The sequence below is a fragment of the Apodemus sylvaticus genome, chromosome 15 (assembly GCF_947179515.1).
Source record: "Apodemus sylvaticus chromosome 15, mApoSyl1.1, whole genome shotgun sequence".
Lineage (NCBI taxonomy): Eukaryota > Metazoa > Chordata > Mammalia > Rodentia > Muridae > Apodemus > Apodemus sylvaticus.
The window spans coordinates 23,804,777-23,876,865 of record NC_067486.1 but is presented as its reverse complement, the minus strand read 5'-3'; the positions used below and the strand labels follow the sequence as shown (position 1 = coordinate 23,876,865).

At 36.4% G+C, this 72,089-nt stretch overlaps 1 non-coding gene across 1 annotated transcript; it reads right to left on the bottom strand.

The window, feature by feature from the left end:
• Window positions 1–46,858: 46,858 nt before the first annotated feature.
• Window positions 46,859–47,001, bottom strand: LOC127666377 (small nucleolar RNA SNORA48). Its single transcript, XR_007973597.1, has one exon. It is a non-coding gene; the product is annotated as a small nucleolar RNA SNORA48 (small nucleolar RNA).
• Between the last annotated feature and the right edge of the window lie 25,088 nt (window positions 47,002–72,089).

Genomic DNA, 72,089 nt, shown 5'->3' with positions numbered 1-72,089 from the left:
AATTTGCCATTGAAGATGAAAGTTTCCCTAAGGTTATTGGGAATGTTGGAAGCAGCAGTATAGTCAAATTTAATATCATGATTTGCCCTGAGAATTATATCTCTTTCCCTTATTACTTTACAGATGCTATATATTAGAAATTAAATAAACATTTTTAACAGCCCATCATTGGCATAGAAAACAATGCACTTACAGTGTATCTAGTATATGTAAAACATCCTCCTTCCAAGGTGATGCCAGATGAATCAGTTATTGACACTGGTTATAAGGAAAAACTGAAAACTGGTTCTTTCCTTACAGGATATAAAGTATTTAGGATGATTCTAGTGGGAGGCAAGAATTTTTTCTTGCTCTACACAATGTACATGCTATGACTTGGTCAGACCTTCCTTTTACTTGACATAATAACCAGAGCAACACATTTTTTAATAATCATTTTATTTGTTTACATTTAAAATGAAATCCCACTTCCTGGTTAATCCTACACAATCCCCTCCCCCTCGTCTGATCTCCCTCCTCCCCCCTTGGCCTCTATGATTGTGCTCCTCCACCTACTCACCTACTCCCAATTCCCTGTTCTAGCATCCCCCTCCACAGGACTAAGAGCCTCCCTCTTCTCCCTTTTATGTCAGATAAGGCCATCTTCTGCTACATATGTATCTGGAGCCATGGGTCTCTCCATGTATACTCTTTGGCTGGTGGTTAAATGTCTGGGTGGTCTAATTAGTTGATATTGTTCTTACTATGGGGTTACAATGCCCTTTAGTTCCTTCAGTCACTCCCCTAACTCTTCCATTGGGTTCCCCAATCTGAGCAGCACACTGCAGGGAATAATAATGACTATAAACCATAACACACACACACACACACACACACACAATTTGTTTTTCATTTTATTACACTACAGTAAAAACTGTACTATTCAAATTTTAGATGTTTTTTAGGTTAGATTGTTTAGTTTCAAAAGTAATCTAATGACATAATGTAGGACTAGATAAATAGATTCAATGTATTACACCAAATGGACTTTCTCAGAACATCAATAATTTCCATCAGTACTTTCATGTGAAAACATGATAACAATATAGTCACACCTACATTGCATTGATTGTAAAAGAAGAAACTTGTGATCTTAATAAGTTTTTTACTAAGTATTTAGTGTACAATTCTGGTAAAACTGTATTATTCATCACTATGGACAATAAACTTTCAAAGAACATAGGGAAAAAGTGAGTATTTGAAATATTTAAATTTTGGATTTCAAATATAAATTTCTATCTAGTGGTATGTTGATATTTTGTGGGTACATTCTTAAATGCAGGGAGGAAATGAAGAGGAAATCTTTTTTGAAAGTTTGAAATAAGTAATGTTTCTTTCTTGTCATCTTTATGAGCAAGTAATTATATATATAAATTCTAGATTCAGAATGATAATAAGCCTCCCAAATTAATAAAAGTATTCTGTTTTCATATGTGTTTGTTTAAGTACTTAGAAGTCAATGAAATTACATGCATAGTCACATGTAGACATAGGAAAATTTGTTTCCTAATCTAATAGTTACAATAAGATTTAGACGTTTTCCTCATTTTAAAGAAGTAATGTTTTGTCCAAGTTGGGTCCTTTTTTTATTATTAACTTTTCTTCCAGAGTTCATCCTCAAAAGTATAACTGGACCAAAGGGAATCCAATGTATTCCAAAACTCCTTTGGATTAAGCAATATCTTATCTTCTTATGTACCATGAGTCTTTATACTAAACATTTTTAGTCATGAAATCATTTTCAAAGCTTCAAATTTGGTTTAGTCCTATTGTGTGTTTGATGTGTGTGTATGGGTGTGTGTGTGTGAGTCTACCATAGTATGCATGTGAACATCAGAGGAAACATCCTAATTCTGATCTCCCCTTCCATCTCGTGTGGCTGCTTGGGATTCCACACAGGCTTGTGCTCTATCTATGTTGCTTGTGGCTTCTCCTTCTGACCTATCTCACTGACACTAATCCTCAAATCCTTAGCCATGCAAAGAAACACTTATGGTTACAATGGTTAAATCTCAGAAGAAAAAATAGAATATTACAAATTGCTGCTTTCCCATTTCTATTAAAAATGAAAAACAAGTAAGAAATACAAATTACCATAAAACATATTCTTTTAAAGTTGTGAGTTGGTTTCAAATCAAACTAATTGTACCTTCTTCATAAGTGAGATGAACCTTGCTTCTGTCTGCTATTATTAGATTGTATATCTTTCGTGCCGATTATCCTTATTATGGGAACGTAATGGCACATTTGGAAGGAAGATTTTGAGGTGCTACACAAATCAACTTAAAACAAATATTTCAAAATTTTATTTGTAACAAGATTTTAAAGCCACCATTTTTGAAACATAGTTTTAAATTTAAATACACCATGAATTAAATCAATGTATAACATATTTTGAAGAGAAACTTTCCTAAGAACTAAAATAGAAGATTGTAACCAACTCTGATGTTTGAGGTTCTGAAATCATTTTAGTAGCTTTCAGAAAAATATAACAAATTGGCTGTTATATTAGGAAAAGCTTCGGTTAATGTGATTTTCATTATTAACACCAGTCTTCTATCTGTAAAATAATTCACAGAGGCACTGAAAACCCAGAACTGTTTTGCAGATTCCAGTGTTACAACATAAGGTGCATGTCATACCTATTAGATAAAGTTGTCTCATTTCCATGAAGGAATAATGATGTGAATTGCTTTGTGTTTTAGAATATAAATATTCTGACAGCTTGCTCAACTATTCAATGATTCCACGATTTACTGAAATAATAACCAAATCATTTGATTATTATTAAGGAGTACATTTGCACCAAGCCAAGGAAAAGAAGTCAACATTCCTTTATCCTTTCTATTAACAGTATCGGTTAGGGCAAAGGTCAAAGCCTTGGTGTTTCAATGAGAAGCATGTTTAAGTAAGTCATCCCACATTACTATTAGAAATTCAAGTCTGAATTTCTCAGAGACAAAATAAGTCCAGTTTCTTTTTTATTCTCCCCTCAGTTGCAATGTTTGTTTGTTTTCTTTTGAATGCCTATTTAATACTCCTATTTAACCATTGTCAAAATAGGACCTCTGTCTCCTAAAACTATCTGAATTGTAATATATAACATTTATGTGAAAGAATAAGACTCAGAAGGAGACAGAATTTCCTTATTCAGATGAACATCAAGTCAGTGTGCCTGAAAATTTTAAAACCATTAGACTAGGAAAAAAAAAAGTCCCTCACATTGAAGCTTTTCACAGACAATGAAATCCAAATAATGATTGAAGAATGGCATATGTTAATGAAGAAGTAGTGAAGACCAAGTAGAAAGGTAAGAATCTACATATGGAAATGATCGTGTCATTAAGCCCCAATATAAAGGCTAATATATGGAAAGAAAGTGTAAAACCTATCTGTCTAATGTAGCTGATGGATCAGCCTTGGGAGAATTCAAACACATGGGCCTTTATAAAATTACAGTTTCTTTTCTCAAGAAAACACACAGTAATAAATGTAAGAAAGGAATAGAGTGTGCTTTACAATGTAGAATACTCCAAGGCAGGCATAAGAAGGGAGTGAATAATTCTCTGTGGTCTTTGTGATTGAAAGGTTTGGCCATGGTATTTCATCCATCAGATTTCATTTCTCCTTATGCAGAAATGCAATGCATTTCTGTCAATTACATATCTGATTTCTAAAATCTGTCAATTCTCTAAAATCGTTTTACCTGTACCATTAGGATGGTTATATTGTTTGTTGTGATCCCTATCAGAATAGTAGCACACAGAGAATTCCAGGGTTATCATGAAGGCTGAAGACATCAGAAACTTTAGACTAAAACATTTCAGGCTCTTACCATTATGTTTCATGGGAGCCACCAATGCTTACTCTGTTGGCTGACCAGGATCATAGCATTTCTTAGTTCTTAGGAAATTGTATGTATTGACCACTGTGATCAGTGCTCTACTCTGATACCTCAACCAAGCTTAGAGGTTAGAAGACATCTTAGAGATTAGTGTACCAAAAGTATAATTTCATTAACAGCCATTCTACCCAATAGCAATAGCAACAATAACAAAAGCTGAATTGTTGAGTAAATACAAGGAAAATGCATTAATCATTAAAAATTCACAAGGTGTTTAAAAAAATTCCCTTACATATGTGTATACATATTTGTGTGTAGGTATAGACATGCATATGTATATTTGGCACATATATATGTGCTGTCTTACAGTATTGTTTATTTACTAATAAAAAATCTTAAAGCAATGTCTTTCTGTCTAAATCATAAATATTTTTTTAAGAACTGTAAAGAAGGTTTTAAGTTAAAAGCAAGGAAAGCTCAAATGATGATGTGAGTACCAGGATATATAGTACTACTCTATATCACTTATATCTTGATATACTCTGTATCAAGTCCAGAATACCCAAGGTACCTCATCTGGATACAGTGGAAGGGCTCATAACAGACATTTCTATGCATCATGCTTTTGGGGACAGCTTTAACTGAGAAAGCATGTGATGAGGGCATGTGAAATGCCACCTATAATATGTGTGTATATGATGAAATTTTTTTTTTTTGGTTTTGTTTTTTTAAGAGAGTTTTGCTGTGTAGCCCTGACCGTTTCTTGAACTCACTCCATAGACCAGGCTGGTCTCGAACTCAGAAATCCACCTGCCTCTGCCTCTGCCTCTGCCTCTGCCTCTGCCTCTGCCTCTGCCTCTGCCTCTGCCTCTGCCTCTGCCTCTGCCTCCCAAGTGCTGGGATTAAAGGCATGTTCCACCACTGCCCAGCTGAAAAATTTCATACTACAATTTTACAGTATAGTAAAAGGGATTGTGATGTTTTTGAAAGTAAGAGTTAGTAGTATTGTCAGATTAGGCTGTCTTTAAGAAGAAAGAATCTATGAAATTAGTATGTGGTTTAAATTTTAAAAGATACAATGTTTACACATTTTATCTATTTTTCCTCATTTCTTTCATGCACCTTACGGTCATTTAGTAATTTTTGTTTAAGGAAATTGAAAGATTCAGAGAAAGCACACTGTAATTTTAGACAATGGCTTTGACCAATTTCAGGCCTGGGATGAATGCAGCTTCTTCAAATTTTAATAATGTTGTTATTGCAACACGCACAAAATAAATGTAGACCTTGACTTGAACTTATGTTTTACGGCTAATAAGCATTATTTTTGAGATTTTCTTAGTTTCATTACTGAAGAACTATATTAGGATTCAGACTGTATGAAAATAACCAAAAAGTGGATTCTAGGAAATTTAACAAGCTATTTAATTATACTATTGAAAAATGATTATCACTTGCACATATATTCAGTCATTATAAACAAAACAGAGTAATTTTACCCCATTTTTGCCTCTTGGCTGTTTCTGTTTAGTTACATTTTGCAGTATATCCTGTTTCACCTCCTGTTATGTAGGTACTTCATAAAGCAACACAGCCTTCTAGGACTGGGTAGCATCTGTTGTGAGTCTTCACATATGAAAGAAATCTGTCATTAATGAAAATGAGGCAGAAATATGTAGATTATATCAAAAAGTGGGAAAAATCACAGTATTTAAAATTGAGCTAGCTTCCGGTGTGGAAGCATACCAATGGAATTTTCCTGGGATGTGAAGTCAAGGGCAAGAGAGTAGGTCAGGGAGAGCAGGTCTAGATGCTTAGGCACATGCGCCTTTATAAGGGGACTACACCCTATATCAACTTGCTGTTGATTTGAAGGTCTGAAATGACCTCAGTTGCAATGATTCTTATTATAAAATTTTCAGTTGAATGATGCTTTCACAATAGGGTTTAACAATTATGATTGAGAAACATAATTTTCAAAAATCTTTTTCCAACACGCTTGGGTTGTTTTCAATGCTGTGTTGTGTTGCTTCTGTTGCTTGACATTTTTTTTTGTCTCATCATGGACGTTTCCACATTGCCTGACAAATTCATAGGTAAGTAAATAAATACATACATCTATAAATGGGTGTTGGTGGAAAGGTGCATATTTATGAGAGACAGGCATGTGGGGGAAGTCAAACCGTGCAGACAGCTTTACTCACAGATCGACCTGACCCTTTAAAATACACTCAGCTGTTCTTAAAACCACAGGAAACCTATTTGTTTATGGAAGTGTGCCAGGTGTTTCTTTCTCATAAAGTCGTAATTGATTAATAATCATCATCATCTCGGAAAGTGGGGAGGCAACATCAGGTTGAGAAGCTGCATTTTTCCATTGGTTCTGCAAATAAATAGAGCCTCTGAGCAGGGCACAGTGACATGACTGGGAGGAAGACAATAGCTCAGAGGCAAATTAATGGACTTATGATGCACAGTTACTTTGCAATATTTTATACCTACTTAATAAACCTTGCAGATAGCAAAAGTATGAAAATGTTTTATTCTGAATTATGTCTGATCTATTCTTTCAGTATCACACTGACAAAGAAGCATTTTATTGCTGACAAATTTAAAGATGGCTCTATTTGGCCAATAATTTCATATTGTGATGTTTATGATGCATGGTAGTGAACGAAATATAAATATAGCCGATACCAAATGGAAAATCCCAATGTTAATCAATGGTCATTCTAATGGTCAGATTAGAAGCTTCTAGAAATTATTAGAAAATAGAAGATGGCAGCCTGAGTACTGATAAGAGTAGAGTGGGTATTGAGACACCAGGCTGTGAGAGAGGTGAATGACTCACCCAGCTGATATTTTCTAAAGCAGATGACTTCAGATAAAACAACATGTACCTTCTGTTCCGAGTAGGAGAGCTCATTAATTCAAAATACAAGGAAAGACCCAGGTGAATATTAGAAGGGTTTCTTACACAAAATCAGAGACAGCAAATAGATTACAGGTGGAGAGCTCATTGTCCAGAAGATGTCTTAGAGAAAATAAGCTATTGAAGGTTGATTAAAAGCACAATAGTAAATATTTGTTAACTAAAATATAGTGTCCTTTTGTTTTGTGTTTAGTATCATACTTCTATTTGCCTAAATTTGGATTATTGCTTAAAATATTTTTTAATATTTATAGAATTGGTCAATATAGATCAAACATAATTTAATGGATGATCAATCAGATAAGTTGACATACATGAACACTTTTGCTAAATAAATCATCATTCTTGAGTAGAATCACCACCACAATCATTAACATCAATATTGTCATCATTATCATCATTATTATCACAATCATCACATTATAACAATCATCATTTGGGAGTTCTCAACACAGTCTTTCACACCCTATTTCTGCCATATATCTGAGCATCGTTCTATCTAATAAGCAAAAATAAATAATTTAATCGCCAACAAAAGATGTTTCTGCTTAAGGTTGCTGTGGAGTAGTTACATATTGCCTGAGTACAGGTTATACTTACAGAGGAAACTGTTTCTGATACAGTGTTAATCATAGTTAGTTTTGTGTATTTCCTTTCTTCATTCAGAAAATTAAAAATAATATACTGAAAGCCAAAATTATCAAGTTTTTTTATTGAATAAACTTCAAGAATAAAGGGATAGTATATAGATAACTATTTTCATATAATCAACATATATAAATTTTAGTTTCAAATTTTATTTGCTTTTGCTTTTTTTGTGTTCTGCTAAGTAATCAGATTGTGGAAATCTCATTATAAAATAGGGTATGCATATTAATAATTATAATTACTTAGGGTTATATGATAGAGAATTCTGCTATTTTAATAGCCCATAATTTATGTTGTATGTTATATATATATACATATATATATATACATATATATGCATGTTATGAAATTTTACTCATGTAAAATTTTGGAATATCATTCATTCTGAAGATTTTTCATATCAAAGGAGAAATGATTGTTAAGGTTGTTTATATAGTTTATAGTTTCCTAATATTGATATTTTGTTGTTTTTGTTGTTTATTTTTGTTACTGACATGATATGCTGAAGTGTTACATTGCTTTTTACTATAGTATGTCATTTAGAATAAAGAAGTGATTAAAGTCATCTTCTACAAATATGCTTCATAAAAAGGAAAACAAAGAATTCTCACCTGAAGAACTTTGGATGGCGGAGAAGCATCTTAAAAAATGCTCAACTTCATTAGTCATTAGGGAAATGCAAATCAAAACAACCCTGAGAGCAAAAATAAATAATTTAATCTGACTGGTGAAAACCTTACACAAGTCAGAATGGCTAAGATTAAAAATTCAGGAGATAGCAGGTGTTGGAGAGGGTGTGGAGAAAGAGGAACACTCCTCCACTGCTGGTGGGGTTGCAAATTGGTATAACCACTCTGGAAATCAGTCTGGCGGTTCCTCCAAAAACTGGGCAAACTGGGCACCTCACTTCCAGAAGATCCTGCTATACCACTCCTGGGCATATACCCAGAGGATTCCCCACCATGTAATCAGGATACATGCTCTACTATGTTCATAGCAGCCCTATTTATAATTGCCAGATGCTGGAAAGTACCCAGGTATCCCTCAACAGAAGAGTGGATGCAAAAAATGTGGTACATCTACACAATGGAGTACTATTCAGCCATTAGAAACAATGAATTCATGAAATTCTTAGGCAAATGGATGGAGCTAGAGAACATCATACTAAGTGAGGTAACCCAGACGCAAAAGGTGAATCATGGTATATACTCACTAATAAGTGGATATTAAGTTAGAAACCTGGAATACCCAAAACATAATCTACACATCAAATGAGGTACAAGAAGAAAGGAAGAGTGGCCCCTTGTTCTGGAAAGACTCAGTGAAGCAGTATTCAGCAAAATCAGAATGGGGAAGTTGGAAGGGGTGAGTGGGAGGACAGGGGGAGAGAAGGGGGCTTATGGGACCTTCTGGGAGTGGGGGGCTAGGAATGGGGAAATCATTTGAAATGTAAATAAAAAATATATCAAATAAAAAAAAAGAATTGTTTTTGCCTCCTCTTCCTCCTTGATCCCTGAGCCTTGGGGGAGGGGTGTGACAGGAATGCCCCATTTAAGGATAAAAATTCCAGCCTTTTTTTGACTGCATGTTCAGAAGTCTTTGCATTATTTACCATCTGCTACAGAAAGACCCTTCTCTGATATGAACTAATAAATGCATTAATCAATGGGCATTCTATGCCACATTCTCTGCTAAGATGAGCCAAAGTTGTACTTGGAAAAAGAAGAGAGTCAGAGGTCCTTTTTTGTTTCAAATCACAAAGCAGATTTATTTTTCATTTCTATTCCTTATTGATAATTTTTAATATTTTACCAACATATACAACTTTTATATTTTATATTATAATGTTCATGTGATATGATAATTTATACTTTTCTTTACAAATTAATGGATCTACAGAAAGGCTTTGCTTTACTAAAATTTAAACCACTTTTAAGATTAAATATATCATGTTTTAAAATAACAGAGAGAATAAAGTATCAATATCTTTGTTCCTAAAAAAAAAAAATTAAAAACATCATGCTTAATGCATATATATCCTGAAAGTGAATCATTTGCTATAAGATTTTATCATAACTGTTGATTCAGAGGCTTTAATAAAAAGAAGCTAAAGCCTGTCATATCTTCATGTCTATAATCACACTTTAATCCCAGCACAGTGGAGACATAAAATAGTTGATTTCTGTTTCTAGGACAGCCTGATCTACATAGTGAGTTACAGTAAAGCTATGGCTATATTATGGGGTTGTCTCAAAAAAATCCAAAAGAAAGAAAAAGAAAGAAAAAAAGAAAGAAAGGAAGGAAGGAAGGAAGGAAGGAAGGAAGGAAGGAAGGAAGGAAGGAAGAGAAAGAAAGAAAGAAAGAAAGAAAGAAAGAAAGAAAGAAAGAAAGAAAGAAAGAAAGAAAAGAAAGAAAGGAAGGAAGAAAGGAAGGAAGAAAAAGAAAGAAAGAAAGAAACAAAGAAAGAAACAAAGAAACAAAGGTAGAAGAAAATGAGATGTCTAATTCAACTATTTTAGATAGCCTTAAACATGGGTATTCTGAGGTATAGTTAATATAACTTGTATCACTATATTTATCATGTATGGTTTCCTTCTATGCATTGATAAATTAATCTTCTTTTAAACGTCCTAAACAATATGAAGTGTTTTTTCACTTCCTGGAAATCCTCCCATTTCTCAAGCAACAGTTTCCTGTTGTCACTCAGCAGGTCAATCTTAGATTCAAGATACATAGTCTATAGGTCTCTAGCCCTGTATCTGTTTTCAGACTGTTCAATTACCCACTAGAGAGCAATGACAAATATTAGCAGTGATTTATGGTAAATCATTAGCAATTGTTCCATTATACATTTATCCCAATGAGAGCTTGCCTATGAGAAGTTACTGCCTCCACCCCCACCTTGTTGTTAAGAAAAGATTCATTGTGGATGCCAGCATAATTGTCCCAATTCTGGAATTTCATCAGGCATACTGATAACAGTTGAGCAGTATGCATTCAGTATTACCTTTTTCCCTTATAGAAGTAACAAGAAAAATTAGAATACTATATCTTGCTCACCCATTTTTAACAGATCGCCCCATCTGAGTCATTTCTTATTTTTCATTTCTAATGAGACTATCTTTTTTAATTTTGTTTTGATACATTATATAGCAATGTTCTGTTTTTAAAGGTTTGTTATGTTACCTAACATTGCTAATTTTTCCTTTGACCCTGTAGTTGGTATTCAATAAGTTTATTGTTAACAGAGCATATGTGTTTGGATGCATCCAGTTAGATCAAACACCAGATTTCATCAATCTACTTATTTTTCTTTTTCTTTTTATTAGATATTCTCTTCATTTACATTTCAAATGCTATCCTCTTTCCTTTTTTCCCCTCATAAAATACCCTCCCATCCCACCCCCAACTCACCAACTCACCCACTCCCTCTTGATAGGTGTGATAGATGAGTATGTAAAATTTTATTGATCTACAATACTCTGTCTTATAGAATTCAGAAGATATCCTGGGTTCAAATTCTTAAACTTGAAAGCTTTCCCCTGAACCTTTAGCCTATAGTGTCTGAAATAATACTGATTATCTATCTCGAAATTTGTAAATATAAAAATATAGATATAATCATTTTGATTTGGGAAAGTTTTCTTTTATTTTTATTAATCATTCCACTTGTTTATATCTACCCATTTACCCGCTCCACCATCCCCCCATTCCATTATATCCCACTTCCCAGTTACCTCTTTACCAATGCCCTATCACACATCCTCACTCCCCGACTTGCCTCTATGAGGGTGCACCCCAACCAACCCACACTCTGGCCCCACCGCTCCATATTGAGACACAAAAATGGAAAATGACTTTCTTGGCATGAAAACTGAGTTGGAACCAATGCTCTCATTTTGGCTCTGGAGTAGCTCCTATCAGCTATGCTGTGTTATAAGCCGCCTTTAACAGAATGACTTCAACTGTTTTATATGTGCTCACATTCTGCCTGTCAAAGAACTTAACTGGGTAGTCAGTATCTCCCATAGTAGAAATCATATGCCTACATTATCTCCACTAGGCATCCAGTGTGGTACTTACACAGGGCACCTCCAATATGAGGGGTCTACAGAAGCGGGCTTCTCTTAAATGCCTAGCTTTTTCCACAGTGAATATGCAGGACAGCCTGTTGCTGACTATATAGCCTTTAAGAATGTCCTTTGAGAGTAAGCATGGGGGGAGCCATGGCTCCGGCCACATATGTGGCAGAGGATGGCCTTGTTGGACATCAAAGGGAGGAGAGGCCCTTGAGCCTGAGGGTGTTTGATGTCCCAGTATAGGGAAATACCAAGGTGGAAAAACAAAAGTGGATGGGTGGGTGGTGGAGAGGCAGGGGGAAGGGGCATGGGATAGGGGGTTATGGAGGGGAGATCTGGAAAGAAGATAACACTTGAAATGTAAAAAAAGAAAATATCCAATAAAAAAACAGAATGGCTTTGAAATTTATCTAGCATAATTTCCATCAAAGTGTATAAGCTTCAGCATTCACAAGCACTCAGGATTTTGTTTTGATTTATAGGAAGAATATATAAGACTTGCATTTTAATATGAAATTTAAATGTTTGCAGTGACTGAAACTATTCAGAGTTCAGTTTAGTCTCTGCTATTAAATCCTAACAATCTTGAGAAAGTTTATGGAAATTCATTCTTTTTTCATGTCTTCATTGACAGACATGTATTTCATCTATCATCATGAAACTATGTGGATTTGAAAGAATGCAAGGTTTCAGACAATTAATATTTGAGCCTTAGATGCATACCATCTATTAAAAATTCAATATGATATAAATAGTTCTGTGAGAAAGCCAAAACCTAGGCATTGTGAATCCAGCTGTAAAAACAAAACAATATCAAAGTAAAACTTGTCTGCAATCATAGGCGAAAGAACAGAAAAATAAATCTGTGATTAGAAGTATCTTTGCTAAGTGATGTAATCTAGGAATGCTCATGGTGAAGAATAGAAGTGCCCTATTGAACAGCAGACCAGAGGGTCACAGGAATATTTTTTGGATTTGGTTTTTTCAAGACAGGGTTTCTCTGTATATTCCTGGCTGTCCTGGAACTCACTCTGTAGACCAGGCTGGCCTTGAACTCAGAAATTCACCTGCCTCTGCCTCCCAGAGTGCTGGGATTACAGACGTGCACCACCACCGCCCGGCGGGTCACAGGAATATTAAGCAAGGGAAATAACCAGAAGCACACTTGATAGATAGGTGGCCAGGTTTATCCCTATGCAACAACAACAACAATAACCCAAAATTTTCCAAATGCGTTTACACTGGAGAACAAAAGAAATATGAAAAAAGACATTGGGTTTACATTTGGGAAGAATATTACATGCTTGCTATATGTGTGTATAAATAAGTTGTCTGGAATATTAGAATCTGGAAATTGAAATCCCAATGAAGAAACGTGAGGAACAGACAGAGGATCATTAAACAGTAATGTATCACATATGAAGCAATCAGATAGTAAACATTAAGAACATAAAAGTTTCTGGAAGAAATATTTTAAAGTAGTCAAAATTATATGAAGTTTCAGTAGAATTTGGAGTGAAGAGAAAACATATTTAAACAATCAATGGGTGCTTACTAGAATGTGGGCGTGAAACTGGATTGAAGTCAGGTGTTGGCTTAATTTAATTTTGCCCTGCATGTACTGGATCATGTTCCAATTGCTAAGCATATGCATTTACATATAGTAATCAAGACAGAGCATGCAACAAGGAGAGCAGACTCTAAATTCTAATTCTTAAGGGACAGAACACATGGAGATCCTTTCGGTTGGATATTGTGAACCCCTAGCCTATGGCTGAGCTAATTAAAATAAGTGGATGTTCTCTGGATGAAATGGAAAACAAAAACACATTGCTGTTGAAATTACCTGAACAAACAGTATGTTAGAGTGAGGAAGAATGTTCAGGCTTATTTTTAACAGCTCACATTTTAATTATTAAAAAAAAAAGAATTTTACTGATTGCGTGGTTTGGAGAGAATGGTTTAACAGGAGACAGCAGAGGTCTGATCCACACATCCCATTCAAAGGGTCCTTACTGCTGAATCTGCAAAGCTGTGTTGCAGCAGCTAGTACCCTGTCAGGAATGCCCAACCTTTGCTCTCATGAGGATGCACATGGCATTAAAATGGGGACACACATAAACTGCACTTTTAGGACCACTTTAAAAGCTTTAATACAGACCCCTGTGATTATTTTAAAGAATTGGTATAAACATTAAGAGATTGGTTCAAAGTGATAAGGAAATGAAAACATTTTTGTTTTGTTGTTCTTTTTCTTTTTCTTAGATATTTGCTTTATTTACATTTCAAATGGTATCCTCTTTCCTTGTTTCCTCTCCAAACCCCTCCATCCCATCCCTCCTCCTCCTGCTGCTCACCAACCCTCCCAAGACTGCTTCCTTATATTGGCATTCCCCTACACTGGGGCATCAAGCCTTCACAGGACCAAGGGCTCTTCTCTCATTGATGACCAACAAGGCTGTACTCTACTTCCCATGCTGCTGGAGCCATGGGTCCCGCCACGTGTACTCTTTGGTTGGAAGTTTAGTCCCTGGGAGTTCTGGGGGTGGTATTGGTTGGTTCATGTTGTTGTTCCTCCTATGGGGCTGCAAACCCCTTCACTCCTTACGTCCTTTCTCTTGTTCTTCCATTGGGGACCCTGTGCTCAGTTCAATGGTTGGCTGCGAGCATCCCACTATGTATTTGTCAGGCAGAGCCTCTCAGGAGACAGCTATATCAGGCTCCTGCCAGCAAACTCTTACTGGCATTAACAACAGTTTCTGGGTTTGGAAACTGTGTATGGGATGTATCCCCAGGTGGGGCACTCTCTAGATGACCTTTCCTTCAGTCTCTGCTCCACACTTTGTCTCTGTAGAAGCACCTAAAGAAATGATTTTCTTAGCTGGGCAGTGGTGGCGCACGCCTTTAAACCCAGCACTTGGGAGGCAGAGGCAGGCAGATTTCTGAGTTCGAGGCCAGCCTGGTCTACAGAGTGAGTTCCAGGACAGCCAAGGCTACACAGAGAAACCCTGTCTCCAAAAAAACCAAAGAGAAAAAAAAAGAAAGAAAGAAATGATTTTCTTTTCCTTTTTTAAAATAGGATATATTAGGGCCTATGGGAAATTGAACAGAGGTTAATGTGCTTACTATGTAAACATGTGGACTTGAGTTTGATTACTAGTACCCACAAAACATCCAGGATGATGGAGTGCAAGTTGTAATTCTAGGGTGTAGTCAGTCCAGTGCCAGGGAGGTAGGAATAAGTGGCTCTTTGGTAGGGATTGCTGTCTACCAAGTCTATGGACAAACGTTGGGTGTTTGTATACATATTTGTAGACACAAACACACACAGAAATTGGAACAAGTAATTAATAAGAAAGAGTGTTAAATATACAGGAAGGGATATAAAAAGATGATAATGTGGTGGTTTGAATAGGGTTGGCCCCGTAGTCTCATGAGTTTTAATGCTTGGCCCATAGCGAGTGGCACTTTAGGTGGTGTGGCCTTGTTGTAGTAGGTATCCGGCCTTGTTAGAGAAAGGATGTCACTCTGTGGTTGAGCTTCCAGGTCTCCTATGTTTAAGTTTTGCCCAGTGTGACTGATTGCCTTCTTCTGCTGTCTACAGATCATGATGTAGAACTCTCAGCTCCCTCTCCAATATCACATCTGCCTGCACACTGCCATGTTTTCTGCCATGATGATAGACTAGCCCTCTGAAAATGAAAGACAGACTTAAATTAAATGTTTGCCTTTATAAGAATTGCCAAGGTCATGTCTCTTCACAGCAACAGATACCCTAGATAGATAGATAGATGGATAGATAGATAGATAGATAGATATAGACAGACGGATAATGATCTAACAGGAAGAGTTAAAGCAGTATAGTCTGCTATTTCTAAGACATGAACTAGCAAGAGGTAGCTAGCAACATTAATTGAGCAAAAGAGTTTTATATTTATCACTTTAAGATTATCATATAACAAAACTTTGCATACATTATTTTACTAAGAGCCTCATAACAATCCCATGAAGCAGGTAGAATGTAGGGTTGGCATCATTAGTTGCTTTTGACTTGTCCACTTTGTCATAACTCTGAAAATCAACAGGTCTGACAAAAGCTTTTAGTGCATGATTGATGTTAGGAGTGTTTATGCATTAAAAAGAGCACTTTCCATTGTCTCCAAAGAAGGATTGTTTTTTTCAGGGCTTACTGTCTTTGTATAACATAGACTGAAATGGCTATCTGCTATGGAAATGCTAAGGTTTGAGTTACAAGCTGAGTTGCTTTGATTCGTTCCACAGCATTTTATATGCACCATCCTTTTGAAGAGTTTCATACCAGGGTTGGAAAACATTGCTTAGCTGCTTGGTAACCTGGAGCACCGATTCTTCATCCAGACTCTCTCCCCAGAGCAATACATTCAGCTATTTGAGTCCCATGCAATCTCTACAAAGACATGTTCAAAACTAGGTCTTTACAATGAGAGGAGACTGAAATTGTTCAGAGGAATAGACAGTAAGGTTCTCAGACTCATGAGGAAGATCAGGGCTTGCCCTCATTCCTCCGTGGTGAGCTGTATTTTTAATTTCAAAGTGTGATACACAGTAAGATGTGTGAGCTGCCTGAAAGGCAGTCATCTGCAGTTACGACTGTCTTTAATTCTAGAACTTCTTCTCACCATAAGTTGCGTTTTAAATGCATGTTTATAAATGTCTAAAACAAATGAATGACTATCAGACCAGAAGAAAAATCAAAGTTGGGTTATCTTGTATAGACATACAAAAAGAAAAGGCTATGATTGTTATTTTATGGAATGGATATTTCACTGATGCAAAAGTACACTAGATTATACCCTTTTATTAAATGAATAAGTATTTCATAAAGTATCCATTTCTTTGTTTTTGAGATTAGGAAATTGTTCTCAACAACTCATTTTTATATCATAAAACAATCTTTTTACAGTTGTTCATTATAAACTTGTCCAATTTATAATATTCAAAGGCAATTATGTAAAATAACTCTGTAGGATATTTTTGGATTTTGACTCCTTCATTAATTCTAAAGGCCTGAATGTTTTAAATGCATGTTTATAAATGTCTAAAACAAATGCTAATTTCTTGCTAATTTCTAGGTTTGTGTCTGTCTCTGTGTGTGTGTGTGTGTGTGTGTGTGTGTGTGTGTGTCTGTGTGTGCGCGCACGCGCGTGTGTGTTCAAGACAGGGCTTATCTATGTAGTCTAAGTATTCCTGTATCTCACTCTGAAGACCAGGCTGCCCTCAAACTCAGAGTCCACCTGCCTCTATCTACCTCCTGAGTGCTGGAATTAAAGGCCTGTGTCACCACTGCCCAGCATGAAGCTCAACTTTGTTTGAACTCTCCCAAATTACTTCTTCTAATTTTCTTCAAGAAGCTGAAAACTTTTCTTTTCTACTAATTTTTACAATTATTTAACTATCTAAAATGAGGAAATAAATCACATAATTGCTACCAGGATTTGATCACTGACACAACAGTTTAACTTCAAACCAAGATTATTATTCCTAAAGTAAATGAGAGGAAATAAATGATTAAAGCAATTAAATTTGGTGTTTGGAAGATGCCCAATGGGTAAAGTGCCTGCTCCGAAAGCGTGGGGATTTGGGTTCAAATCCCCGGAACACACTTGAAGCCAGATATGGCAGTGTTTGAGGGTAGCCCCAGTGCTTCTACATAAGATGAGAAAAATGCAAGGACTGAAATTGCATGATTCCTTCTGAACTTCCTATGGATGCTGTGGCTTGGACATATCCACAATTATATACAGGAACACACCTACAAACATGCACATGCACGCACACACACACACACACACACACACACATACACACACACACACACATGCACGCACATGCAAATTAAAAAAGTTTAAAATTAAAAACGAAATTATCTAAAGTTCCAGCTTAATTAAGCAGTATTCAGAATTCTTTCTCCTAGACCACATGGACTGATAGTTGCATTATACAACATCACTACTGTAATAAAATAGTGTTTGAACTTTCAGAATGCCCTTCACCCAGAGCTTTTCTTTTCTGAAAGTGTCTTTGGTAATGAAAATAAAACTGTAGGTTGGAGGGAAGGGAGAAAAGGGAGAGACTACAGCATTTAAATTGCAGAGTCATGATAGTCAATTTACACTGAGCTAACACAACCTTTATAGAAAACATCTATAATGGTGTGTGCCTTGGTAGAGAAGTGGGTCACCTACTTTCTGAATGTAGACCACTTATAAAGGAAAAAAGAAAACTCCATAGAGTTTCTTTTCAGAAGAGGTGTCCATGTACTTAAACTGAGACTATAGTAAGCGAAATGGACTAAGTGTAAGCTTCTCCTATATACTTGAGGTACTAGCATGAAGGGAGAACAGTATTTGTGCAGGAACCTAAGCCAAACTTTGTACACAGAGCTGCCAATTGGTCCCTTCAGGCTTTGCATTTAAAGCACTCAAACATATTTTATAGAATATATGCTACTCTAACATTTATTTTCAACAATACCAATGAGAAATTCTTAGCTTAACAATGTACATTAAAAAGGAAGCACAAAAAACATTTATGTTTCTAAGCCATTAGATGTTTTCATTCTTTTTTTATTCTATAAATATATGTACCTGGCTCCCCACTACCTGAAAGTCCCATAAGCCCTCTTCCCTCCCCCTGTTCCCCCATCCACCCCTTCCCACTTCTCTGTTCTGGTATTGCCCTATACTGCTGCTCCTGGTTCTGGAAAGACTCAGTGCAGATGTTTTCATTCTTAAAGAGATGAACCAGTGGAAGTTTGTCTAAAGTTATTTGCATTTAACAATTTGTTCCCCTTATTAGGGGGTGATTGCAAGTTATCTTAATAGTGCATCCTCCATCAAAGCTTAGACAGCTCAAGGTTGAAGCAGAAAGAAGAGATACAAGAACAGGTCAAGCTTTAAGGTATTCTTAATCCATAAGCCGTGTAAAGGGTATGCTTAATCATACCACATTATCCTTCATGTATTTAAAATATTTCATAAGATCTGAAAAAATAAATACATGCTCACGGGACAAAAAGTGGATACTTAAGATCTGCAAATGCCAGATAATTTTACGTCCGTGAAAAAAGAATTTATACAATTCTAAACTAACCAAATTGAATTGACAAGCCAATAAATGGAATTTTATATCATGTTTGTTATCAGCTAAATAATTCATTATTCTATTTTATATGCACACTCTTTAATTAACTTTCTGACTCAGAGGTAAGATGCTAATCCTTCATTTTCCCCAAGCCCCTGACACACAAAACGTATAATCACATGCCAGAGCAAGAACTGACGGTCAGGAATCTCATGTGAAGGACTTTTGATCAGAAAGGAAAGCAGCCAGTTGAGTGCTCCCTACCCTAGCCCCACTGCTGCACACTCCATCTCCATCCTTTCTTCCTCCTCTCCCTCCTTCTACCCTTCTACCCATTCCCCCAAATCCTTTCCCCTTCCCCCTTTGCTCCTCCTCTTCTTTCTCTAAACCAAGCATGTGATTGGTTTTCTTGAAATAATAAATTTGGAAGATTAGCTATCAGGTTGTTTTTAGTATCTTATATAATATTAATTTTAAAAAACACATATTACCTTTTATATATTTTCAGCAATGGTATACCTATTTTAAAACAAAAGTTAATGTTTAAATTGGCTACAGGTATTTGGAATCTATTTTAGGGGAGAAAAAAAGAGGATTGAATATTTGGTAACTTGAAGAGTCTAGTGCTCATATAATGGTTGGTTTTTCTTTTTAAGCATTAACGCAAAACTCACAGATAACTTTCATGTTTTATTATAGCTGATAATACTCACATCAAATCCACAAAGGAGTCCCATTTGAAAACATGTAGTGCTTATTGTCTTCTCTTTGTTTCATATTTTCTCTCTACCACATCCTAGAGCTGTGCTCACCCACTCTAATTTCCTTACGTCACAACTGAAATATATGTGAAACACAACCTGACTCGGCAAATTATTGATGAGAATTCAGAAGGCTTCATTTCTGAGCCTGTCTTATAACAAGTGTTAGCAAATATGAGGCCAGACAAAGAGAATCACAGAATCCAACTATGCTTTGAAAAAGATCTGTGAATCCCATTTATGACAAATGTCCATTGCAGGTTAAGAAATCATATATGGCACAAGAAACAACAATCACGGGTGAAGATGTTACAAGAAAGGTTGATGTGACTCATCTCCCAAATTTAAGGCCAGTTTTTTCTTTTGCAACTCCTCTACATATACAAAACCTTGGTTCAAACATACAAGACATTTTAGAAATTATGTTTACTGTCTTGGGATTTGATTTAATACCTATTTGATTTTAGCAGAGTTCCAGCTATTTGACAAGTGCTGTGTCCAATCAAACTGTTGTTAAAGAACAACAAACAACTGTGTGTCTGTGTGTGTGTGTGTGTGTGTATTACTTTTTCACCTTTCTTTTAGGCAGGAATTTTTAAAACTATATGTTTTGCCAACTTATTTTTCCTCCAATCCAAATCTGTATTTGTTGGCTCTTTTTTTGTGTGCTATTGAAGCTGAACTCTTAGTATTTCCCATGCCAGTTGGCACAAGCCAAGCTTGGTCAATAGAGGATACAGGATGAATGCTCAAAGATCAAAACAAGAACGAACTTCTTTTCCAGGTTCAGAAGATTCTGGAACATTTCCCAGTATATGGGATGCAAAGCTGGATAAAATATAATTACCAAATAGATTTCTTCATATGACATTCCCATGAGTCAACTCAATCTACTGTCACTAACCAAGAAGCTTCCTGTCTTAGCATTCAGATCTTTTGGGTGCAACCAAACTCTTTCTATAAGTAATGCCTAAGATACCATGCAAAGAGCCAGTCCTGAAACATCACATTGGTCCTCTTTGACAAGCAGCCAAGAGTTGCTGAAAATGTACCAGAAATACACAGAAGTTAAAATTTCCCGTATAATTTTTCAAATAAGACTTCTGTTACAGACCATACTATCAGATGTTAAAAAAACTAAAGCAGTAACATGAAAGTGGCATGTTAGTATTATTGTTCAGGGGAATATAAGTTTATCAGACACAGAGGTCAGTAGAGGGCCTGGGATAATAGATTGTTGGCTAAGATACCCTGTATACAAATAAGAAGTCCTGAGTTAAGATTCCAGCAAAACAAGGAGAAAGTCAGACATGGGAGTTTATGCCTGCACTTTCTGAGCTATGAGATTATGACAGGAGAATATTGGTACTTGGTGAACTTGATGCTTCCTGTCTAGCCAACACACAGCCAATCAGTGAGCTCCACATTCAGTGGGGTACTCATCTCAAACATACAAACAAAAACCTACAAAGTAGAGTGAAAGAGGGAGACAACCTAATATTGACTTATGGCTTTTATACATTCAAAGATCCAGAGGTGTGTACACACATACCTAACACACACACACACACACACACACACACACACACACACCACAAAGTCAATAAAATCAGTAAATCTGTTCTTATTATGTGAGCAGTCAGTCCAGTTTTCAACTGGGATGACATAAAGCCAGCAACGCAAATCTCAAAGACTTTTATTAGAGAAAGCTAAATTTACTTAGAAAATTATTGTGGCCATGGGTTGGGGGAAGCAGAAATGGGGTGAATGGTTTGTCTTGCATCAGGTCAGACAGGCTGACTCTCTGAATTGTGTAAGAATGCACCCTCAGAGGAGATCAATAGAGAGGGACAGAACACCCAACAGAAAGAGAGAATGGTAATTGTCACAAATAATGTCCTCAAACCTACACATTCTGGATTTTAGAGGGAACACTCCCACAAAAGACCAGCTCTTAATAGTACCTTGCAATTAAAGAGAAACACTTTTCATTGGAGAACAGGAAAATTATCCTAAAACAGCCTCATTATTGTTTAAATGTAGAGATAAATGAAATACATTATAGACATAAGAACTGTGCATTGATTATGCTTCCTAAGGCACATATAAATAATTAGAGTATACATGATATTGTAGTTTAGAGAATGATTCCCAAATTCAATCTTTCTACTAATAAGCATTGGCTCTGCCAAGCCTTCTCTTTCTTTCCATGCCACACATTCAATACAACATAACGCTGTTTGACTCATCTTTTAAACATCTTTTCTGCACAAAAACCATAGGGATTCAAAAGACAAAATCTAATTTATAGTTATCTATTTAGTAAATAGTTGCCCTTGAAAAGGATAGGCCAAAGGTCATAGAGCCATTCTGATCTCCATTTTAGAATAACGTACCTTTTTTATCCTAAAGGCATATTGTACAATTCTGGGATTGGAGTCTTATATGACAGACAGTTTTACCTAGCATGTGCTCATCAGTGTCTTTAATGAGAGGCAATGTGGACTCACGTGCTCAAAGCATTTGCCACTATTTTTTGGTGTGTGATCTTCCTCCTTTAAAGCTGAAAATAAAGCATCAATGGCTAAAAACATCTGCTGCTGTGCTAATATCCTTATCAATCAAAAAGTCAGTATCAAAGCTTTGATTGCCAAGGTTCTACTTTCCTAACAGTTAAGTGAGATAATCCTTAGGACAAATGAGAAGGTGATAGGTTCCTTCAGTCTTCAAGACGAAGGCTGTAAATCCCAGCTTTTTGGGAGATTGTCTGGAAGATCAAGGACATGGCTTTGGTTTTCAAAGCCCTAGAGATTTCAAGGACATCTATTTGAGAAGAGCTGTGAAGATCACTGAGAGATAAAATAGTCACCATGGAAAATCTGGGGAATATCCTTTTACAGCCCCCATTTTAACAGCAGTCTTGAAGCCAGGGAAAGTCCCTGTCTACACAGGCAGGCAACAGTGAACTTTTTAAGGATTTTGTTCTCCCCAAATATTTTTCAATTGTGTAAATTTATGATAATATCTTTCAAAGAAAGGTGTTAGACTTGAAGGGTTGTAACAACAGATATTTTCCCCACAAATAACAAATTCATTTATACCATTTTTTGTTAGAAAAAAACCTTGTGTTAGCTTTACATCATTTAATCAACAAAAGTGCCTGTGAAATGGATTGGGAACAAAAACAAAAGATGTACTCAACAGATAAGTAAAATAATCATCACAGTGCATAAGAAGTGGAGTCTCCACAACCAAAGTATATCCTATAGCCAGTGGCACAGAGGCCACAGATTGATACAGATGAGGCATCCAGCCTCCAAGACTGAAGCAACTACTGCTTCTCAACAACTCTAGTATTAGACATTCATTGATAGACTATCCAGAACACATTGTGTACAACAATATAATATTCATTCCTATTCTTCTAGGGGACCCTCATAATACTTGCTATCATTCAAGAATTCCAGACCTTCATGTCTGTGTACAATAGCAAAAGACTCAAGTCCATTGTTAGTGCAGAGTCTGCCAATGACAATGTCAAATATAGTATTTGCACTAACCTTGAGGTGTCCTTGAGTGGGTTGTTGAAAAGGAAACCTGATCCAATACATAATTTGGCAACTCAGAAAGGCTTAATGGTCTCTGATCAGTGGTATGTTTCTTAGTTGGAAACAATAAAAATGAACAGTATTAACATTACCCCCAAGCAATCAGACTTTCTTAGTTATAACACTTAGATATCATAAGTCATGATTTATTTAACAATTTGGAGCTTTTCCAGAAAGGTTGGGGCATAAATAAAATACTGAGCAGCAAGGCTGGAAAAAAATAATGTCAGTACAATTTAGTAGTTGGGAAGGGTTCATGGTCTCATCTCTTCAGTGTGACATCGATAATACACTTGGTCAAGCTAACCTGTGGGAGTGGCAACACTTCTGGGCCGATCCTAACGCACAGAATGTCTTCAAATCTTTCCACATAAACCTTCAAAAGGCACTCAACATAGCCAGCCTCGTAGCTTCTTCAACAGCTTACTACAAAGAATCCTGTAATTTTTAAAACTGAAATCATTCTCAGTATTAGTGAGAACTTCCCTGAAGAGAGTCAGCTCTATTCGAAATGACAATTGGCCGAGGAAACTCTATTCTCCTTCTCCTCACTGTTTCTATTAAACATATACTTTATCTTTTGAACACAAAGTCTCTAATTGCTTTTTTCCTTTATCATATCTGTGCTGATAAAATATTTATAAAGATGAACAGAAGGAAATAGTATTTTAATTAACAGAAGAGGATTGCCAATATTGGAGGCTTGAAGACAAAAGACATCAAGGAAAAGAAAAACAACAAAATTAGTCGAAATAAGACAAGGGCTGTATTTTCACTAGTTTTTCAGCAACCTGAATGCGTTTCACTTACACCAACAGCTAAGACATGAAATAATTCAACTCTGCAGAAATTTAGCTAGCCTGCAATGCTAAGAGCAGCCCCTGCTGGTTAATGCCATAAACTCAAGAAAAGGGAAATTCAACAAAGTAAATTAAAATACTGAAATACATGATCGCGACCAGTTCTGTCTTCTGAAATAGCACTGATCTCTCAATTGAATCTTTCTCAGAAAATGACTTGCAATGATTGCTATGTATTACATGCAATTTATCATATATTTAAGTCTCCAAGTAACTGCCATTCTGGAAAAAATTCCTTTAAACAATGTCAAACTACAAACTACCACCAAATTAAAAATTTTGTCCAAATCAGCCTCCAATAAAATTCAGGTTAACAGAGAGAGAGAGAGAGAGAGAGAGAGAGAGAGAGAGAGAGAGAGAGAGAGAGAGAGAGAGAGAGAGGAAAAAACCAAGAATTTTCTTGTTATTATATGTTTGCAGTTGGAGCCAGAGCCATGACTTTTTGATTTCATGTGTTATTAGTTTATTGCTTCTTCGATGTTAACTATGGATATGTTAAAAATAATAAAATGAGATTTCAGTTTCAAGCTATGGGTCTATGAATGAGATGGGACATAACTTCATGTAAAACATTCTAAAGCCTTTATCTTTCCTTTTCTAACCATGATTCTCTGAAGGAAAATAGTAACAAAAGGAGCTAAAACGCAAAGAAACAAAGAAATAATTCTGAGCTTTAAGCTCTTGTCTACTCTCTGTCCTATAAAACATATTTCACCTAATATGTTAGCAATATATATCGATCTGTTCTTTTGATTCATAGAACTAATATCTGTAATGATCTCTAAATATATAACATAGTGAAATGTAAGATAGTTTGCTTAATAACCAAATTGTAAGCATTTTGCTTGGTACTGTTATGAATTCCTCACTGATAACAATTCATTTTTCACTTTACTCACATCTTCACATTATAAAATATGTTCTGTGGACTCAGAGCCCTCTCAGATTCTACCCAGATGCCTATCAGTGGAGTTTCTATGGCTTTGTGTTAAGCAATTCTGTCAACTTTATTTTCTTCAAGTTTCATAATCCAAACCAGTATAGATCTTTTCATAGAGAGCCATGTTTTACTCCCTCTTGGTCAGGTTTTCTGTGCCTTTCAAAGAATTTAACTTTCTCAAATTTATAGAAAACTTTTCAATTTATTCTTCTAACATTAGGGAACTCATTTAGTGTAGGACAGGGCAAATTTGTCAAAATGTGTATTAAAATTACTGAAAACACTCCCAAATGCTCCCAACAGTATTATTACAAAATGTTCTAAAAGATTCAATCTGGTCTTTGTAAGCTAAGATTATTTTTTCAAAACCAACTTTATTTAGAGTTGTCAATCACTTCAACCTCCCTTCTAACCCACTGACCAGAAGTAGGGGAAAAAGAAGATTAATAGAAAAAGGGTACAGTTGACCTATATGTCCTTGGGGCAATTCCACTCTTTATTGTCAGGATACTAGAAGTCCAGTTCAATAGCAAACACTATACAAGAATCAGTAGCAGCAGCTTGATCTAGCAGAAAGAGCAAGGCTCCACCAAATCAGCTTCAGTCAGAGAGATGGGGCCCAGAATCAGCTCTAATATCGTGAGAAGTCCTTTGGTGCATTTCTCCCTATGAAGTGAAAACCAAGGAAGACTAGGGAAAACAAGTGAAGCATTGCACAGTGGAGTAATGCATCAACATCTTCTCATTGTTCCTGGTGTTCTATTTATTTCCCAGCATCACATGGCCTCTCGTGTGCCCTTTAAGAAGACAGCATCCAGAAAAATAACATGTGACACAACTGAATTGTTAAATAAACCAGAAATTTCCACTTCAGGTCTCAAGAAACTCTCTGTTACAGATAACTATCTTGGCTATTTCGTCTGTAAAGTGATGTGCCTGAAACCTGATTCAGCTCTGAGCAGGTGATGAATAGCCCTTAGCCTCAATACTACATTTTAGAGGCATTTTTTGAAGATCTTGTTTTATATTGTGAAGGACTAAAGGCTTCATCATCATCAACAATTACAACAACAACATTAATTGTTTCTTCCTCCATTCAAGTTAATTTTAAAAGAATTTGATTCATGACAGATATATGTTACAATAGAATCATACTTTCTTAAATCTAAAAAAGAAATACAAATAGTCACAGATATATGAAATACTAATGTTATTAATTATGAGGAAATATAAAGTGGTAGACCAATCACATTACCTAAGTTAAGACTGACCATTATCTACAAAAAGCCAAACCAAATGCAGGCAAGGACTGGAGATGAAGAGAATTCTCATATAAACTTAGTTAAAATGTAGATTGAGGCAATAAAGAAAAACATAACAGTTCCTCAAAGAACTAATGTTAGATTTTTCTCTAGATGCAGCCATCTCACTTATAGGTAAAAATCTAAGTGTGTCTAAACTCTCATAATTACTGTAACACTATTGTAAATAGCTAATTATGGACTCATCCAGCTGTCCATTGTTGGAGATTGGTTCTAATGTCCTAGTCAGGGTTTGTATTCCTGGTCAAACATAACCAAGAAGCAAGTTGGGGAGGAAAGGGTTTATTCCACTTATACTTCCACACAGCTTTTCATCACCAAAGGAAGTCAGGACTGGAACTCAAGCAGGTCAGGAAGCAGGAGCTGATGCAGAGGCTATGAAGGGATGTTTCTTGCTTGCTTGCTTCCCCTGGCTTGCTCAGCCTGTTCTCTTATAGAACCCAAGAATACCAGCCCAGAGATGGCACCACCCACAAGGGACCTCCTCCTTGATCACTAATGGAGAAAATGTCCCACAGATGGATCTCATGGAGGCACTTCCCCAACTGAAACTCCGTTCTCTGTAATAACTCCACCCTGTGTCAAGTTGACACACAAAACCAGCCAGTACATTTGACCCGTTGTCACAACTTGGCATACAAACACATCACTATACAAAGATAGCTCCTGGCTGGGTGTGTGTGTGTGTGTGTGTGTGTGATCCACCAGGAGCCAAAGTGGTGTAGCAAAACTCAACACTACACCCATCAACAGGTAAGTTGGGAAATAATATGTGGTAAGTATGTGTGGAATTTAGTTTAGGCACAAAGAAAAATGTCAGTCTGTATTTGTAGCTGATAGGACAGAACCGAAGGGCATGGTACTAAGTGAAAGAAGCCAGACACAAAAGTTAAATAACAAAGGTTATGCTTCATGGACTGACATAAAAATAAGTCGAGATGAATTAGTGATTAGTGGAGATTGAAGAGGCGGAGGGGAAGCTATGCTGTAATTTATCACCACACACTGTGTGTTTTGAATTATCATGCTCAATGCCATTCATGCACAAATCAAAGGACATCAAAGAAATCAAAGGACAACATTCTTGATGATCTCCTAAACTTTGAGTTCAGTTGATTATAACCCTCTAGGTATGATTGCATTATAGTAATATAATTACTTCTCAACCTAAAACAATATTTTTCAAATATCCAACATGATGATAACTTTTTACTTTTTTAGAAAATTTAAAATGTGACAATTTACTAAACTTTGAGAAATTTTATATATAAATATGGCTTACATTAACTTGAGTCTTTCCTTACTTCAATATGTATAAATGATTTTTAAAAAATTAAATCATTATACATATTCATTTTATATCTTAATTTTATTTACTAGTACAGTCTGATATAGTCTTCATTAAATATTCTGCTATCTAACAATAATTTTATGATTAATAAGTATCTTATTATGAGAAAAATAAATCAAAATATATTCTCCATTAAATATTTAAAGTTTAGATTGATTTCAGCTTTTTTAATATTACAAACACAATGAGACTATTCTAAGTCTTCTGTATCCATTATTCTTTAATCTTCTTAAACAATGTCCTAAGATTAGAAATTCTAGGTTAAATGTATTTTAAACTACTTTCATATACCTTGGGTACTGTACCTTATAAAGTTCTATTAGTCAATCATTAAACTACATTAAGGTACTACATTAAGTACCACTGGGAGTTGTACTTAAAAACACAACACTAATTTATTTAATTTTAATTTAATTACCTTGGATTATCACAGACATTATTTCCAAATTAGTAATTATTCTATACATGTTATATTATTTTTTGTCTTCTATTTATAATTTTATTATTTGAGCACCAAGCAATATATAAATACACACATAAGTTTTTAAATGTTCTTAAAAACTGTTAATACATAACATAATCATACTTAAGGACATGTAATGATTAAACCATAGTAATTTACATTTACAGCTTTTTAAGATTTATGAATCTCATTTGTTGAGAGTTTGGAAGCACCAGTAAATCATAATACACTGTGGACACATGGTCATGGTTGGGCTAAAGGACAAAGGTATTAATCTTTCCTAAATGTGGATTAGTACTCAGTAACCAGCCTCTGTGCAGCCCTCCTGTTCCCCAAATGTCTTCCCCTCTAATGATCATCATTCTATTGTCTAATCTATAAAGTCAGATATTTACCTCACATAGTCACTTGTGCACTATATTTGTCTTTATGTTCCTGACTTATTCAAAACTAATGAAATATGTTCTCCCTTCCATTACATCACTACAAAGGGCAAAACTGAATAATTTTTCAGTGTGTATACACCATTCTCATCCATTCACTCAGATAATTCTGTATCCTGGCTCTAGCGATTATAGGCTTTCACAACACAACTGCGCACAAGTGTCTCACATACTGATATCATCCCTTCTGAGTATACATTATAGGCTTTCACAACACAACTGTGCACAAGTGTCTCACATACTGATATCATCCCTTCTGAGTATACATTATAGGCTTTCACAACACAAGTGTGCACAAGTGTCTCACATACTGATTTCATCCCTTCTGAGTATACATTATAGGCTTTTACAACACAAGTGTGCGCAAGTGTCTCACATACTGATTTCATCCCTTCTGAGTATATATTCAGTCCTGTGCTGCCCCAACAGTATCAGTGATTTTGAAGTTCTTCAAGAACATTCACCCCGGTTCCCTAACAGCTATACTAATTTTTATTTTATACCAACACTGAATTGAATAGTTTTATGTCAATTTCATGTCTGCTAAAGTTATCTGAAAGGAAGGAACCTCAACTGAGAAAATGCCTCCATAAGATCCGGCTATAAAGCTGTAGGTTGCCAAAGGAAGAACAACAACATCCACCAACCAGTACCCCCAGAGCTCCCAGGGACTAAACCACCAACCAAGGAGTACACATGGAGGGACCCATGGCTCCATCTGCATATGTAGCAGAGGATGGTCTTGTCAGGCATCAATGGGAGGAGAGGCCCTTTGTCCTGTGAAGGTTGGATAGATGCCCCAGTGTAGGGGAATAGAGAGCAGGAAGCAGGAATGAGTGGATGGGTGGAAGAATACCCTGGTAGAAGGTGGTGGGAGGATGGGATAGGGGGTTTCTAGGAGTGGGGGAAACCAGGTAAGGGGACAACACTAGAAATGTAAATAAATTTAAAAATAAAGCTGTAGGTTAATGATAGCCTGGCCCTTTGTGGATGCTATCATCCCCAGGCTGACAATGCTGGGTTCTATGAGCAGGTAGGTTGAGCAAGCCATAGGGAGCAAGGCAGTAAGAATCACTCTCCCATGGCCTCTCTTTCAGCTCCTGTCTCAAGGTCCCTGCCTTCTGTGAATTCCTTTTCTGACTTCCTTCCATAATGAATGAAGATATGACAGGATAGCCAAACAAAACCTTTCCTCCTCAACTTTTTTTTGAGGAATCATGGTGTTTTAATGCAGAAACAGAAACCCTAACTGAGCCAAATATCTAAGAAGTTACTTTTCTCCTATCAGTATGTATTATTCTGTTGTTTTTCATAGCTCAGATATGATATCAACGTTGCTGTTTTGATTTGTATTTTTGTGATAAATCATGATGCGGAATAGATTTTAATATACTTGGACATTTGTACAATAAAGAAGAGCAAAACAAATAAATTGGTTATTAGAGTAAAAATTGAGTAAATTCTGTGAACATTTTTATTTGATTTTTTTTTTAGAAACAAGCTATTCTAATAAGTTCCTGTGGGCTACTGATACCTGCTTATTTTTCATTTGTTAAATACTGGTATTAGAAATATTCACCTTTGCAAAAGGCTCTGAACACACACAGAGATATAGACATGCATGTTTTCAAACATTTTTGTACATAAACCAAGTTACTGTGTTTTGTTGTAATGTCATATTTTTATCAGCACCATGTGATATCAATCATGCCTCAGACTGTGTGCTATGATTCTTGGATTTTTTGTGTTACACAAATAATAACTGAACATACATTACTTAATAGTTAGGTAAGAAAAATCATGTAAGAAAAATAATCAGGTAAGAAAGGCTATAATCCAAATGCTCCTCATTAATGATTGTTAATTTACTGATAAGAATCTATGACAAAAGTATGCTGTGGTATGAAATTTTACCTGAACTGAAGTGAATGTCAAGGTCTCAAAAATGACAAATGTGGTTACGGGAGCCGCAAGCAACTATTTAACTACTGTCTTAGTAGAGCACCCTTATGAGTGTGTGTGTGTGTGTGTGTGTGTGCGCGCGCGCGTCCACATGTATGTGCAGATTTAACCCAGGTAAACTAACCATGACCTACTTCATGCTAAACAAGGACTGTGCCCCTGAACTGCATCTTCAGTCCTGAACATCATTATGATAACCATTAACTCTATTGTTGTATGAAATGCAGTTTCTAAAACAAACGTCCATAGAGTTAGTTTCTTTCTCATCCTACTCCCAATAATCCAATATTAAATTAACTAACACAGATCAAAAATAAGCCCTCACTTCTTTTTTCAAGAGAGAGAAGTGCATACTTACTCTTCTGAAATATTCTAGGAAACATTTTTTTTTTCAGAGAACACATCTCAATTGTTTAAATTCATTTTTCATTTATGTGAAAAAACAAGGTCTTCAGATAACATAGAGGTGAGAACTAGAGCAGGTACTTCAATAATATTTAGAATACTTACAGGTTTTTAGGAATATTTTTAAAGGTTCATTGACAATAAAATAATAAGCAAATATCTATTCTGAGTAGAAGTATCCAATATGTGGGGATTTTTTAAAATTTTAAACTCTTAACTTTTAATACTTAATGTAGTTAACCACCATGGAAATGCAATTGCATTTGTCTACTGATAACAAGATGAAAAACTACTTTTCTCTAACACATAATATCAACACAATCTCTACTTTCCAAACAAATGAGTTAAACTACATTAAAGCTATAAAAACAGCTTTTAAATTTTTATGAAAGATAAATATATATAACCATAAAATCTTTATACATACATAAACAATGTCATTATTAAGAAAAACAGACTCATAAGAAATAGTCATAAATATTCTTAGTAACCACTGGCTACAATGAAATATTTACCTACAGTGGTCTACCAATTATTTAGATGTTGAAATAAACTAAACAGGTACTGGTTTTGTTGATATATATCCTAGAGAGAAACAAACAAACATTTGAGGAGAAAGCGGAGATGCATCTAAGTGGATCCACAGGAGAACTGCTCTAAGACAATAATCTTTTGCAATCTGCAGAAAATACATAATAAATGCAAAGAAAATGTAACAGCTGTCCTTGGACATTGAAAGGAATGCTCTTAAGTTTATCATTTCAGCACAAAGTTCTATTTAGATAGAGATAAGAAGGATGTTACATTACATCAACAACTCAGAAGATTAACTGTGATGTCCCAGGATTCCCTCCCCTCATGCCAGGAAGAAAAATTTAAGTGGGCCCAATCCCTATTTTACTGGCTAGCTTTGTGTATCAACTTCACACAGGCTGGAGTTATCACAGCAAAAGGAGCTTCAGTTGGGGAAGTGCCTCCATGAGATCCAGTTGTAAGGCATTTTATCAATTGGTGATCAAGGGGAGAGGGCCCATTTTGGGTGGTGCTATCCCAGAGCTGGTTGATAGTCTTGGGGTCTATAAGAAAGCCAGGGGAAGCAATCCAATGAGTAATATCCTTCCATGGCCTCTGCATCAGATCCTGCTTCCTGACCTGCTTGAGATCCAGTCCTGACTTCCTTTGGTGATGAACAGCAATGTGGAAATGTTCGCTGAATAAACCCATTCCACTCCAACTTGCTTCTTGGTCATGATGTTTTGTGCATGAATAGAAACCCTGACTAAGACACATATTCCAATATTGAGTAGCATCCTATGTTAAGCTCCAAATGCTAATAATTTTGCCTCTAATTGCTTACATTATTTATAATAAAGGAAAAAGCAAACCATTGAAAGTCATGCTAACCTTTGAAATCAAAGAAGTCTGAATAGATTAGTCACAGTGAACTGACACACTGACAAAAACTATGTTGACAATAGGGATATAATTACCTATCTTTTGGTAACTAATTTTATATACTTACATGAGCCTTGATGGATCATCTATTAACAGATGAATCAATAGACTTCACAGTTTCTATTTAGGATGTCTCCATCAAATCCCTCTCCTCACAGCTGAGGAACCTCCACAGAAGATGAGGCAGAAAGAGTGTAGGGGTCAGAGATGGAGGACACCAAGTGAATGAGTCTCTTTAATAAACTGAGCAAGGCTCCTAAGAACTCAGAAAGACTGACACAACATGCACAAGGCCACAGTGGGTCTGTACCAGGTCCTCAGTATATACATTATAGTTCTCTTTGTTATTTTTTATAGGACTTCTGAATGTGTGAACAAGAAGCATCTCTGAGTCTTGTGCTTTCTTTTGGGACTCTTTTCCTTCTTTGATTAATTTGTTCAACTTCCATGTGATGGGATTATTTTATTTTGTTATGTTTTGTTGTTACCTTTTAAAAATCCATCTTATTTACTAATAAGAGACAGAATGAGAGGGGATTCAGTTGGGGGACGTGAAGCTGGGTAGGAACTTGGAAGCATAGATGGAAAAGAAACTATGTTCAGGATATATTTATGAGAAAAGAATCTATTCATAATAAGAGGAAAATTATATTTAGAGATTTCTTGGAATGGCAAATATTTATTTCACTTAAAATGGACTTCCTTGTAACTTGTTAGAACTCAACTAAAATAAATTACAACAATATTAATTTTCACATAAACTTTCTGAAGGGGGAGATTTTTCTAAACTCACATTCACTTTAATTCCTAATTCCGTTATTGATCTGAATTCATTGTCTTGTGTCAGAAAAAGCTAAAAGAACACAGTAAATAATATACAAGTTTAATATGTTCGGGGGGGGAAGTCACTTTTGATTAGGCTAGAAGAAATATATGCATTTCTTTGGAATTTAACAAAATCAATTTATACTAAAATGTACACTTCTCCTGAAAGTATGGAACATATATTTTCATATAGGATTTCAAATTCAGGTTTTTAGTTAAATTTAAAAAACTCATAATTCAACTCGCTAGAACACTGGATTTTAGTAAACAATTTATTACTATTAATTCTGATTTTTAACCATCCTATGCTTCAAAAATATATGAATAAGATTTTCATATTAAAAATAGAAAATAAAGTTTATGGAAATGGAGTAATATTTCTTTAAATATGTAACCTAATTATTCTCTTTACCACATCATACTTTGAATCATCAAATTAAAGTTTCTGTTTATGTAATTCTTGGCATAAACTAGACATATATTCTTTGTCATATGATTACTTTAAAATTTACTACAAATAAATTAGGTATTACAAACAGAACTTGTTTTATTCATTGAGTTGACCCAACTCATCTCGCACCTATTGTAATGATATATAATTTTGATTCTGGTAGAGTTTTTAGTCCATCATTCTCTCTATTATTACTCTATTACATTAAGAAACAAATATATTTTACAATGGGCTTGCTAAGGATCTAGTGTCCATTTGAGCTGATTTAGAGAATTCATAGTCCTAGCCAAAGCAAAAGTTGAGTGACGGCACATAGACATGTTCATTCTGAATGATGTGTAACATCTGTATCTTCAGGAAGAAAAGAAGTCAATTTGGAATTGTATATAGCCTGGTCCTGTTATGATGAGTCATATTATAAAAAGGAGAGCCTAAACCTGGAATATTTCTTACAGAGGATTTTTTTTAAAGAGTGTGTTAATTGAAACTGTAAAGGAAATGCATAACATTTTATTAGAATATTGTTAGTAACTGAGATCATTCTGTTTAGTTGGTGTTGTGACTGTCTTCTTGGCTGGGGTTTGAATCACCTAGGAGACAAAGTCTATCTGCATGTCTGAACAGCATTTTCAGAGAGCAAAGATACACCTTGATTGTTAGCAGCATCAGTCCATGAGCTTCAGACCCAGATTGAATGAAAAAAGGAATAGAAAAAAAGGGGGGGAGGGGATAATTACATTATTCTGTTCTCTGCTTTCTGGCCACCTTGATGAGAAAATCCTTGCTTATATGTGACAATATATAAGCTGTTACTGCCACCACTGCTTTCCTGCCATGATGGAGTGTATGCTCTGAACCAATAGCCAAAATAAACCCTTTCTTATTCCTTTGCTTCTTGTGAATTTAGCTGTAAGGATGAGAAAAGCAGATGACATAGTGTTCACCTTCCTCAACGCCATCACAATGTTAAAGAAACAATATCATTTCATTGTACAAGGCATGCACATATGAATCTGTGCATATGCTGCAAAAAAATCTCTTTTTGTTTCAAAATGCATTCAAAATGCTAAGGCTAAGTAAGGTCTTATTTGATCTATTTAATGGGATAATCCGTTCAAATATTATCTGATGTCTCATTTGAGAGTAAACCATTGAAAATAATTGTTTCACACAAAATGAGCGATACTAATCTAATATTGTGATATCTAAAACACAAATAGCACATAGGTAATTTCAACTCCTTCTGGTAGGTTTTGCCCTACTCCAACATATCAGAAACAGTTCATGTATGTTTTAGGAGCCAGAAGTATAAAACTATGACATTCTGGAGAGGAGAAAAGTCATGAGGAGCTTTTCTAGCCCATGATACTGAAATCTCCAACTTCTGCTACAGATATCACATTCTATTAAAAGTTATGCTGTTTAATTTCTGATAGTTAGACAGTCATGCTATAAAGAAATAAGTAAATAATATTTTATACCTTTAAAAATAAGTAACAGTGTGACTCCTCTTCACATCTGTTGTAGTAGATACCAATTACTTTTGTCAGCAAGGAAATCTTTACTATGGTCAAAGATTTTTGTTGTTTATCTGACAGCTTTAATAAATGATTAGAAACATAAATATTTAAATTCTGGGCACATAAAATTGAAATTATACAGTTCTCTTAACTGCTTTTACATCGACCACTATTTATTTAATCCTGAAGTAGAACACATTTAATTTATTTTACTCTTTCTGTGTGACTTCTAAAATTGAAATTTTCTCTCTGGATTTGAGCTGTGCACAGCTGGGCACAGTAGATAAACAAGGTTTCTCTGGTTGAGACCAAAGTGCATTTCAAACATTTTGTTAAATGTCTGCCCATAAACTAAGCTCCAACCAAATAATGAGATTAAAAATGTCCTACAGGGAATAACAGGCAGAGTGGAACCAGCTCGAACAGATTATAATAACTACCAGAGCATCTATAAAATACCATCAGAGTGAAACCAGTGGTTTCTAAACATTATTTGTTAATTCAAAGGGTTATACTTCCTGAGAATGATCTGCATCACACAGGACAAACATGTTCAAAAAATAATCTTGGAGCAGCCAAGCAGAATAATTCATTATTGTTCATGTAATTACTTAATTGCCTTAAAAATCAAGATTACTAATTCATAAAACAGAATATTTTTACAAACAGATAAATTCTTAAGGTCCCATTTGATATAAATTAAACTTTATGTTAGCAATAATTTTCTATTTTTAGAAAGCAGTATACCTTAGTTTTTCCTAAAAGCCCTGGTAATTTTGTTCTCAAAGATTTTCCTATAAAAGGTAACCTAGAAATATGGGTAAGATGCAAAATGTCACTGTCATAGCAATTAACATCCATTAGTCATGAAAGTCAACGCTCCTTATAAATGTAAATATGTTCCACTCTTCCAGGTCACAAAATAAACTGACTAAAAATGAAATCTAGATAACAAAATCCAAAGCATTAGTCAAGCTTTTAAATTACAGGTCAAAGTGAACATGTCCTCAATTTATGTTCAGCTCTCTGGGGTGTGAATTACTACCTTCTGAAGAAGTAGCCTGGAGTGTCCATCTCACATAGAATAACTGGGGCAGATGACTGGAAACTAACACAGCAGACACACTGCAGATATCTACTGTGTGGTGATACAAAAGGAAAAGGAAGCGATTTTCTTTGTTCTGAAACTTCTATATTCAAAAGCACAATGAGTTACAAGTTGAGGTTTTGACTAGGTATTTTCCCCTTTTTTAGGCTATTGAACCTATACTAATGTTTCTTCTTTTGTATCTTTTATGATTCAAATCGATAAAGCCATATAAAACTCTGAGCAAATTGACTTCAAGTCAAAGGCTGTATTGATTTAACAATAAAGTTGTTCCTTAACAATAATTTTCCATATACCATTCCTGTTGTTTGGAATGTGGTATTATAGTGTTAAAAAATGTAAAAAATATATATTTCCTTCTAATTTTGAAATGAATTATGGAATGGTATGATTTGTTTATGAAATAAGAGCCTATATATAGAAACATTTTAGAAAAATTTAAAAATTAAGTATGCACATCATACTTAATTACAGTTGAGGAAATATGCACTTGATGTACATATTTCCTCAACTATAACATTTAGATATAAAGAAATATTCTGTTTTGAGTATCATTTTAAAAAAAACATGTCAGAAATCTTCACAGAAAATTTCTCTATTCTACTCAGTTTGATGCAGTAGACTCAAGGAAGCCAACCCTTCTTACTGCTCAAACAATCACATGATACCATACACAAGAAATCTCACTTCAAATTGTTGGTAGGTTAGACCAAAGCCTCTCAAAACAATATAGGTTGTTCCTATTTCCCTTTGGTGACTGCAAAAAGATATGCCACTTTGAACATAGGATTTGGAAGATTTGACTGAAACCAACTGAAAAACTCTCATAGTAGTGGAAGGTGATATGCATGGTGGGAAGGTGGGGGGACAGTCAGTAGTCCCATTCAGCTGTGATATCTATGAACTGCAATGATGAATAGCATGCCAAGACATCCCCAAAGGTGCAATAATATCATTCACATCTTGGTGGTAACCAACAGCTGTCTAATTCCACACTAGGCCAGCTTCAGAACAGGGATCATGGTTGGTGCTATAAACCTAACCAGCTGGTGAGAACATGGATCTAAGAGGTATAACTCCAATTGCATTTTAAGTAAGTAATACTCTTTAAAAGCATAGGTGAGTGTTGATGAGTTTTCTTCAAAGAAATTTCTTTATGCAGCAGAAGGACACAAATATGGAAAGCTGCAATTAAAAATGAAGACAAAAACTGACCATTGAATGGGATGACCCAGTTAATGTATTTACTACAGAATACCTACCTTGAAGGCTAAAAGTAAGATTGGTAGGAAAAACTTAAAGTGACAGAGAACCTAGAAGGCAGCTGTAAGATTATGGTTTCTAGCTACTGCAGAGAACAACAGCCATCACTTATAAATAATATGGCTACCTATAAAAAACTGAACAATTCCCACACTAATGATATTTAGCTTAAATGGAGAAAATATCAAGGGCCCCACCCTATATTGAAGAGCTACAAGCATCCTGGGGACCTCAATGGAACAGTTAGGTGAACTGAAGGAGCTGAAGGTGATTGCAACCCCATAGGAAGAACAACAATAGCTGCTAACCAACATACCTCACCGCCCCCCAGAGCTCCCAGGGGCTAAACAACCAACCAAAGAGTATGCATGGAGGGAACCATGGTGCCAACTACACTTGTAGCAGAGGATGGCATTGTCTGGCATCAGTGGGAGGAGAGGCCCTTAATCCTGTGGAGGCTCTCGATGACCCACTGTAGGGGAATGTCAGGGCAGGGAGGTGGGAGAGGGTGGGTGGATGGGATTCAAAGAGGTCAGCCCTAGAAACATGCATGTAGACAGCATTGAAGGGTCTAAGGAGTTATTCAAACTTATACAAGTGTTTACATATATGTGGAATAATGGCTAATGAAGAGTATGCAATGGATTTAGGGGAGAGTAGAATGGGTTTGTAAACATAGGAGATAAAGGATGAAGGATATTATGGAGGCAACTGATGCAATTATATTTTAATTAAAGAATAAAAAGACAAACCATTACACAAGCTATGCTTTTACTCAAACTTCTATTTATGTATAAACACATGTTTTCCTATAGATAATCATAATGCATATTGAGCATATCACCCACTCCTATGCCCCATGATAATAGAAATAAAGATTATTACATATAACGTGAATATAATTATATGAATGCATATATAATATACAGAGTTGATACATACTCAATTAATGAAATAAATAACTGTTTAAAAATTTAAAGAACAGAAAGCAAATAAAATTGATAAACCCATTTTTGACCATAATCTGCTGCTTCTTGCACCATTTATTTCTGGCCATCATAGAAAACCCTATCCAGAGGATTCTCTATGTGTCTTACCTTCTCCACCCTTCAGCTGTGTCACTTAGCACTGGGTCCTACCACTCTACAACAAACTGCTCAAGAGCAGTGGGGTGTCCATGTGACTGCTTCCCTGGCTCAACTTCCCTTTCTATTGATCTCTCCATTGGGGACAACCCTGTCTCTCTGTACCCTTTCTCCGAAACTATGATCAGAGTGTGGTGGCACTTTAGAAGGTCTTATCTTAGGTATGTGATAAAACTTGTGAGATTTCCCCTCACACCAGTCAGAATGGCTAAGATCAAAAACTCAGGAGAAAACAGGTGCTGGCAAGAATGTGGAGAAAGAGGAACACTCCTCCACTGCTGGTGGGGTTGCAAGCTGGTACAACCACTCTGGAAATCAGTCTGGCAGTTCCTAAGAAAACTGGGCATGATACTACCGGAGGACCCCACTATACCACTCCATGGGCATATACCCAGAGAATTTCCCCAGCATGTAATAAGGACACATGCTCCACTATGTTCATAGCAGCCCTATTCATAATAGCCAGAAGCTGGAAAGAACCCAGATGTTCCTCGATGGAGGAATAGATTCAGAAAATGTGCTATATTTACACTATGGAATTTACACTCAGCTATTAAAAACAATGAATTCAGCTGGGCCGGTGGTAGCACATGCCTATAATCCCAGCATTCTGGGAGGCAGAGGCAGGCAGATTTCTGAGTTCAAGGCCAGCCTGGTCTATAGAGTGAGTTCAAGGACAGTCAGGGCTGCACAGAGAAACCCTGTCTCAAAAAAACCAAATCCAAAAAACCAATACAAACAAACAAACAATGAATTCATAAAATTCTTAGACAAGTGGGTGGAATTGGCGAATGTCATCCTGAGTGAGGTGACCCAATTACAAAAGAACACACATGGTATGCACTCACTGATAAGCGGATATTAGCCCAGAAGCTCAGAATATCCAAGAAACAATTCACATATCAAACGGTGCCCAAGAAGAAGGAAGGAGACACCCCTGGTCCTGGAAAGGCGCAATATAGCAGTGTAGGGGAATACCAGGACAGGGAAGCAGGAAGGAGTTGATTGGGGAACAGGTGGTGGTAAGAGGGCTTAAGGGATTTCCAGGGAGGGAGGATCCAAGAAAGGGGAAATCATTTGAAATGTAAATAAAGAATATATCGAATAAAAAACAGTTTATTTGTAAACATATGATAAATAAATAAATAAACCCAGCAAACAGATCAGAAAGGAATTCTGGATGAATCAGGATGATTCTCTATCAAGTCCAAAGCCTCTATGCTACTAAACCTGGAAAATCTTATGGCCTTGTCTTTGAACAAGCTTTGCATTGTAAATACTAACTTATTACTTATTCTGTCAAGAGAACATAAGCCTAGTAAGGACCAGGCTTGATTTTATTATGATTTGATTTCTAGTACTTTGTTGGTACAGCAAAATGGTACCCATGGTGACTGATTTGTATGGTTCCAGCACTTCGGAACCCAGAAGCAGAAGCCATATAAGACTGGGGTGGTCATGGGAAACCGGATAAGCACCAGGGTATCTTAGACTACAGAGGGAAGTGTTGTCTCAAAAGAAAACAAAACAAATTGAAAGAAAAGAAACCTACTAGGTTATGCCCTATTTTTTTTTGTCTTTTTTTTTTATTTGATATAATTTATTTACATTTCAAATGATTTCCCCTTTTCTAGCCCCCCCCACTCCCCGAAAGTCCCGTAAGCCCCCTTCTCTTCCCCTGTCCTCCCTCCCACCCCTTCCCAGTTCCCCGTTCTGGTTTTGCCAAATACTGTTTCACTGAGTCTTTCCAGAACCAGGGACCACTCCTGCTTTCTTCTTGTATCTCATTTGATGTGTGGATTATGTTTTGGGTATTCCAGTTTTCTAGGTTAATAACCACTTATTAGTGAGTGCATACCATGATTCACCTTTTGAGTCTGGGTTACCTCACTTAGTATGATGTTCTCTAGCTCCATCCATTTGCCTAAGAATTTCATGAATTCATTCAAAACCACATGGTCATTTCATTGGATGCTGAAAAAGCATTTGACAAAATTCAGCATCCTTTCATGCTTAAAGTCTTGGAGAGAACAGGAATTCAAGGCCCATACATAAACATAGTAAAAGCAATATACAGCAAACCGGTAGCCAGCATCAAACTAAACGGAGAGAAACTTGAAGCAATCCCACTGAAATCAGGGACCAGACAAGGCTGCCCCCTTTCTCCTTATCTTTTCAATATTGTACTTGAGGTACTAGCTCGGGCAATTCGACAACATAAGGAGGTCAAAGGGATACAAATTGGAAAGGAGGAAGTCAAACTATCATTATTTGCAGACGACATGATCGTCTACCTAAGTGACCCAAAGAACTCCACTAGAGAGCTCCTACAGCTGATAAACAACTTCAGCAAAGTGGCAGGTTACAAAATCAACTCAAGCAAATCAGTGGCCTTCCTATACTCAAAGGATAAGCAGGCTGAGAAAGAAATTAGGGAAATGACCCCCTTCACAATAGCCACAAACAGTATAAAGTATCTTGGGGTGACTCTTACCAAACATGCGAAAGATCTGTATGGCAAGAACTTCAAGACTCTGAAGAAGGAAATGGAAGAAGACCTCAAAAAATGGGAAAACCTCCCATGCTCATGGATCGGTAGAATCAATATAGTTAAAATGGCCATTTTGCCTAAAGCACTATACAGATTCAATGCAATACCCATCAAAATCCCAACTCAATTCTTCACAGAGTTAGAAAGAGCAATTATCAAATTCATCTGGAACAACAAAAAACCCAGGATAGCTAAAACTATTCTCAGCAACAAAAGAAAATCTGGGGGAATCAGTATCCCTGACCTCAAGCAATACTACAGAGCAATAGTGTTAAAAACTGCATGGTATTGGTACAGTGACAGGCAGGAGGATCAATGGAACAGGATTGAAGATCCAGAAATGAACCCACACACCTATGGCCACTTGATCCTCGACAAAGAGGCTGAAAACATCCAATGGAAAAAAGATAGCCTTTTCAACAAATGGTGCTGGTTCAACTGGAGGTCAGCATGCAGAAGAATGCGAATTGATTCATCCTTGTCTCCTCATCAAGGACCTCCACATAAAGATCAAGGACCTCCACATAAAGCCAGACACTCTGAAGCTAATAGAAAAGAAACTGGGGAAGACCCTTGAGGACATCGGTACAGGGAGAAAGTTTCTGAACAGAACACCAATAGCGTATGCTCTAAGAGCAAGAATTGACAAATGGGACCTCATAAGGTTACAGAGTTTCTGTAAGGCAAAGGACACCATCAAGAGGACAGATCGGCAACCAACAAATTGGGAAAAGATCTTCACCAATCCTACATCAGATAGAGGGCTAATATCCAATATATATAAAGAACTCAAGAAGTTAGACTCCAGAAAACCGAACAACCCTATTAAAAAATGGGGTACAGAGTTAAACAAAGAATTCTCACCTGAAGAACTTCGGATGGCAGAGAAGCATCTTAAAAAATGCTCAACTTCATTAGTCATTAGGGAAATGCAAATCAAAACAACCCTAAGATTTCATCTTACACCAGTCAGAATGGCTAAGATTAAAAATTCAGGTGACAGCAGGTGTTGGAGAGGGTGCGGAGAAAGAGGAACACTCCTCCACTGCTGGTGGGGTTGCAAATTGGTACAACCACTCTGGAAAGCAGTCTGGCGGTTCCTCCGAAAACTGGGCACCTCACTTCCAGAAGATCCTGCTATACCACTCCTGGGCATATACCCAGAGGATTCCCCACCATGTAATAAGGATACATGCTCTACTATGTTCATAGCAGCCCTATTTATAATTGCCAGATGCTGGAAAGAACCCAGGTATCCCTCAACAGAAGAGTGGATACAAAAAATGTGGTATATCTACACAATGGAGTACTATTCAGCCATTAGAAACAATGAATTCATGAAATTCTTAGGCAAATGGATGGAGGTTATGCCCTATTAAAGGTATTTCTGTATCTCCTAACAATGCTATTTAGCTACAAATTATTTAAATCATGGGCAATGGATCAAATAGATGGATTTCTTTGTGCCTCATCTATATCTACAATGTACACCATTTCTAGAGGGAAAGCTTGGGCTTTTGTTTCTCTTCCTCATTTCTGTTTGCATGCTGGGAAGTTTGAAAATGCATAGATGTGAAGCTTTCTCACACCACAGAACAGCACGGGGAAATGGGACTCAGGGAGGATGGGCAAATCAATAGTTGGGGAAATCCTAAATTATAATACTAAGTCACACAGGACTTTAAACGCTGGTCAAGACTATCATTCATCATTTAAAATTTTGAACTGTTTGTTCATTGTTTGATTCTTTTCAGGAAATGGATCCCAAGTGTCACCAATAACTTCTAAATAAAAACGGCAAAACTATTCTTTTGTATGTAGAAAAAGAAATGTCTCTATTTAAAAAAAATCACAAGAGGAAGGAGTAATTATAGAAAGAGGACCATGGCTTGTGGAAAGGTCACTGTGATAAATCTTGTTGTAGAACACTAAGATCAGTTTTGTTCTTGCTACAAAAGAATACGATTATGACTAATAACCTTTCACTGTGACTCCTGTGCATACTTCATCTAGATTGTTTACAATTATAATTTATTATTTTACAATTATTATTATAATTGGTGCATGTAAGACATCCAATAACTATATCTTATTTCTAAACCCATGTTAAGATCAATTCTATGTCAGTCTCCATAAGTATGCAGAAGCTGTTCCTCAGGAAGTGCACTCACACACAGCTTGGGAGTGAACATTAAGACAGGATTGAGTGTGCTGTAACAATGAAATATCACCACTCCTTTCCTCCTCAAATATTTTAAATACCATTTAGTGTCAACAACATAGAAAGGTACTGTGGCTGTGTTGTAAGTTCTAAATTCTTACTGAAAACAGTAGTAAATAGTAATGGTTTTACTTTATACTTTATCCCCACATTGTCTCAACTCAGTGCAAATGTTGCATAGTTAGGTTCAAAGTAAATAAATTATATTACACCTTTAAATAATAAAGCACTACAACAGTCTTTCCAATAAATCTCCAAAGTCTGGTTTATATTATATCAAATAATATATGCACATCTATACTATTTATTTGCTACCTCTTTTTAGTAATTGTAAAGGTGTACTTGCATTACTGGCACAGATGTTCCAAAGTGATTATTTGAAGAGAGGCTTGCCACTACTACTATGATCATCACTTATATTATTTAACTGCTTAATTAGTGATTGAAATATAATCTTAGCATCTTTACATCCAGCCTTAATCCTGAATGAACTAACAATATCATTGTGCAACAAACCCTCATAAATGGGGATGACACTAAATTGTAAACATCTATCAGACTGTTTCTTCTCAAATATTTATGAACAATTATTTAAAATGCTGCCTATGACTTATAGTTCTGACTCTGAAATTCTTCCTATGAAACAACAGGAAGGTGGACTCTACATTTCATGTGAAAACTTATCCTATCAATTTTATTGGACTTGGGGTCAAATTTAGTCGGTGAAGCAATACCATTTTTTATCTACTTAGCAAGCAATTATTTTTATAAAAGGTGGTGACAATATCACAAGTTCACAGAAGTGGTTTGTCGGGCCAAACTCTCTTGTCCCTTTGAGGAATGTGCAGAGCTGGCTTCTGTAAACTAGTCTAGAGCCCTGTGTGACAAAAATCCATTTTCTGAAAATTTCACAATGGCATAAAGAGTCACCAACATACTGAGCAGTGGGGATAGTGTGTGAGTCCTCTAACAAAAGCCTGAAATATTTTTACAAATGGAGGGACCACACTGTTTACCTGGAGATGTTTCATACTGACACTTATTAGTAATCACCAATATTCCCTTTCCATCGCTTTTAAATATGCTTCACTTGGAAAGTTAGTTAGAGCAATTTCCCACTTATTACAAATATTTGTTTGCTTTTCCTGAAGGAAAATATGCCTTTAGTATGCTGAGATGTGAATGTTATCATATAATTATTAAAATACCCTAACAATTGTAAATGTTGGTTATTTATGGAGTGATGACTTTGTCTTCTAAAATTCAGGTGTTAAAATTCTTACTTTATTATATCAAGAGGTAAGGACTTCGGATTGTCACTAACATCAAAAGATTGAAGTCTTCACAACTGTGATTAATGCATATGTAGCAAGAGACATGACAGAAGTGTCTTGTACTCTACCCCATTTGTGGATACAGGGAGGGATGCTTTATGGTTTCTTTTAAGAGAGGATACAGCATCATTATGTGAAAAACACCTTGTCCTGACTAAACACTAGATTTACTGACATGGTGATATTGAATTTCTTTTTTTTTAACTTTTTTATTGATTCTTTGTGAGGTTCACATCACATATAATCCTGCTCATCTCTACTATATGCCTTTGCAATGTCCCACTCAAATACAACACACACACACACATGCACACACATTAACACACACAATGTACACATATGCACACAGACATGCACACGCACATGCACAAACACACACACACACACATGTGTGCACACACACACACACACACACACACGCAAACACATGCACACACAATGTACACATATGCACACACACACATGCACACACACATACGCACACACACATGAACATGCACAGACACAATGCACACACATATGCACACATACACACACATGCACACCCACACACATGCACACCCACATGCTCATACACACCCAACCACCACCATCAACAACAAAAGCAAAGCATAGAGAGCATTCCATCGAGAAAAGCTGTGTGTCACAGTGAGTCCCACAGTATTTCCCTCTGTCCACACACCTTCCTGTAAAAATGTTCATTTCAGTGAGTCATTGGCCTGGTTCTAGATCTTTGGCTTCTGTGACACCATGAATGTTGGATCCTCTTTGGGAATCCTTATCCTGCAGCTTTGGAACAGCAAGACTGACCCTTTCATGTATCCCAACTGTTGGCAGATGATAGAGATTTGGGGATGGGCCAATTTAGAGCTCTGGATCTGGACCCAGGAGGTTGCTGAGCTGGTCAGTCCTCCAGCTCAACATTATCCACAGGATTAAGGTGAGGTCTCAAGCACTGCTCCCATCAATAGGAGGCGTGGGCAGCTCTCCTGCTCCCATGCCCTCAGCGCCAACTCACTCACACCACTCCACTATGGTGCCCAACTAAATTTTAGGGTTCACTCTCCCAAGTTCTGTAGTCTGTCTGGGACTGGGGCAGCTCTTCCATGCTCTCCCACTCTTAGCCTGGCTCGCTCATGCTTCTACCATCAGGGTCAGCTCCACAGTATTGCCCAGGAGAAGTTTAGAGCACACTCTCCTTAGTGCTACAGCCAGTGATGCGTCAGGGACTAGCTCTTCTATTCTCATGATACCAAGGTCCACTCTCCTGATGACTGCAGATGGCAGGGTGGGGAGGAAGAGGGCACCACCACCCTACACATGCCGATTCACACCAGACAAATGCAGGGCCAGCACTGCTGTTTTCGTTTCCTAGGGGACAGCTCAACTGTGCCCCTCCACCAAAACCAGCTCTGCTGTAATGTCCTGATGAGGCACAGGGCCCATCCTGTACCTCACAAGGTGATGCAGATGTTGCAGGGCAATGTTAGTTATCCCAAGTGTATGACTCTGTGGCTGTTTTCCTGACTGCCAGAGGTGAAAAGGAGAGTGTGTGGGGGCATCACCTCTGTGCCCATGCTGCCCTACAGCAGACAAGTGAGAGGTAAGCTCTCCCATAACTTATGCCCTTGGGGCTGGCTCACCTGCATACCTGCCACCTACAGGATAAGCTTGACTGTACTGCTTTGGCAAGGCTCAGGGCCTGATCTCTCAGGTACTTCCACCCAGTGAGAGATCAGGCCAGCTCTCCAGAGGACTGCATCCAGTGAGGTACAGAGTCTGTTATGCACAGCCCCTGGAAATCCATGTCTTGCCCTGTGGCTACTTCCAAAAAGGAAATTCCTATTTTCTCATGGTAATATGAGCCATGAACTTTGACGTCAACCCTTGCCAATGCACAGCCAGAGATTCAGACATGGCCTTCAGTGGCAGCTTGTACTGGGACCTCACCATGTCTTCAGGTCGTGGGGCTGGCCACTCACAACAGGCTACTCCTCTCCATCCTCCAGTCTCCAGTTCCATCTTTCTCCGCAATGCTCAAGCTGTTGCAGTTCTCTGTCTCTCCCATCTTACCACCACGTTTTTGCACACTATGATGGTGCCTGCTGCATGCGAGGCCCTGGGCAGCATGGCAGTCCAAACGTCTCTGTCCATCTTATTCCATTTGCACTGTGCTGCCTGGATTTAATTTAATTTGATTTGATTTTTATGAGCCTTAGGCATAAGGCAGCTTCAGCTACCAAGCCAGGCATCAAGCTAGGATGAGCAAAGGACGGCTATCAGCTCTGTCCCTGACTGATGTAAGATCAATTCCACCAACAAGGTCCCTCTTTGCCCATTGATGGGGCAGGGAGGTGGGTACTGGATTTTCGACTGGGATTAATATTCAATATTCAAATAACCAAGTCTTTTGTAACAAACATAAATCAATGATATACAAGGTGACATGAGTGAGAAGTGATAATAGTCATACAAATCAGATTTGCAATTAATTAATATTGGTAATTATCAAGCACACCTACCAGGTAAGCACTATTCACAGAATATATTTTTCTATTCATTTGAAAAATATGTATTTCTATGTCACTTTCAAACCAGCAAACATCTCTCATCACAAGATGACTTTTCTGGATACATTTTTATAAACCTCAGTTTTGTCTTTCTTTCATTTTTCCTGCTTTGTTAACTATCTTAAGAAAATCAATTTAAGGATCAAAGAGTTAATTTAGCTGAGGGTTTAATAGGCTATACCCTGAAAGTCCCTGCCTTCTTGACTTCCCCACACAGATAGAATAAAACCTAGAACTAAGAGCCATCTAAACCACTTCCACTTATTTTGCTTTTGACAAAGTGATTTTATTAGTGAGAGAAACAAGACAAAGAGAATTGTTAAGTTATGATTACTGTTTCCTGGTAAACTGCTCTCTTCAATTAATTGCAGTGTTATCTGCATTCTAGGATCTAAGCAATTTGGGATCATCTGGTGATACATCAACTGTTATGAACTGCTGTGAAAAATCTATTGATTTTCTCATAAAACTATACTTGCCTATCAAATAAGAAAAAAGCAAAAATATTCGTTGGCCATATGTACAGAAATAAAAGTTACTGGTTAAATTATGTTGTCCGTCCATCACCAAGCTCTCTTCACCAGGCATCTAACGAATGGATCCACGGCACTGCATCGTTACCTGATAGACAATAACTCTCTTTCTTTGTCCTCACTTCCTCCTTTGCATTATCAACTGTCCAACACAAGTGCTTTAGTATAGCAAAGAACATTATGATCCACTCATTAAAATCAATAGTATGAGTTGATACCCTAATAAATATTAAACATTGGAGGTCAGTGAAGAGTTGAGACATTTGTCAGTTAATTGGCCAGCTCTCATTCCCATCACTGCATTCTGCATGATATTCATCATCAGCCAGTATTTCTAAAACACCTCTAGTCTGCTCTTGGTTTCAATCAGCAGTAATTCTCCTACCAGCTTTAGGATAGAATCCACCAACCTTATCCCAGAATATGAACATTTCAAAATCTATTTCCAGTTTCACTTTTGCAGATAATACTGGCCACATATTATGGGAATAGTAAGCATTAGAAAAGTAGAAAGAAAGAAATGTACATTGAAAGCCATTGCTGTAGTTAAAGTGTTAATAAATATAATTTAATAAAATCATTTGCATCACCTTTGCCATTTTCATGCCATTAAGGCAGCTCTGAGAGATGAAATGTGTGCACCCTTAAGTCATAAAATTAGGTGCGCAGCCTATGAGTTGAACAAGTTTGGATCAAAGGTGAATTAAATAGGAGAAGCTGTAAAAGGACATAATTAGAAAAGTTGATATAGACAAAATAACACTTAAAAACAATTGTTTTATAAATTCAAAGTAAGAAAATAAACCAATTATAAGGATACATGTCTCTCAAGACTGTGTGTGTATATATAATGAACATTTAAATTGTTCTCGTATACCTATGATCGATGAAAAGAAAACTTAAACTAGACCAAACATTTTAATTTCTATATTTTTCCACTGTTTTTTTTTTTACTTATAGGCATGATAGAAAATATGGCTATATTAATGCTAAGAAATGAGGCTGGTCCCTTAGGATCACTTGTAAGATGATATTAATATAATAATTAGTGTGGCAAATGCTTGGATCAGAGAATTTCCACAATGTTTTCAGAGTCATTACCTAGAATATGGTTTAGTAGTACATCTCAGAATTCATCTCCATTTTAAACAGATGGGAACAATGTTAATATATAATACATATTATATGTAATATATTGAAAGATAGTTATTAGAATATTTTAATCAATATCCATTGATAGAGCTCATTCTACTAAATCAGAACTGAAATGCAATGAAGGATTATGAAAGTCCTATGAAATCTCTGTAACGGGTTGTTGTGACTGCAGAAATATAGACTTGAGGTAAAGATCCATGCCTCACTAACTGGACCAACATCTAGCAAAAGGGATTAGGGGATAAACTACCAGGAAAGAAAAGAAGAAGGAGAAGAAGGGAAGAAGAAGAGAATTAAATAAAGAAAATAGAAATGTTTTTACAAATATTCAAAATTATATAAAACATGCAATGAAGAAAGATTTTAGCAAAAAACTTTTGGCCAAAACAAGATCTCAAACATATTTCCCACAGACTTGCTGCTACGATTTTATATTCACCAAGTGCCCTGTAATCCAGGATGATTAGATTGCAGGTTTCAGGGACAATCTTTAGACAAAGGTTGACTATAAAACCAGTTAACTGCTTTTTCAATAATTACTGGCCTCTGGAGGAACATAATTGAAATATATGTATTTCTATCATCTTGGTTCACAGTGAAAACTGTTTTGTAGAATTGATAATTCAAGTAAAATCTCATAGTTAGGTCCCAGACAATGCTAAACTCAAATGTTTTAAAACAAATAAATCTACATGTATTGACAAATAAGACTGGCAATCACATCCAAGATTACAGTAATTTAGTAAAAAAAACATTTTTTTTGAAAAACAATAGGGTAATACACTAAAAATTAAACATAACAATTTCATATATTCCAATTTTATCATAAACCAAAAACTTGCTTATTGTCCAAATGAAGTAACTTCATTCTTGGGAACAATAACTTCGGGGCTGTGTAACAAGGAACCATTTACTTCACAGGTATAGGGTCAAAAGCAGTATAAATACATTCGCAGTATAAAAATGATCCTTAAAATTCTGTTGTTCTTCTTCTCCTCCTTCTTCTTCTTCTCCTTCTTCTTCTTCTCCTTCTCCTCCTCCTCCTTCTTCTTCTCTCTCCCTCTCTCTGTCTCTGTCTGTCTCTCTGTCTCTGTCTGTCTCTCTGTCTCTCTCCTCTCCTCTCTCTCTCTCTCTCTCTCTCTCTCTCTCTCTCTCTCTCTCTCTCTCTCTCTCTCCCTCTCTCCCTCCCTCCCTCTCTCTGTCTCTGTCTGTCTCTGTCTCCTCTCTCTCTCTCTCTCTCTCTCTCTCTCTCTCTCTCTCTCTCTCTCTCCTAACAGAATCTTGTATATTGATATTTTATAATTTGGGGAAGTATGAACTAGGCCTGCAGGTAGTCATTAAAAAGAAATCATCTCCAGCAATGGGTTGTGTGTCCTTCAATTTTCATTCTCAGCAAAATGGTGTCTAAGGCATAAATGAATATGATTGACTGAATGGAAAATGAACAGACACACATTGAAATGATGAGATCAGGTAAATAAGTTAAAAGAGTCAACCTTCTCAGGTAGAGCTACCATCATAAACCAGAGCTGCCCAAGCCTTTACTATCTGATGCTTCTCTTCTTCAGTTGTTCTGGGCATGTGACTTTCAGGCTGAAAAAAAAAATCACTGTTGAACTAGGTAGTGCTTGCAAGATGTTCTTTGAGCTTAGCAACTAAAATACCACAAATACAGAAATTATCCTCATCAGCGTTTCCTACTTAAAATAAAATGTGGCATTTTACATTATTTGAGATTACAGTTGTAATATTCAAGAAAATAACATTGGATTTTTATATTCTTTCAGTTTGAAATTTGGCTTTAATTTACAATAGAATAATATAGTAACTGAATCATTGACAGTAAGTTTTTCCAGTCTTTTTTAAATTGTTATTTATTTTATTTTTTATTTGATATATTTTATTTACTTTTCAAATGATTTCCCCTTTTCAGCCCCCCACTCCCCAAAAGTCACATAATCCCATTCCCTAAACATTGCATTGTAAATGTTTATTATGAAATATGAATACCTTTTTATTCTCCAAAATCAAGTACATAAAATGTGAACAATGTTTAAAAAGTTTTAGTTTGCTTGTTTGTTTTAAATAGCTGTTGGAGACATTTTTTTTCTGCCTGTGAAGTAGCAAACATTGTCCACTACCTTTGATGATCTTCCCTTTATTTAATCAGACTTTCATTTCCTTGTCAATTTTTAAAGAACTAATGTCTTACTGTTGTAAGGCAGAGGCTTCTGGGTCTGGAAATATACAGAAATAATATTTGAAACTTTTGCCAAGTTGTTGTATAAGGAGATTTGTTTAAGCCTTTGAAATTTTCTTACAGTATCAGAAAAGGTATTCATAAGCACATAATGTAAAACAGTTAAAAAGGAAAAAAAAAACCAAAGACCATCTAAAGCAGGGAGAGAAGTGTGGAATCCCCATCAAAGATCTGCATTTTGCAGACAAAATTAAGACTGAAAATATAGGTGTGGCTGTGTGTGTGTGTGTGTGTGTGTGTGTGTGTGTTGTAAGCTGTGGAAGTAAAAAGCCAGTAATGTTTACCTAATACTTTTCTGAATGTGTTTTACTGATAGTAAATATTTCTGAAAATGAAAGGGTTATCACAAACTGAAAAAGGACAGTTTGCTAGAGGAAACACATACATAAAAGAAGGCATGAGTGTCAGCTAATAACAAGTGACAGGAACAGGGTTAGACTGACTCCCTGAAAATGTGGTAGGAAGCATTCAAAGGGAGAGAACTGATGCAATGGCACTGAGTGTGTTTAAATATCCTGTGAGGTCATTTGCATTAATTTATTCGGGAAGAACAGGTTGACACATTTTTTTTTTCTAGGATGTTTACTTTCTTGACCATATATGGATAGTCGGCTCCTAGAGAAACCAACTCAAGAATTATTCCAGAAGTATTCTTACATGTAATTTATATTTCCCCTAATCAATACCAATTTTCAGTAATTAGCATTAGTTGTAGAATTTTAGACATTATCATTCATCTGATAAATGGAGCATATTTAATAGATGCAGTTAGCTAGGAAGACTCCACAAGGCTTATTTATTTTATATGAAAACCATTTAGGAAACTGACAAGCCCAAGGACTCTGTTTTCAGAGCACTATCAGCTGGGTGTTCGGATTAATGAAACTGTGCAGAGGCTTATATTGACCCACTTTGCTAGAATAAAAATATTTTGATCCAAGAAATCTTTAGCTTCTCATAAAACAAAAATATCATGAAATTATCTTTGTGCTGGTCCTCTTATAAAGGTCCAAACAGTGACACTCTCCTGTACCCAAAGCTGAGGGAACACTGCCTCGGAGAACATACAATCTTACAATCTTAAAGACTGTAAATGCCAGAGGATCAGGGAGTTTGATATGAAATTGTATCGCCTCATAATATCAGAAGCTACACCTATAATGTTTCACCAACATAACTTCTCAAGCATGAGCTGAACATGACCACCAGTAGACTTGCTAAAGTACATTGAGAAAAGACCAGAAAACTTCCGTTCCCTGAAAAGAACTACACACATCTAGAGAATGCTAAGATGAGAGAATTAGTCTTCCTCAGAAAAGAGCAGAACATTTGATGATCCAATTCCAAAATGATCAGGCTCCAAAACATGCATACACATAACATTATACAGACTAATTGGGTTGTATTTGGAACTATATATGTGTGTACGTATATACATATAATAAGATGTATGAAGAGGAGTATATGGATTTGAAGTGGGAGTATATGCTAGGGTTAGAGGGAAGGGAGAAATGTTCCAAATGTATTATAATTTCAAAAAAATGCTTCTCAAAACAGAAGGTGGAAAAGTTTTCAGAATGTGCAAGTAATGTAACAGAGTTCTTCCTAGTAAGGAGTCATATATATCACTGATTCTGATCTTATGCCTACTTTTACTTCAGAAGTGAGGCTTAGAGCCAGCGTCTAGCCATCATCACAAAGTCCTCACTATTTACTAAAAGAAACAGAAATCCTGTAAGACACCATAAGAATTTAGGTGTGTATGGCATAGGGGCTGTTCTCACAGAACACATCAAACATCATTTATGCCTCAGAAAGAAAAATGTTAGTGAGTATTGATTTCACATTGAATTTTAGGGATCAGAACAAAGTAAAGCCATTAAAACCTTCTGTCAGTCAATTCAGCAGGGGCAGAAATCTGTCAAGAGTGTTCGTTCATGGACACTGCAGGACTTCCCTGTGGCTGTTGTAATAAATTATTACAAGCCCGGTGGTTTAATGTGGTATAAGATATTCTCTCACAGTTCAGTCAGTGTGAAGTCTATGAGGAGGATCAATGGCTGAAGTTATCTGTGTTGTTACCAGGCTCCTTCCAGAGGCTCCAGAGAAACCCATTCTTATTTCTTTATGGAATTCAGATGTAGAGTTCTGTTACTTCTCCAACATTATGTCTGCCTACTGGCCACCCTGCTCCCGCCATGGTGATAATGGACTGACCCTCTAAAACTGTAAGCCAGCCACAACTAAATGCTTTCTTTTACTAGGAGTTGCTGTGGTCATGGTGTCTCTCCACAGTAACTAAGACATTGACGTGGTTCCTCACCTCAAGCTCTTCCAAGACACCTGCATTTGTGTTTGTGTGTGTGTGTGTGTGTGTGTATACCCCCAACCACAAACATGTCAACCTACGTACATACATACATACACACACACAAATGACAAGAACTCCCTCCTATAGGTTTACTTCTCAACCGCATCTAACTTGATTCCCTCAAGCTTGATGTCAGAATGATTCCAGTTACATTCCCTACTCCTTGTTGATGAATTGCAGCCTCATTCTGGGCACAGTTGAAATTTTCTTGTAACATAAATCTCAAAAGACAGTTTATCACACAGTGTGTTGCAAATCTTCCCAAAGATCAAAGCCTGGCTTTCCTAGATTGTTCACATGGTTGAAATGAAAACAGTCTGCTTCCAGCATCCAGCCTTGTGATCCTGACGGGAAGAGGAAGCAGTGTGGAAGAAACAGCTGTGCATCTGCAACAAGCGTAGACATCGCCTGTAAGTTTTTAAGTGGCGTTTTGCATTTGAAGTTTATATTAGTGAATAACTTGAGATAGTCGCATCTAATGGAGAAGCACAGCTTTGAAGATGAAAAGCCAACAGACTCGGGTCCATCCAAATCAAAGAAAGAAGTGAGTGAAGAGTTTTGGGAGGGACCAGATGAAGAGAACCAAAGCGTTCACAAATGAGGAAAATAAAAACCAGTTCTGACTGGAAGTCCAATAGGGCAACAGTTCCTTGGGTTGTTGGATAAAGTTAATTATACTGAGGAAGAAAATAAGACCCATATTAAAGTTTGCGATTAATGATAAATATTAAGTGAAAGGCATGCTAAGACGTGATATTTTTGTAGATACTCAGTTGGTGGGTCAAACTGGTTTGTTTTCTATAGAGAGAGAAAGAAAGCATGGAGTTAGGTGGGTAGGGAGGGCAGGAGTATCTGGGAGGACTGGGGGAGTGGGAACGGTAATCAGAATATACTACTGTATGAGAGCAAATTATTTTCAATAAAAATGGTAAAATAAAAAATAAGTTGAGACATACTTATGTTGACATAATAAGAATTTTTAAAATGCACTGGGTTTTCTATTTCTTTTGTTTTTGACAAATAGTGCTAAGTTGCCTCATATTTTATTTGTAAATTTGGACATTAAGTAAATGTAAGAAATTGCCTTGATTGCAGAACACAATGGGCTGTACACAACAGAGGTAGTCATTTTCCAGGTTAACTGTTACCACGTTTCTTGACTCATCTTGATTTGAAATCTTTTAAGACTTACATAGACTTTAAAATTCTGAGTTTGTCACATCACATATGCAAATACAAATGTTTACACATGTTTGATTGGCTGCTGCTTTGCTAACACAACCTGAAATATTTTTATGGCATCGCGGACCAAAAAAGAATTAGTAAGAATCAAACATAGCAACACAATTTAATCACTGAACTAAAAAATATGGTTGATCAACTAACCCTTCATTGATATCAAATGTAAACTCTACTGGGTGAAGTTACATGACTTAAGGCACAAGCCTACAATAAACACCTGAATCTTACAAGACTTAAAATACGGATTTGTATTCCACAATGAAGTTATTATTAAGCATATTATTTTGCCAATATGACTAATTTTCATGAAAATACAAATTGTCTTTTATGTTACCCATTGGTAGCCTATTCTAATATATAATACATAACATATGTTACATGTGTAACATACTATAATATATATTACACATATGTAATGCATAAATATATATCATATATATTTTATTATTACTTTTGTCTTTTAGAGAATTACAAATCTAAAGTTAGGCTTTCCCCCCATGTCTTTTTACTTGTTTTTTTTTTCTTTTCTTTTCTGTTTGTTTTATTGTGTGTCACCTTTAGGTTGACAGGAATCCAGTTTTTCTCATGTTTTTGAGATAAAAGACTTTCTGGAATTTCTCCTGTAAATATTCAGTGAGTGACAGGTATCATTTCTCTATATTAAAAATACCAAGGCAAATATCAAACTGTCTAGCAAGTCTGTTTAGTCTGTTACAAAATGCAAGGTCATGCAATAGACATAATAATCTCTCCCTCACAGTTGCACACCGTGAAAAGCCCATGACAAAGTCTACCTCGGAGTCTTTGTCTTCTGAGGACTCACCTTCTGGTTTAGAGAAGTTATTTTACTACTGTGTCCTCGTGCCAAAAGGGCAAAAGAGCTCTCAGCTCTGTCAGGGATCAGAGGTACAAAATGTGCATGTGTGTGCTTGCATGTGGGGGCTGAGAAAAATCTGAATCTCGGTGTCATTCTTCAGATGATCCCACATACCCCTCTCTTAAAAACAAAATATCATGTGGCAACACATCCCGCTTTTTAAAAGTTTGGGTCTGGGAATTGAATGGGCCCTCTTTCTTTTAGGAAAGTACTTTATGGTCTAAGATATGTCTCCTGACTTCTAAAGTCCCTTTAATTTAGATATTAATATGTTTCATAAGGAAATTAATTCCAGGATTCCTCCTCAACAAAAAGCTTTGTATAGTAATGCCGTCATACTAAGGTCTATTTATAAACTAGGAGGCAGAGGTCCAAACATATGCCACTCAGTGTCCCAGTATCATAGTTAATGAAAACACCACCATAATGTAAGTTAAATTTCAATTTCAATAGACATGTTTTTATACAATTCTTACAATTTAATTTATAGTCTATTGCAAAATTATGGACATTAACTATAATAGTCATGATAAGTCATCATGCTTTTTTAACATTAACCATACTCATATTAACATATTAAGATTAAATATCTGAAAGAAAAGATGAGGTACTCCAGGCACTGTTAATATTTTCTCTCTTTCTTCCTCCCCTTCCCCATCGCCCTCCCTGTTCTCCTTCCCCTTACCTTTCTGCTTCCGCTACCTTTCTAACACACACACATATGTACATATATATATGTATGTATATATATACATATATATATATAATATACATATTAAACTGTATAATAACTAGGATATACATGTGTTTGTGTGTGTATGTGTGTATGTGTGTGTGTGTGTGTATAATAACTTGGACATGGAAAAAAACAAATGGAAATTCACATGAATTGTCTTTTCTCAGTTGTCAACTGGTATCAAGAATTAGAAATATTTCTATTAGGCTTAATATTCACTGTTTCTACTATGTATTCATGGAAGACTGAAGCAAAAGCCAAGAAAGCTATGTAAAAATACACATACCTCATTGTTCTGTTTCTAAGATTACTAAATTGTACTTCACTAAAGTTTGTGGTGTGCATAAGAGATGGAGCATGAATACTGAATTAGTTAATGAAATGGTGGATAATATAACAAAGCAAAGGAAACACGCCTGGCGAATGTATTCATACTCTTTTGAACTTGTCTGTGCTTTCCAGTGTATGGTATTTTGTGTCATTTACTAGGACACTTGCCAATGGAAATAACCAGTATTTTCTTTTTTTCAATAAAAGTGATTAAAATGTTGTCAGCAATGGTTTTCAATTCTCAGGCAAATACAACCCATATTTGGTCTTTGAAAAACAAGGGCATTCATCTGATGGGCATTTCTCCCTTCCTCAGTAAATGTAAATAAAGCCTATCACCATTATCTCTGAGACAATGTCATTCACAAATCAAAATTCAAAGGGCACATTCATCTACTACATCTGGAATGCTAAGCTCTCATCATACCAGTGTTTCTAACGTGCTGTGACTATTCATAGTGAGAGAAACATTCTATATTTATGACATTCAATATGGGCCTGCTGAGATGTGTGAGCCTTTTTCTTGTCAATTTCTCCTTAGTAAATTATTTAAAGATAATAAACTTAGGAAACTACTGTTTATCTTTCAAGCTAAGAAGGGCAGTTCTTAGAATTTTGTAGCTTTGTTAAAGCAACAAGGGCAAAATAAACCAATGTCGAGGCCAAGATTATCCTAAACACCAGCATTTATTTTAGGTTAAATCAATGGAATTGCCAAATTTATCAAGGAGGATGATTACAGCCTGAGTATATTAATTTATCTGTATGTCATCTGTTTTATTGCTTATAAACGTATCCTGTATGGTATGGGTCACTGGTGTGACTCAAGTTTGGATGTGATCATTGAGGCAGTTAGATGTCTTAAACTAGTTTAATATAGAATTATTAGCACAGCATTTACAATGCAAAGTTAAACAAGTAATACAGCTTGCTATGGACATTTATAAATATCATTCATTCACTCAGTTCTTTAGGGAATGGCCAACCACTATACAATTTGGGAAATTTATAGACAACAGTTAAAAGGAAAGGTCAGATGTTCTGTCTGGTGAATCTTATGCTTTCAGAAGTTGAAATGTAAGTCTGATAAGTCAGAAAGAAAGGTGCATATGAGCTCTAAGTCCCCTTTAAACAATACTTTAGTGTCTAGGAAGATTCAACTTTGAAATCATTTGGGAAGAAATGATATTATGATCTTCCATGTTACATTCAACGACCCAAACCAGTCATTCTGCTTATTTCCAAAAGTTATATTTTTGTTCCTCTAATTCCCATAGCAGTTCTTTCTAAACTCTTGGATTGGAGATATAGTTCAGTTTGAGACATACTTCAGTTTGTAGAGTACGTGGTCTAGCAAGTGCAAAGCCCAGTGTTTAATTCCCCATGTCACATAAACCAGACAAAGGGAGTATGCCCATATTTCTAGCACTTGAGAGACAAGGCAAAAGGACCAGGAAACTAAGCTATCCTAGGCTGTCGAAAACACTGCCTCAAAAGAAGAGACAAAGAACAGACAAACCATCTTAAAAATCTACTCTGAAGTGGGTTCAGGAGTTTCAGGAAATCAACAATTCTTATATTTGGTAATATTTCATTAAACCTGATTTGAGCATTTGGTTTAATCAGCTAGCTACACATAAAGCTTAACTGATGTCCCAAAAGGCAAGTACTTAATACACATATACCATCCGCAACTACTATTTAGTTCACTTTCAAAATTTATTAAAACTAATATACATACACTCACACATGCACACACACACAAACACACACACTCGCATGCACATGCATGCATGCACACACACATATACATGTCTTTGTGAAGGATTTATAGAGTTCAGAATGAAAACAAAACAACAAAATGAGAGCAATGTTTCTGCTGACAGCCTACTCTTGGGCTGAAACACTTTTCTCACAGGGTGTTCTCACATGAATACATGCAAAAAATTCATGTGAAAATGTGTGTGTGTGTGTGTGTGTGTGTGTGTGTGTGTGTGTGTGTGTGTGTATTTGAAAGCAATTTCAATGTGCAGCACACTTTAAAACAACTAAACTGGGATTCTGGTACATTCTCAGAGCAGTAGACATGCTTTAGCACTAGAAGGTATTAATTTCTCAAAAGGATTTGCTATGGTCTGCTAGAGTAGGACAGACCTTAGCACTGACCAAGCCAGCAAGCAATTTCCACATTCCCCATGGGGAGATTTAAGCACAGTCAACAAGTAAGCTCAGTCATGGAAGACAAAAGTGAAAATAAGTTCCACTCAGCATTCAACTGCTTTTTCTTTCATAGTTTTTACTGAACTATAGAAAAGATTTGAGCTTTTAGATAAACAACTAATTTGCTAGTTGTTTGAAAGGCATAGGGGGATAATTTAATCACTAATTTTCTTTGTTTCTCACAAATTAGGGGATACTTATTTTCATATGTAACATTAACTGCTTATCTGAGTTAAAATTTGTTTGTGTGTGTGTGTGAGTGTGTTATGTGAGTGTGTTGTGTATGTTTATCTGTATACATGCATGTGACATGTAGATTTGTGCACATTTGCTCACGCATGGTGACCCAGAGGTCAAGGTAGGACATGTTCTTTTACTGAGCTCTGTCTGAATTTTTTTGAGACAAGTTGTCTCACTGAATGTGGAGTTCACCATTTCAGCCTGGCATGGCCAGCTACCTGAGAATCCTCCTGTCTCTGCCCCTTGAGTCCCTCCTCTCTGCAGTGCTGAGTTACAGGCTAGCACGCTACCACACCTAGTTTTTATGATAGCACCAGAGGTCCAAACTCATATCCTCAGAACTTTCAGAGATTTCACCCAATATGCTCTAGCCACAGACTAATGAGACACAATTTTCTAAAGGGTTTACATCATATTCTCTACAGAAACATTTGTGGAATACTTTCTTATTCTAGGACAAAGTTGTTAGAATTTTGAAATATCCAAATGATGTTTGGAATTACAACTCTTATGTTTAGTGGACAAAGATAAATAGTATGATTTTGAAGAAGATCCCGTATTTTGCAGTATAAATATTTACTCATTTTGAATAAGGTTGAAGTATTCATTTAAGAATAATGCCTGCTTTCTAACAGTAAATTTAGCAGTTTAGTGACAGATTCAAAGAAACTTTAAAACAGTATTTAGTGCAGAGCTGAGTGAATGCATCTACCATTAACTCATGTACTTTGATAAGACATAGATGTAAAATAAATCAAACAAACACATGTCTTTATGCTAACACATCTTGTCAACAACAAAAACTATAAAAGGACATAATTCAACTACCAAAGATTCTAGCATTAAGTTATAGGTAAGCCTTCTATAAGAACACAACTGTGATAAAATAAAATTTCCAATGCAGAATGTACACTATTTGTTTTCAGTCAAAGGCAATCAATCTCAAAACTCTCTTTATTAAAGACCAAATTGAGAAAAAATACCCTGACTATCCCACTTTCCTCTACTATATAGAATCTATCTTTAAGAGAAGTTCTATACTATTTCCTACACTTTATAAACATTGAGTAAAATGAACATTGAGGGTTTCATTTCTGTTTAGGGTCATAAAGAAAGAAAACAATCAGATTAATATGCCACAAAAGCCAATAATTGTAGAGCTTTGCTTCTTTGGCACTCATACCCTTTCCCAGCAATTTATTAATGAATACAATGGAGCTTCAGATACTTTTCAGATGATACACATGTAATATCTGCATAGTACACACCTTAGGATCTTGATCCAGGTCAAAGACAGAGTTAAGTGAGGAATGGGAGAAAATGGAGTTGTTGCGATAGATGTCAAGGGTCATGCTGCCTGTGCTAGGGAGCTAGAGGAGACCTAGCAAGGGTATGCCAATTATAGTTACATTTTCCATCTCTATAATATTAAAATGGATTGGAATGTGTATTTGGGTGACACATATGGAAAGGCATCTTGTTCTATTTCCTTATTCTTTCTGGTGGTGATTTTGAACAAAAGCCTAATGTGATGTCCCTTGTAGATTAGTAACTTTGAAAATAGACTATCAGCAAGGCATTTGAGAAAGGTGTAAATAAAATGATGTGGGTAAGCCTGTTACAATGAGGTTAGTCTCTAATCATTTACTAGATAGGAGAAGGAAGGTCAGGGTGTTTCTCTGATTAATTATGGATTGTAAAAGTTGTTTCATCTCTGCTTGTATGTGATAAAGAGACACAGAATCCCACAAATAAAAACATATAAATGAAATGCTTTACATTCTTTGGGACTGACTGGCATCAAAACATAGGAAATAATGTGTGCATTCCTGAAGACAATTGTTGCACATTAATACATACAGAATGAGAGATTCCTACTGTCATTAATTTGTCTAGCACCCACTTGCTAGGCACTAAAACCAGCAGGTCTTATTAATCGTTAGCTAATAGTTACTAAGTGGCATCATAAATCTCTTTCTTATCTGTTTCTGATTTCTCACATTTAAAACATTTACTTACAAGTTTCCAAGGTCAGCTCAGGAGGTAAAGTCACTCATCGGAATTGGACGATCCAAGTCTGTCACCAGAAGCCACATAGTAGAAAGAGAACGCACTCCTGCACCGTTCCCTCTAACCTACATACACCTGCTGTAGTACTAGCACGTACATAGTATACAAATATATAAGTGAGCACACATACATATGCATATATACAGACATGCACACTCACTAAATAGATAAATTTTAAACAAAATATGAACACAAAATATTTCCAGAGTTCACTTAATAAGTAACAGAATCCTGTAGTAGTTTGGGATAATTACACTATACATAAATTGAGTACAGTTTTTGTAAATCAGCAATGTGCTGATTACCTAGTGAAAATACTCTCAAAGATCTGACAATGGTTTCCATGGGTGACTATCACTGTATATTCTTTAAAGATCTCATCGTTCTGAAGGGGACCCTTCCTGAATGTATAGCATTCCATATAAGGACATTCTGATTGCCTGCCTGAGCTAGGGACTAAAATCAGAATTTCTTCTCTCAAAATGGAGTCAGGGTGAATTGCATATTTTTCATTCTCACAGGTTTATTTCTACATGACAGTGAGGGAACAGGTATATATCAGTAAATGATAATGGAGTCCACGAGAGTAGGCCTTAAAAGGGCCACGTGAGAAAGTTGGGGAGCAGAAAAAGTGGTTGAGCAGAGTGAGGGCGCCATGAAAGAGAAGGGTGGGGGCTTCTGTGGGAGAAGAAAACCCCAGGAAGGGGTAGGGGACTGGTACAAGGAAATGGGAATGTGGATCAACACAGTAAGAGATGGCTTGTAGGCTTTAATACTCCTCTCAAAAGCTCTATAGCAGGAATGTGGTCCCTAAGACTGACTTTAAAAGTCAGAGATAGTATCTGAGCATATGATCTCTTTGATATAGAATCTAGAGAGAGGAAAATCTTTGTGACTCCCTGGCTAGCCAGCCTAGCATATCTGTGAGCTTCAGTCTTCCACGAGAGACCCAGTCTCAAAAAGTAATGGTTACTTTTGGTGGCTCCTGAGGAAAGCCACTAAAGGTTGGCATCTGGCAACCATATGCACATATGTATACCTGCATCCTTCCCATGCACACATCCAGATATACAAATGCACAAAGAAGACATAACAATTCCTCAGTCTCACAACTGAACCCAATTCATAGTATGTTGATACAAAAAGAATAATAAACAACCCGCTGAGCCCTATTTTTTACCATTGGGTATTAAGAAAGCATGTCAGGGAGGGGGTGGGGACCAGAAATGGGGGCACAATTTGGAATGTAAATAAGTAAAATAATTCAATAAAACAAACAAATAATTAAACAAAAAATCATGTTCTTGGCTTTGAATACCAATGACTAATTAAAGCCAATCCAAAAAAGCAAAACAAACAAACAAACCAGAAGTATAAGCAAAAAGAGAAAATAATTAGGTGTTTGTGTCATTTAAATAGGTTAACATAAAGAAAGCTTACCTTTTTTTGAGATATTGAAATTACATAGTCTCTGTATTTAATGTCTGCAACTATTTGGACAAAGGCACGTTTTTTGTTTTATTTTGTAAATGAATTATTCATTTCTGACCAAAAACACATGTGGTATTCATTTGGATTTTTCATTTGGATTTTAAACCACATCCAAACAAGTTCCTTGAAAATACGTTATTAATGTTGACAGAGAACGCTCATCAATGAGAGAAGGCAGAGTCAAACAACACAGATAATATCTAAAAACAGCTCCAGGAATCTTTGAGAATGTGCAGAGAGTAAGGAATGCATGAACAGCATTGATTAAAAGTAGACTGAAATTATTTTATTCAATTAAAAAGATTCATAATTAGTTCATTTATCTGAATATCAAAGTGATATTAACATAAACTAGCTTAAAATAGGATAAAGATTTTGAAGCATTTAATTCAAATGTTAAACCTTCTAAATAGTTTTTTCCTGAAACAGAACACATTTTACAAAATTTATTAAATGAGAAAATCATTCTGTGCAAAAAAACAAATAAATTAAAATAAAATGCAGCCTTGAATCAACTGATTATGGTAAGTGTCACTTTTCAAAAGACTGCTTACTAATTTCATCATTGAACTGATTTTTTTTTATGTCTCCAAAAAAAAATGTGTGATTTTAGAATTATATTGTAGTTAGAGTACTACATTTTTAAAAAAGGCTTATAGACTTTTAATTTAGAAATGTTAGTTTAAGAGCTGAGAGACAAATAGATTTATTCAAAACTAATAGGTAAAATAAGGGAAATGTTAGTAAAGATTGGGAGGGAGGAAGAAAAAGAAAAGAAAGGAGAAAGGAAGAACAGAAGGAAGAGAGAAAGGAGAGAGGGAAGGAGGAAGGAGAGAGAAAAGGAGGAAGAAAGGAAAGAAGATGGAATATAGGGAAGGAGAGAAGGAAGGAGGGAATAAGGGGAGGGAGGAAAGAGGAAGAAGGGAAGACAGAGGAAGAAAGGAAGGGAATAAAGAGGAATGGAGGGAAGAAGGAAGTTCAGAGGAGGAATTAGAGGGACGGGTAGGAGGGGAGGAAGGCAGAAAGGAGAGTGTTAGTACTAATGATGTTACAGGTCTTCCTTTAAGTGTGTGCTCTCATTAGAAAAGAGAACCAATGCCACTGTGTAAATGGAGGATCATGGATCATAAATCTGCAGAAGATAAAAGTCCACATGAATGTGCTTTGAAGGGTGAGCCTATCAAGAACACACTTAAAACTCACAGCTATTTTACAGACATCTGTCCATTGATTTGCCTTTTAACAGAATATACAAGGTCTTACATTTGCTCACAAATTGGAGTCAACATCGCCCAGTGAAGCACCCCTACCCCACAGCCTCATGACCTCAGTGTAACTCACTTCTGTGTAGTATAGTCCTCATAATTATTCCCTGGCCCCTTCCTTTCCCAACTCATTTTTCTATCCATAGTACAGTCTTCTTCTTCCTAGTGGTCACTGAACATTACAAAACATCAGCTCAATGTCTCATTTAAATTTTTCTTTACTACTTGTGTGACTTTTCTGAGCAAAATGTATACAACAGATGTTATATATTATATTGGCTGTAGGCCTCATATTATTAGCACTGAAAACCCTAGAGTAATAACTAGTATTTTCTAATTCTATGTAGTATCACATACTGGAAAATAATCCATCCAATTTTCCTGAAGAGTGCCATACATGAATAAAAATTAGCTTTATTGCTTTTTTCATATAGTGAGTTATCTTTATACTAATAAATCTTTATGCCTATCTATCTACATTATATGAAAAATGTGCAGTGAGTCCTGGAAGTTTCAGAAAAAAATTGAGCCAAGTGCCTATTCTTCAGAATTCTGCAGAATGCAAAAGCAACATGTATATGGATTGACACTCCAGACTACCCAGTGCTGAAGATTGTTAAGAAGATCCTATGCAGAAAGAAGAGGAAACTTCCAGAATTATTTCATGATACAAAATATGCTTCTTTTAAAGAAGTGACATATAAGTTGAATTTGATAATGACAACAGGACTTCATTAGGTGTCAAAAGAGTGAATCAGAAAAGTATTGCAAATGGACTAGTCCAAAGATAAGTCTTGAGACAGAGCCAGAGGCTAATTAGAAGTGAGCCTTGGGCTATGTGTGCACAGCACTGTGGCTCCCTGCGGTTGCTTGGTTCCAGAAGGTTATTCGCCAGGTTCCACATCCCTTATTTGTTGGACTTCTTTGTCTTGGAGCTGTACTGTTTGAGGGGATCCATAGCTAGGGATAAACAGTGCCTCCTCGGTATTTTTAACTTCTAATTTCAACTCATGAGGCTAACAAGCTCTCTCTCTTAGTGTGCCTAAAACCTACTTGTGAAGTTACAATTTATTCTGAAATAATGTGGAAATAGTTGTGATGGCCATTTCTGGTTGTCAACTTGACTACATCTGGAATGAACTACAATCCAGAAATGGAGGGCACACCTGTGATCTAGACTGTAAGGCTGGAAGATACAGGCTTCTGACCCAGATCTTGACATGGAGATCTTAAGGCATAGTGTACATGAATAGCTTAGGGACAGGCAAGGCAGTGCATGACTTCAATCTCAGAAGACTGAGGAAAGCAGGACTCTAAGTTCAGGGCCAGTTTGGGACAAAGAAAGTTCCAGATCCAGGTGTGGTGGTACAAACCTTTAATCTTGACCACACCTTCTCCTGGAGGTTTACATAAGGACATTGGAATAAAGAAGACATATTCTTCTTTGCTTGCTTGCACTTACTGGTCAGCATGTATGCTGGAACCTTCTTTAGGATTCCAGCTTAGATAGAAGAGCAGCTGAAACAACTAGCCTTGTGGACTGAGAAACTTCTAGTTTCTTGGACTTCCCATTCATAGCTGTCCATTGTTGGGTTAGTTGGACTACATACTGCAAATCATTACATAAGTCCCCTTAATATACAGAGACATTCCATAAGTTCTCTGACTCTAGAGAACCCCAGCTAATACAGTAGTCAAATTTGAAGACAACAGTGGCATAAATCTAAGGTTGCTCAAGTACCAGCCTCCAATTTTTGAACTTAGACCTGTAATTCATTTGAAGTGTCTATAATTTTGGAAGCCTGCTATCACAATACAAAGATAGAACCACTGATAGAAAACATGTACTAGCATCTGAGGAACTTCTCTCACTGGTCTCATTCACTTACTTTTTAAATCATCAACTTGCCTGCATAGGCCTTATCACTCCTTATCTTATGTCTTTACTATGTCTTCTGGAGTCCATCTTCATTCTGCTATTCAAAACTCTGTGTGCCGGTGAATATTGTCAAGTTTTTCCCTATTTGCAGAAGACCCATTCCTGACTCTTTCGTCATGCCCAGCCAACCTTCTCTTTCTTACTGAACTGAGATGATGAGCATGAGCTCAACTCCCTGCTGTGACCAGGTACATGCTACTCAACCCACTGTCATCTGACATCTGCCTCTATAAATTGGGCTTATTGTCACATTGGTGTCACACTGAATGTCAATGACTGGATCTGAAGATTGAATGAAAATACTGGATCTATATCCAATAAACTCAAGAGTATATTCTCTATAAACTGACAAAAAAACAAATTTCTACTGGTTTAAACCATGTCTTTTTTTTTTCTCAGTCAACTACAACCTTTGTCTGCCTATGTCAACAGGATATGAGTTGAAAAGAAAGTCAAGTGTCAGTTGTTTTCTATAAAAATTTTCAATCTTGAACTTGGTCTTAGTCTCTGTCTCTCCTCTTTTCTTTGCTTATTGTGTTGCCTACAATCACTTGAGAACAGAATGACGTAGTAGAAAGGTAGAAATCTCTACCTTTCGGCTTTGCTGTACAATGTCCCCAGAAGATCAACTAAAAGAAGTGATCATGTATAATCTGGTTAAACTTATTGACCAACATAATAGAATTCCCTTTCATGTCAAAATCCTGAGGCAGGCATGGAAATGTATATTAAGCATTGATTCTTCCCTGTTTATGCAGCTATGGTTCTCACATTAGAACAATAATCTATGTCAGGGTGCATGTCTGCTCTTCTAGAGACTTCACTGGTATTTGTTGGAATGGGAAATATCATGAGCCAATTATATAAAAGTAGAAAACTTATGGGAATTCTCAGAAAAGCAGTAGTAACCATTTGTTATTCTGGAATCTAACATGTTCTTTCTTATCTGTCTCTCTGTTGTGTGTCTGCTTCCTCTGTGAAAAGTTCTTTTCTCTCTTGTATGACAAATTATAAGCATCTAGTAAAATGGGATCAAGGGTTAACAAAAAAATAGGGTTTTTGGCCATACATGGAGGAAGAAAGAATATGTTTCTGCAGGCAAAGAAAGGTGTGCATTGGATTAAAAGAATATGCATGAAACCTAGAAGGTAGTTGGCTAATGACAGACTTCAGACATAAAATAAAGATTATTTTCACTGTGTATTATTTACTTAAAAAGTGGGCTGAAACTTGGGACCTGGGCAATTATATTCCCAATGCTCTATATCATAGTCTCAAGGTAAAACATTTGCCAATCCCCCGCCCACTCCAAGACAGCATGTAGCAGATGTCCATGAACTTTAAGAATCACCATTTGGGGCTTAGTTTTCTATATCATAAATTCCTTTGTGAACATTGTAAATAAACCACTGATTCTTTGGACTTTGTCTCAGATGATAGAAAAGAATCTAGATTGTGGTTTGGATGGGCATGTCCCATAGGCTCATAATTTAAGAGTGAGTCACCTGTAAGTGGAACTGCTGGGAACAATTAGTAGGTCTGGCCTTGCTGGTATACAAGAGGCCTTGTTGGAGGATCTATGTCACGTGGGGTGGGCCTTAACATTTCAAAAGCTTTTCTCTCCTGCCTCTATCTCTCTTTCTCTCACTCTCTCACCCTTGTTCTTTCTGCTGCCTATGAGTGAGGATACAAAGCTCTCAGCTACTGCTCTAGGGCTAAATCTGTCTGATGATCATGGAGTAACCCTCTAACACTCTAAAACTATAAACAAGTCATTAACTATGGGCTATCTTTTGTAGCTTTGATCATTGTTTCTCTTCATAGAAGTGGAATAATAACTAAAACAATTTGAAAAAAATCTGTATTTATCTCAACTCAGAAACCTCAAATTTTTCTTTCAGACAATATAAACAAATATCTATCTGTCTTAAATACCACATTGGCTGCACAAATTGTTTTCACCCAGGTCCGTCTACAGTTACCCACTCTGCTGATATAAATAAGTCACTCTAACAAAGTATTAAAAATGGCAAAAGTAACATTATTGTTATAATGTCCTGACTTCCTATTGTTTCTATTTTCATATTCAAGTTAAAAAGACAACTTTGAGAAGACTAGAAATATAGTTTGGAACAAATTTCCCATTTGTAAGGATGATTTGGATAAAATTCCTTTTTGAATGTCCATTTTTATGACAGGATCACGAAATCTGAATAGTATTGTTAAATTTATGGATTTTCCCTAGCAGTCCCTGATGGAAACAGATGCAGAGACCCACAGCCAAGCATTAGGTACAGCCTGGGGAATACTATGGATGAAGGAGTGGAAATACTATGGGAATCAGAGAAGTCCACAAGAAAATCCATGGCCTCAATTAATCTGATCATATGAGGGCTCATGGAGACTGAAGCCAATGCAGGAACCTGTGTGGAACTGACCTAAGCCTTATTCATGTATTTTAGAGTTGTGTAGATTCATCTTCCTGTGAGACTCTTAACAGTGGGTGCAGGGACTGTCTTTTGCTCTGTTGCCCATCTTTGGCACTCATTCCTCCAACTTGGTTGACTTGTCTAGAATTAATAGGAGAGGAGGTGCACAGTCTTACTGAAACTTGATATGGCATCCCTGGTTGGGATCCTAGGAGATCTGCTCTTTTCTGAAGAGAAACAGAAGAAGAGGGGATTGGAGATAGGGGTCAGAGATAGGAAATGGGAGTGCGGGATAGAGTGCAGGATAGGAACTGGGAGGAGAAGAAGAAGGGAAAAATTTTGTTCAGGCTATAAAATAAATAAGCAAATAGATAAATAAAATATAATTTGGGGGGTTACTCTAGTGCTGCTATGCATTCAAATGCCAAATTCTGTACCTTAGATACTGTTGGCCCAAGACAATGAATTCTAACCAGCTTTTGTTGTGCATGCCTTGTTCCTTAAGTTAATTGGTCAATAAAAGACCTGTGTTTGGGCAGTAGAGAAAGATAAGTGGGATCTCCTAAGAAGAAGAAAGGAACTCTGGGAAGAAGAAAGGGGAAGGCCCTTTCTTCAGAAGATATCAAGGGTGATGAATCTGACTACAGGCTTATAAGGTATAGCTAGTCATGTGACTGGTTGGGGCTAGGTGCCCAGATTAAAGCTACTTGAGAGTCTGCTGAGCTAAGGTGTAAGCTTTGAACTATTAAAATATCTCTGTGTGATAATTTGAAAAGGAATAACTGCCACTGTATTAATTTTCAGCACTAATCAATATATACAGAATATTAATAATTAATTTACATAAAATAAATTATGGATTACCAAAAAGTTTAATATATATTTATATCTACAATAGAAGCATCAAATGAATAAAAGACCCATATCAAATGAAATTCTATTTTACCATAACTGAATTGGCAAGTCAGTAGAGGGAGAGGTCATTGATTTTACTACATACAGATTATAAGTAAATGCGTGCTGGTCACCCTGCCATCCTAATCATTATTGTCAGGAAGTCAATTTGAGATCACAGGTCACAGCTTTAAATTCAAATGTGGCATAGGGAATTCAATCAATATCTGTGAGCTCCCTGAAAGATAAATATACTGAAGCAAGAAAGCCTATGCATTGTAGTAATATGTTGATATGATCTAACTTGAATTATTATTTATATAGGCTTCAGCAAACACACCATTTCAGTCTTATACATTTTGAAACAGTTTGCATTTCATGTAAGGTTTTTGGACAGTGCATTTTTATCATTTTAGTTTCTGCTTCATTGATTCTACATAAACCTCTTCCTAGAATGTCATCCCAAACTCCGCAATCACCAAATCCTATGGAATTTTATATTTCTGTTTTCTTAGACACTCTTATACTCTTCACTATTTTTCATGCCTTTGTTTTGTATTAGATTTACTATCTCTGTCAGAGTCTAGAGTGATTTACAGATATTTGTCCCTGTACAAGAATATATACAGCTTTTTTTCCTATTGTAATTTATTCTGTAATGAATGTAAGCATAAAGAGAAGAGGGAGGAAGGTCAAGTATGTGCTCTATTACTCCAGTGTGACTTTTTTTCAAATATCAGGAACTCAAGAACTTCTTTTTTTAAATATTTTTATTTTCTATATTCTTTGTTTACATTTCAAATGATTTCCCCTTTCCCGGATCCCCCCTCCCCATATGTCCCATAAACCTTCTTCTCTACATCCCTTCTCCAATCACCTCCCTCCTTTTTCTCTGTCCTTATATTCCCTTCCAATGCTAGATTAATCCTTTCCAGGATCAGGACCCTCTCCATACTTCTTCATGGGAGTCATTTGTTATGCGATTTGTGCCTTGGGTATTCAGGGCTTCTGGGCTAATTAATATCCACTTATCAGAGATTGCATTCCATGTGTATTCTTTTGTGATTGGGTTACCTCACTTAGGATGATATTTTCCAGATCAAACAATTTGCCTAAGAATGTTGTGAATTCATTGTTTCTAATTGCTGAGTAGTATTCCATAGTGTAAATATACCACATTTTCTGAATCCATTCCTCCTTTGAGGGGCATCTGGGTTCTTTCCAGCTTCTGGCTATTATAAATAAGGCTGCTATGAACATAATGGAGCATGTGTCTTTATTGCATGCCGGCGAATCCTTTGGGTATATGCCCAGAAGAGGTATAGCAGGGTCCTCTGGAAGTCTCATGTCCAGTTTTCTCAGGAACCACCAGACTGATTTCCACAGTGGTTGTACCATCTTACAGCCCTACCAGCAGTGGAGGAGTGTTCCTCTTTCTCCACATCTTCCCCAACACCTGCTGTCTCCTGAGTTTTTTATCTTAGCCTTTCTGACTGATGTAAGGTGAAATCTTTGGGTTATTTTGATCTGCATTTCCCTAATGACTAATGATGTTGAGCACTTCTTAAGGTGCCTCTCAGACATCCGAATTTCTTCAGGTGAAAATTCTTTGTTAAGATCTGTACCTCATTTTTTAATAGGGTTATTTGGTTCCCTGGGGTCTAACTTCTTGAGTTCTTTGTATATATTGGATATTAGCCCTCTATCAGATGTGGGGTTGGTGAATATCTTTTCCCAATTTGATGGTTGCCGTTTTGTCCTTTTAACAGTGTCCTTTGCCTTACAGAAACTTTGTAATTTTATGAGGTCCCATTTGTCAATTCTTGATCTTAAAGCATAAGCTATTGGTGATCTGTTCAGGAACTTTTCCCCTGTGCCCATGTTCTCAAGGGTCTTCCCCAGTTTCTTTTCTATTAGTTTCAGTGTGTCTGGTTTTACATGGAGGTCCTTGATCGACTTGGAGTGAAGTTTAGTACATGGAGATAAGAATGGATCAATTCGCATTCTTCTGCATGCTGACCTCCAATTGATCCAGCACCATTTGTTGAAAAGGCTATCTTTTTCCACTGGATGTTTTTGCCTCCTTTGTCGAAGATCAAGTGACCATAGGTGTGTGAATTCATTTCTGGATCTTCAATTCTATTCCATTGGTCCACTTGTCTGTTACTGTGCCAATACCATGCAGTTTTTAACACTATTGCTCTGTAGTATTGCTTGAAGTCAGGGATACTGATTCCCCCAGAATTTCTTTTGTTGTTGAGAATAGTTTTAGCTATCCTGGGTTTCTTGTTATTCCAGATGAATTTGAGAATTGCTTTTTCTAACTCTGTGAAGAACTGAGTTGAGATTTTGATGGGGATTGCATTGAATCTGTAGATCGCTTTTGGCAAGATGGCCATTTTAACTATATTAATCCTGTCAATCCACGAGCATGGCAGATTTTTCCATTTTCTGAGGTCTTCTTCGATTTCCTTCTTCAGAGACCTGAAGTTCTTGTCATATAGATCTTTCACTTGTTTGGTTAGTGTCACACCAAGATACTTTATATTGTTTGTGGCTATTTTGAAGGGTGTCATTTCCCTAAATTCTTTCTCAGCCTGCTTATCCTTTGAGTATAGGAAGGCAACTGATTTGCTTGAGTTGATTTTATAACCAGCCACTTTGCTGAAGTTGTTTATCAGCTGTAGGAGTTCTCTGGTGGAGGTTTTCCAGTCACTTAAGTAGACTATCATGTCATCTGCAAATAGTGATAATTTGACTTCTTCCTTTCCAATTTGTATCCCCTTGATCTCCTTATGTTGTCTAATTGCTGTAG